The sequence below is a fragment of the Taudactylus pleione genome, unplaced genomic scaffold (genome assembly GCF_031769625.1).
Source record: "Taudactylus pleione unplaced genomic scaffold, aTauple2 ptg000116l, whole genome shotgun sequence".
Classification (NCBI taxonomy): Eukaryota; Metazoa; Chordata; class Amphibia; order Anura; family Myobatrachidae; genus Taudactylus; species Taudactylus pleione.
The window spans coordinates 21,204,271-21,276,359 of NW_028284518.1; positions in this window are offsets into that span (position 1 = coordinate 21,204,271).

Consider the following 72,089-nt stretch of genomic DNA (forward strand, 5'->3'; position numbering starts at 1 on the left):
TGTCATTGCAACCCGTCCACTGGGCATGCGCTGACATTGACGCAATTTTGCAGTTTAAACGCATTGTTATACAGAGACCACTCTCTTTAACAGGGCCCATTACCACTTGATGGTCATAAAAAATCACTATAATGTCCACGTCTGGGTCAGCGCCGCCATTGACGCAAGTTTGCGTTCTAAGGTACAGTACTGTATGTACAATAATAAATATCCTATTTTCGCTGTTTGTTCCCGAAGCACTGGGCATGCGCTCCACATGTACTGTATTGAAAACTGAATATTTTAAGTGAAGATTTTAAAAATAATTAAAAAAAACATATTTTCAAGGTCTCGAACCTACAGAACAAGAAGAGGGGAGAAGCAGTGAGACTAGGCATTAGACCGCTAGGCCACACTCTTCACCCATTACTAGAGTTCTGTAGTTTGTAAAGTAATGAAACCTCTACAATGTCTAAAGGTGCCCACACATATACCGATGTGCTCACGATACGATTTTATGGCCAATTTCCTCATGAACTTTCACGGGAGCTCCGTTGCCGTCGTGATCACGATTTTGGAAAAAAGACACCCAATCTGTCTTACGATCTCACGATCTATCGGATCGTACGTATCGTGAGATTGGCCATAACAAATCATGAGTTGAAAAAAAAAATAAAACAGGCTCTTGACTATTGGAGGGAAATTTAAATAGCCATAACAATGGGAGGGGTTATCTAGGGAGTATAAAAAGCAGGCACCCTTTAAACTCTGTGTACATTCTGCTCTGCTACTAGATGAGGCTAGGTGTATTCCTGCTGAATCCTGTACATTGCTACTGTGCTCTTTGTATTTGGCTTGCCTTATACAAAGTTTATTCTACCTGCAAGTGTGTGCTACCTATCTGCATTCTATCCTGTTCCTGAATTCTGTACTGATGCGTCCCTATCAGTATAGAGTGTTGGTCGCTGAAGCCGAGGTCCGGGAGATTAGGAAGAGGGCCCAGCGAAGAAGGACGAGAGCATGTTGGACCAAGGAGTGGCTGCTACAAAGGGATACCCGCTCTCACATGTCCCTGCTGATGGAGATCAAGGAGAACAACCCGGATGACTATCAGAACTACCTGCGCATGGATGACGCCAGCTTCCAAGAATTGCTGCATCTGGTGACCCCCCACATCAAGAGACAGGACACAAGGTGGCGCAGGCAATCCCTGCTGAAGACAGACTGGTGGCTACCCTAAGGTACCTGGCTATAGGAAGGTCACTGGAAGACCTGAAGTTTGGGACACTCATCTCACCTCAGTCCTTGGGCGTCATCATTCCGGAGACCTGCAAAGCCATCGTAAAAGTGCTACAGTACCATTATTGCAAGGTAAGTTAAAAAAAAACACCACACTTTGTTTTCTTGTGTAAAGAAAAATTTTTTTCTTTCTAAAAAAAGAAAAAAATATCCTTCATTTAGTACAATGTGCACTGGCCTGCAGGCAACTGAAAGTGTGCACTAAACTGTGTGCAAAATACTTTGTTTATCACAACTTTACAAAAGAACATTATCACCAAATTTTATGAATCCCAATAGGTAGCCGGCTGTATGTGATAGGGTGGGTCAGACGCCAGTTTGAACAGGCCCAAAACACATATGGCACAAGTACACACATACCTCAATACGGCGGGCGGTGGCTGGGTCATGCATTTATTACCTGGGGGCACACATTGGTGGGCAGTGGGAGCTTAATGCATGACCCAGCCACAGCCCGCCTCAATACGGCGGGGAGTGGCTGGGTCATGCATTTATTACCTGGGGGCACACAATGGTGGGCAGTGGGGAGCACATATTGGTGGTCAGTGTGGTTGTATTAAACTGTACCAATACTCACCAAAACTTGTCCAAAAAAATACTTCAGTGTGCAGGCTCCCAAAGTGCGACTGTCTTGCTCCATACACGATGCTGCGTGTCCAGGCTTCTGTCATTCAAATTCCGCATTGTGTAATGAATCGTACGATTCATCGTGAGGAAAAAAACCCTCACGATCGGCTTCCATCATGTTCATGGTTGGCTAATCTGCCCTACAGCACGGCAGATCAGAAGATGCGATGTACGACAAGCGGGGACGCGCATCGGCATCGTGCTCGTGAGTATAAACTCACGATTTGTACTTTTTTACCCGATTCGTCGTCACGATTAGTCGAAATCGGTCAAATCGTGTAAAATGTCGCTATATGTGTGGGCACCTTAAGTCTGGGACAGTGCCGACAGTATTTACATTTGTGCAAACACAGTATGATTTCAACCGCACAGTCAGTGGGTAATACAGAGCTTAATGATTTCAAACTGTATTAGACATTCTTCTACCGCTTTATTATACCGTACATTCCTGATTCCATGTGGAAAACGCTGTAATACTGTATAGTGTACTGAATCACCGCTTCTGTCAAACAATCATCGGGCGGTGATACAGAACATACCGTACGGTACATTGGAAATCACACGCATGCGCTATGTAGTTTAGGAAAAGTGACACCTGGTGGGCAAAATGTGGTATTACACGTAATGAAATCAGACGCATGCGCTATGTAGTTTAGGAAAAGTGACATCTGGTGGGCAAAATGTTGTATTACACGTAATGAAATCAGACACATGCGCTATGTAATTTAGGAAAATTAACATCTGGTGGGCAAAAAGTTGTATTACACGTAATGACTTTTTTCATTACTAAACTTTCCTTGTGGCGCGACTCATGGCGTAGTGTGTGGCGTGCCATGCATGGCGTGAGAGATAACGCTGTGATGCCACGTTATAGCTGGGCACATCAGTATGTCACTTTGGAAAAAGTTACTTCAAGTTCTTAATGCCTGTTGCAGTACCCGGGTGAGCCTCAAGTACTGCATAAAGAAAGCAAGTACCACCATTGGTACCCTAAAGTTAAGAAAAAAGTAAGGAGAAAAATTGCCTCCGGAACTTGGAGGATGAGACCCCCAGAGATTACCAGAGTCTGGATGACCGTGAATGCGGTGGATATCCCTCATGAGGAGAGTGAAGAGGGACATCGTCATGAGAATGCCTCGTCCCATGTAGCTGAACCCAGGGGTTTCAAGCTGGGGAGGGGGATATGTGGTACTATCACCAGAGATGGCGCTGGTGAGCAGCAGATTCTGTGTGTGGCAGAGAGATCCGCCCGCACAGAATACAAAAGCATTCTGGGAGATTGTGTAAGGGCTGCCCAGTGGATTCAGTCCAGGGAGAACTGAGCCAGAACAGTCAGACAGAGGCCCTGATTCAGAGCCAGACGCTCTGAAAGAGCGCTCGCTCTGAATCAGGGCATTTTTTTTCTTTTTGGAGCGGCCTCCTGGTCTCTCGCATAGCCGTGGTCTCGTGGCCGCAAGCCCCAGAGAGCTTTCGGCTCTAACAGTGATGTCAGTGGGGCCGCCCCCAAATGACAGGCGTTCTCATGGGAATGCCTCCGTTTGGGCAGCCACCCCCCCCGGCCCGCCCACCAAAGGGGGCGAGTTGTTACTCAACATCGACAGCCCGCCTCCTTTTTTGCAAGACCCGGAGCGACGGAGTGCCCGTCGCTATCCGGGTCTCGCGCATGACGGAGCCGGCTCCGTTGTGCGCATGCGCTCTGGGCCACCATCAACCCGGTTGCGAGCGCTCAGCGCTTGCGTCCGGATCTGAATCAGGGCCTTAGTGCCTAGTATTTATGCACAGTGAGGAGAAAAAAGAAGCAGAGACTCAAATGGGGCTTGATGAGAACTTATCTTAAATAAATTCACATATAGGCCCGTATTCATTTAGAGGCGAAAAGTCGGCAAGGTGTCTCCTGTTCGACTTTCCGCCTCCTTCGATCTGTTTCAGAGTCGAAAACTTTTCATGCGCATCCGCGCTTTTCACCCTATTCAATTCCAAACCACGCAAAAACGGAAAGCGGCAACTGCGGAACAGGCGGAAAGTACTGTCACAAATGGGGAAATCAGTCTGTACCACCCAAAAAAGATGCACTAACATAGGGAATCAATGTACATGTGTACTATTACCCATAATAAAAGTGTTTGAGGTACTTAAGTAGTTTAAATAGCTTCTTATTAGCGTCTATGCAAAAGTGGTAAAGAATGCCATAATGCAGTTTTTTTGGTGAAAATAAGTAATCCTGTCAAAATTGGGGTACATGAAAATTGGTGCTAGCATATTTTAATGTTTATAAAGTGAACTGTTATAAAATGTCAAAAACTCACCTGCTACATGCACGTGCAATCCCAAAAACACCTGACCCATCCTTGCAGACCCCCAGAAGTCTATTTCGCTAGTTTTTATGATTGTCTACTTTTTACTAGGAAGTTCTAGGAATTTTTTATTTTTTTGCCAGATTTGTCCTTTGGGGGACTGTCCCAAGGGTTCTGGGTCATTTCCCCACTATTACGCCCCAAAATAAAGAATTTGCACTTTTTTTCACCTGCTATTCATAGGCGACTCTTTTTCGCTTATTACATTGCATTGACTTTCCGATTAGGCGAATTTCATCTGGAATTGAATTTGGAGATAAGTCCCGACCAGACGAAAAGTGGCAATACGTGAAACTTTTTCGCCGATTATGGCTTTTCGCCTCTAATTGAAAATGTGCCATAGTGTAGTTACTGTAATTATGTTTTTTTCAGCTCTCTCCTACCATAACACCACATAGAAATTGTGTTATCTAGGGAAGCCAGGATTGAAAAAAAATCTCAATACTGGAAATCCCAGGATTGGCCACCACAGGAAAAAACCCCACTCATTGGCCTCCACAAAAAAAAAATACAAATTCCCCCACAGGAAAAAAACACGCATTGGCCCCCACAGAAAAAAACAAAACACACATTTACCCCCAGTGGAAACAAAAAACACATTAATTGCCCAAGCCCCCCACAGAAGACTGACCTGTCACCTGACCTTACCTGCTGCCAGGCTCTCACAAGCAGCAAAATTAACTTGCTTACAGTTACAGCTTGCAGAGACACAGCCAGTCATGCAGTGGCAGAAGAGAGGAGCTCTGCATTCCAGTCCCTCCCTCTCCCTCCTCAGTGCCTGCCTGTCTCAGTCACACTACTGCAGAGTCTGTGTGCAGTGAACTGTGTGGGCGGGATGATGTGCAGCTGTGTGACCTATGATGTCACGCCCAGGGACGGTTCTAGACATTGTGGAGCTCAGGGCGAAAGTTCACAGTTGCACCCCCCCCCAAAAAAAACTTTTTGTAGATGACGTTCCTCTGCGTGCGCTGAAAGCACACGCAGGGGTGCGTGTCCTTGCGGAACACCCACAATTCATCATACTGTGGGGCGTGCCCAGCACTTATGAAGGTGCTGGGCTTCCCCCAAGCTCTCCCCTCGTGGCGAATAATTGCCATGTGCAGTAGTGTGCCTTACACAGTAATGCCCTTTGTAAACACATAATGCCACACGCAGTAATGCCCTGTATAACACATTATGACACATGCAGTAATGCCCTGTATAACACATTATGCCACACGCAGTAATGCCCTGTATAACACATTATGCCACAGACAGTAATGCCCTGTATAACACATTTTGCCACACGCAGTAATGGCCTGTATAACACATTATGCCACATGCAGTAATGGCTTTTATAACTCATTATGTCACATGCAGTAATGCCCTGTATAACACATTATGCCATACGCAGTAATGTCCTGTATAATACATTGTGCCACACACAGTAATTCCCTTTATAATACAGTATCCCCAATTCAAATTACGTCACACAGTAGTCCCTTATTCATGTTATGACACACAGTGGTGCCCCTTTTACACAATGCCCAAATTAGTGCCCCTTATACACAAGGCCCACAGTACTGAGTAGTAGTTCCCCTAGTACAATGCCCACAGTAGTAGTGCCCCCATAGTAGTGCCCACATTAGTAGTGCCCCCAGTAATAATGCCCCTATAGTAGTGCCCCCATAGTAGTGCCCACATTAGTAGTGCCCCCAGTAATAATGCCCCTATAGCAGTGCCCACAGTAGGAATGCCCCCTATAGTAGTGCCCAAAGTAGTAATGCCCCCTATAGTAGTTCCCCCAGTAGTAATGCCCCCTTATAGATATGCCCCCAGTAGTAATGCCCCCTTATAGACATGCCCCCAGTAGTAATGCCCCCTTATAGACATGCTCCCAGTAGTAATGCCTCCCTATAGACATGCCCCCAGTAGTAATGCCCCCTTATAGACATGCTCCCAGTAGTAATGCCTCCCTATAGACATGCCCCCAGTAGTAATGCCCCTTACAGACATGATCCCAGTAGTAATGCCCCCATATAGACATGTCCCCAGTAGTAATACCCCTTATAGACATGCCCCCTTATAGACATGCCCCCAGTAGTAATGCCCCCTTATAGAAATGCTCCCAGTAGTAATGCCCCCTATAGACATGCCCTCAGTAGTAATGCCCCTTATAGACATGCCCCCAGTAGTAATGCCCCTTATGGACATGCCCCCAGTAGTAATGCCCCCTTATAGACATGCCCCAGTAGTAATGCTCCCTTATAGACATGCTCCCAGTAGTAATGCCCCCCTATAGACATGCCCCCAGTAGTAATGCCCCTTATAGACATGCCCCCAGTAGTAATGCCCCTTATAGACACGCTCCCAGTAGTAATGCCCCCTTATAGAAATGCTCCCAGTAGTAATGCCCCCCTATAGACATGCCCCCAGTAGTAATGCCCCTTATGGACATGCCCCCAGTAGTAATGCCCCCTTATAGAAATGCTTCCAGTAGTAATGCCCCCCTATAGACATGCCCCCAGTAGTAATGCCCCTTATGGACATGCCTCCAGGAGTAATGCCCCCTTATAGACATGCCCCCATTAGTAATGCCCCTTATAGACATGCCCCCTTATAGACATGCCCCCAGTAGTAATGCCCCCTTATAGAAATGCCCCCTTATAGACATGCCTCCAGTAGAAATGCCCCTTATAGCCATACCCCCTTATAGACATGCTCCCAGTAGTAATGCCTCCCTATAGACATGCCCCCAGTAGTAATGCCCCTTATAGACATGCTCCCAGTAGTAATGCCCCCCTATAGACCCGCCCCCAGTAGTAATGCCCCCTTATAGACATGCCCCCAGTAGTAATGCCCCCATGCCTCCCTTCTGAAAAATAAAAATACAAACACAATACTTACCTTAGGCCCCGCTCCTGCGTCCGCTGCCGTCCGGTCCGACCGCAGCTCCACCACGGATCTATGAGAGAGACGTCATGACGTCCCTCCCATAGTGCTCTCAGCTGGAGCCGGAGTTCTGGAGTGAGCTCCGGCTCCACGGATCTATGGGAGAGACGTCATGACATCATGACGTCCCTCCCATAGTGCTCTATGTGGGAGCCACTTGCTCTGGAGTGAGCTTCAGCTGCTGCTGTAGAGAGGGAGCCGGGTGCCCTCTGATAACAAATATCAGCGGGCGCCCGGCAACGCGGGGGGGACCGGCGCTTGTTTTTTTTTATTATTTTTATGGGATTTTTTTTTATCCCTCTGGGGACTCAGTGGTGCCTTCTAGGGGCCGATGCTCCGGGCAACGGCCCTGTTAGCCCGCCCCTAGAATCCGCCACTGGTCACGCCTCCGCATTGTCATTTCCAGGTCATGGCCCGGGCCACGTCTGGGCCGCCAGGAGAGCCCAGCGAAGTTACAGTCATTTAGCACTGGCTAAATGTAACTAAAGCCCCATACACACTGGTCAATTTTTTTAAACTATATAAATGATATCGACATCTTTGAACGATATATCGTTCAAATCGTCCAGCCTGTACGCACAATGCGATGAGCGCTCCTATGGGTCAATAACGATATCCCCAGCCATCTGTACTTGCAGTCCAATCTGGGGATAACGTTAATGATGCCATGCTGCCAAACGCAGAATGGCCCTGCCCCCCCCTGCTGTCGTTCGTCGTTGCCGGCATCAGCAAGTGTGATGCCGGCAACCCCGCTGGGTCAGGTTCTTTGTATAGAATTATTACAATTTGCAAAGAGCAATGCAACGGGCCCCCAAGGACCCATACCCCCAACAGCACAGAAGCAACATGCCTTTTCTATGTCCACAGTGGGTGTGGCAAGGCCATAGCTCTACTCACACACCCCTCTCAGCCCCCGCCCCAACACACACACTTACTCTAATCATACTTTATCAATGGAAGCTATTTTCTGTTTTTACACTGATTACTTCTTTCAGCACATTTCCATATGGTGCGGTTTGGCTAAACACGTGTGACAGTCGGCTGCTGCGAGCTATGGAACAAAGAGCCAAATGCACTGCTGGCATACCCGAAGACCACATATATGGATGTAATTGGACACATCTGGTGCCCACACTTGCCAGGTTTAACAAGCTTTTGTCTTTGTGCCTATATATATTTAATAAAATTAAAAAATTCTACAGTCTTTCAGTTGTGTATACTTTTGTTTATCTGTTTTTATTTGAATGACCATAATAAGTATGAAGGTAATCCATGCCTGGTTCCACCGAGGATTGATAATTATATAACAAAGTGTTGATGAACTTGGAAATTTAATGTAAAAAAAACATTACAATTAAGTATTATTTATTTTAAAAGAGTTTGTTTTATTTAAAAGGCATGCTTAGTGAAATCAAGCAACATATTTAGTGTTTTCCAGTGGAGTGTGTGAAGCAAGATTTTTGGCAGCTTCCATTCCTGCTAAAAGCACTCTAAATGCAGTCTTATTTTCATAATTGTGCTTAGTACAGGGGAATTTCTATACTATGCCTGATTTATGGACAGGTACATTAAGTTACCCGAGGATTAAATAGAGGCCTCCAAGCCACAATTGTGCCCATAGAGTATGTAGGAAAATAGTTTTACTGCTCTCTGATATCAGAACATTATTGACCAAATGATGTTATATTATAGACTATTGTGTCTTTATAAAATGTATTATATTTAAGAGAACAGTGAACCTTTGGCACATAATCTAGTGAGTCCTGCATGAAACATTCTGACAGCATCTGTCTCCATCAATAACTGTTTCCCCTTTGCTCACTGCTGGAACACCCATAATTATACTCCCAGTTACATAATACCCACCACTGCCACTGTTTCTATAACTGACAGGATGATTTGGGTAGAAAATAAGAAGTTTATGAGACAGAAACAAAAACAATGGTTTAATAACATGTTTATAAAGTAAATTCCTACAACATGATTATCATTGTACGTACATCTATAGCTTAATAGATACATTACATGAGAATGGGTATGTAATGCCGGCTGTTGGGATGCCTCCTGTCAATATACCGTCAGCGGCATCCCGATGGTTGGTATCCCGACAGGGGTTGTGTAAGTATACTTACCCTCTCCCTTTCTCTCCCTAACCCTCCCTTCTTGTAGCCTAACCCTAACTCTCCCCACCCCGCACCCTAACACACAACTCTCCCCATCAGTTCCTAAACCATCCTCCCCCCCTTAGTGCCTAACCCTAACCCACAAGTGGTGCCTAACCCTAACCCCGATATGCTGGCTAAACCTAACACTCGCCCAGGGCCAGATTATAGGAGGGGCGACAGGGGCAGTCCTCTCGGGGCCACCACACCTTGGGGGCCTCCACACACTGTCCCCAGCCCTCTGCCACAGCCCTCTGATGTATCAATTTTTTTTTTGTACTGCAGTCGCTGGCCACGGCCCACAATTTAGCCCCGCCCCTCCCGGCATCAGGCTCCACACCCTTTTGAAAGAGCCGAGAATTGGGCCAGAGACCAAGTCCAACTTTTTGCTGCTGCTGCCGGCTCCCCGCTGCCGCTAACACCAGGAGATTATGTAAGACGAGATCATGTCTACATATATATATATATATATATGTACAGTATATAAATATATATATATATATATATATAAACATGTATATATGTATATATATATAAATATGTATATATGTATGAGTGTATATGTGCATAGGTATTTATACGTATATATATATATATATATATGTGAATATGTATACGTATGTATATATGTGTGTATATGTATGTGTATATATATATATATATACATACATGCATGTATATGTGTATAAATATGCATATATATGTGTGTGTATATATATATGAATAAAACACACATATATGTGTATATACAGTCAGGTCCATAAATATTGGGACATTGACACAATTTTCATATTTTGGCCTCTATTCACCACCACAATGACTCTGAAATGAAACAAACAAGATGTGATTTAACTGCAGACTTTCAGATTTAATTTGAGGGTAATTACATCCAAATCAGGTGAACGGTGTAGAAATTACATCGGTTTCTATATGTGCCTCCCACTTTTTAAGCGGGTCAAAGTAATGGGACAAACTAAACAATCCTAAATCTAACTTTCACTTTTTAATACTTTGTTGCAAATCCTTTGCAGGCAATTACCACCTGAAGTCTGGAACGCATAGACATCACCAGACGCTGGGCTTCATCCCTGGTGATGCTCTGCCAGGCCTCTACTGCAAATGTCTTCAGTTCCTGCTTGTTCTTGGGGCATTTTCCCAGTTTTGTCTTCATCAAGTGAAATGCATGCTCAATCGGATTCAGGTCAGGGGATTGACTTGGCCATTGCATAACATTCCACTTTTTAGCCTTAAAAAACTCCTTGGTTGCTTATGCAGTATGCTTCGGGTCATTGTCCATCTGCACTGTGAAGCGCCGTCCTTTGAGTTCTGAAGTATTTGACTGAATATGAGCATATAATATTGCCCGAAACACTTCAGAATTCATTCTGCTGCTTTTGTCAGCAGTCACATCATCAATAAATACAAGGGAACCAGTTCCATTGGCAGCCATACATGCCCACGCCATGACACTACCACCACCATGCTTCACTGATGAGGTGGTATGTTTTGGATCATGAGCAGTTCCTTTCCTTCTCTTCTCTTCCCATCACTCTGGTACAAGTTGATCTTTGTCTCATCTGTCCATAGGATGTTGTTCCAGAACTGTAATGGCTATTTTAGATGTTGTTTGGCAAACTCTAATCTGGTCTTCCTGTTTTTGTGGCTCACCAATGGTTTGCATCTTGTGGTGAACCCTCTATATTCACTCTTGTGAAGTCTTCTCTTGATTGTTGACTGACACATATACATCTACCTCCTGGAGAGTGTTCTTGATTTGGCCAACTGTTGTGAAGGGGTTTTTCTTCACCAGGGAAATAATTCTTTTGTCATCCACCACAGTTGTTTTCCGTGGTCTTCCGGGTCTTTTGGTGTTGCTGAGCTCTCCGGTGCGTTCTTTCTTTTCAAGAATGTTCCAAACAGTTGATTTGGCCACACCTAATGTTTTTGCTATCTCTCTGATGGGTTTGTTTTGATTTTTCAGCCTAATGATGGCTTCACTGATAGTGACAGCTCTTTGGATCTCATATTGAGAGTTGATAGCAACTGATTCCAGATGCAAATGTCACACCTAGAATCAACTCCAGACCTTTTACCTGCTTAATTGATAATGAAATAACGAGGGAATAGCTCACACCTGTCCATGAAATAGCTTTTGAGTTGATAGTCCCATTACTTTTGGTCCCTTAAAAAGTGGGAGGCACATATTGAAACTGTTGTAATTCCTACACCGTTCACCCGATTTGGATGTAATTACCCTCAAATTAAATCTGAAAGTCTGCAGTTAAAGTACATCTTGTTTGTTTCATTTCAAAACCATTGTGGTGGTGAATAGAGGCCAAAATCAGAAAATTCTGTCAATGTCCCAATATTTATGGACCTGACTGTATATACAGTATATGTATATAAATGTATATTTGTGATATGTGCGTGTATAACTATATATATATATATATATATACTGTATACATCTAACAAAATATCGCTCCTCAATTACAGGATAAACTTCAAGCACCAATGTTAGTGTCTGGTGCCTTACATATAAGCCTCATGCAGCCACATGCAGCCACATGAAGCCTCATGCAGCCACATATAAATATGTATATATATATATATATATATATATATATATTATATATATGTATGTATATGTGTATAGGTATGTATGTATATATATATATATATGTGTGTGTGAATATGTATATGTATGTATACATGTGTATATGTATGTATATATATGCATGTATATGTTGGTATTTCGACGCCTATCTTAAGCTCCGTGTAGGGCTTCCCCGTCAGGATTCAGACCAGCGGTCTGATAACTACATCCCATTACATGCATACAAAAAAGGTAAGTGTGCCTCTCATAAATGTAAAACAGTTATCTACACATTTCCTAAACACACAGATTAATATTATTAAAATAATACTAACACAGGGAAGTCACCCTCCATAATGCATGCCTAGTTATGCTTCACTGATATAAGTTCTTAATTATACTTAGTTATTATCAAAATCTTTATAATAAGGCTACTGGGGGGCAATCATTTTGTTTGCCAGGAGGTCTCTCTTTATTAATCTTGTTCATGTTTATGTTACACTTGAAAAAAGTTCATGATACCCCCTGAAATATTATTAGCAAGATCTCATGGCCCCAGTATTCTTACTTCAGTCACTCTGCTGTAAATATAGTACATATTAAATAAAAGTGCCTATTCTACTGACAATCCCCATTCTGAGTGATGCATGTATGCATGAATGGTATATGTATTTTAGTAAAAGACCTTAGAATAGGAAAAACAAATATATGGGATTACAGAATTTGCACCTGTGCGTATCACCTATGGTGTTTCTTGCAACCATCATTAACCGAGCTTAGAAAAGTTAAACAAAAATTTGGCATAAGAACTGGAGTTATTTTGAACTGTTCTTACCACCAGACAGAAAAAAAAAAACATTTTCCCTATTAAAGAATAGCAGATTTGTGCTGAGGTAATTCATGGGGTTCTGGGTTTCTTTAAAACAAATTATCACTCCAGTTCACAGCGAGATTAGCACCCACGACAGAGGAGCATGGAAAGTGATTGGATGATGCTGTGAACCCAGACAGAAATTCTATTCTTGTGACCATTATGGTGAGACATGAACAGAAAGTTGGATCCATAGCCAGGGTAATTAATCTTCAGGTCTGACAGAAAGTCATATAGTCTGAATTGTGCCAGTTCTCATGCACTGTGACAGATCACGTAGACGACAATGAATTTTCTGCTAGCTATTTTGCTAATGGTATGAGAGAGACTCATATGTTTAAACATGATTTAATATAACATTGAGCAGGACAACTAATGCTACAGGTATGATGCCCAGGCTGTGGAATGTATCAGAATTATTTCCACAGATTTATGGGATTTCTACACAGATAATAAATCAATCCAACCAAAGTACGAGATCATCTTGGTTCTGGATTTGACATAGCCAGAACAAAACTCAGGACAAGATCAAAATAAGGAGCTTTCTGTGAGTGTTTGATTAATTATAAATAGGCAAAACAGAGTTTTCTTATTTCTTAAGTATGGAGCATCATTGATATCCTTAGACTAAGTATGCTGAACTCATGATGTCTTGCATATATCACAGTATATTTTTACAGTATGTACTACATGTACCCTTGGTGAGTATGCTCTTCAGACAAATCCAGGAATCTTCTCAGTGGTGGGAGACAATTACAGTGTCTTAGTTTTGCAGAACCAATGGGTCATGAGCACAGAAAATACATAAAAATGCAATGTCTATGGATCAATTGCTGAGAGTTTGATAGCTGAGAGATAGAAAGTATTTTATCCATATATTCATTCATATTCTTGCATACACTGAGCTTTGTGCCATATAAAGTACTTCAGTATGCCTCAGATTGATTCATCTCATTAGACCTTTGTCTTTGTAAAACATATGTAAAGTCACCCACATATAATGTGCAGTTGTCTTCCCGTGAATAATGGAGGATACATACTGCCCTTATGGCTCTATCTACATCATCTGAGTTTGGAATATCGCCCAGGTGACAGGTAACCTTACACAGCTTAAATTGCATCTCCACGGCAAACTTCCATGTGGCGTAATTTTCTGAACCCACTAACTTGAAGAAGTTCATCTGGCCCCTGCACTGTACTTTCATACCCATATGAATAAAGAATTTTCTGTACTCACTTTTATCCTCTTATTCTGTGTTTCTGCAACTGTATTCTTGGTATTGTCAATTTTTAAACACTGATATCTAGGCATGCCAGCGGTCTGGGCTCATAACCTATAGGCAGACACTACGGTGGTAGGTGGCAACGGTGTGCAAAGGGAGGTTAGTCCTCAAGGCAGTTGACTTAACCAGGTGAAGGTTTATTAACCAGGTAGAATCAGGAACAAATAAACACAGGGTTAATAGCAGGTACAGTGTAATGCTGGGCATTGTGATCTGCCAGGTGTGCACTCACTGTATACACTTATGTTTAGTTGTGCCAGCGGGATATATATTGTGTTAAGTGTTGGTGATATAGTGGAGTTGTGGGGTCTGTCTATTCCTCCACACCAGGAGGTACATGTCAGATTCTGCGTATGGAAAGGAGAAAAAGACGTGGTAGGGAGCAGTGCAAACGCAGAAGTCCGGGTAAGAGGTTGTGCCTTTGGCAAGACTCCGGGTCTTGGTGCCCACTGGAGGAGGCCAGGTACACAGAGGTAGTGCAGAGCATGCCTCTAACACCCCCTCTTGCTCAAAGCTGTATTTGGTTACATAAATTCAATTACATGAGCATCTCACATTAGGTGGCCGGCTACACAGAGGCAGCGCTGGTGGAACTTGTTAATTCAATAGCTCTTTTGTTATATTTGGAAAAACCAGGAGTGTGGTAAAAGTCCTAGGGGAAAATTTACTAAGAATCGTGCCTGGCCAAGATCACAGGCTAAAGGGAAACTAAAGGCAAACACGTGTGCAAAAATATGATCCCGCAGAGAAATAAATGACCAAACATGCAAATAGAAGTCAATAGCCATTGAACCACTGAGTACTTTCCATAGACAAAAATAGAACTCAAGGATTTGCCAAATATCGGTCTTAAAAACATGATAGAACACATAGAAGAATATAAAAAATTAATAGAAGTGTCTGTGAGCAGCGCGTTCTGCCAAAGCACTGCAAAGCAGTGTGAGCTGTGCAGTGGTTTTGTGTGTACACTGTTAATGGTTCAAAATAAAAATAAAAAATTGTCGTGGCATCGCCCCCCAAAAGCATAACCTGCCTCAGACCTCTGAGATCCGGTACTGGAAATTCAGGGAAAACCACGTGGGGTCCACCCTGTATTTCCAGTAAAAAGCACCGGGCTGAACCAGCCAAGGGGTTTACACTATAGCATTGAGACACACAGCGTGGGATCCCCCGCCATAATGTAACCCAGCCCTAAACTGGTCAGCCTAGGACTGGCAATCCTCAGAAAGTGGGTATCAAAAAAATAAAATGTGGTTCCCCCTCCTGAGGATCAACCAGCTCTGGCCTGAAAGCCGAGGGCTCTTTCCACATCCCTAGTGGCGGTGGGTGTGTTGGTAATGGTGTAAAGGTTTGAAATAATATTGGGATTGATGTATCGAGCAGTGAAAAGAATGGCGAAGTGAACCAGTGGAGAACTGCCCATAGCAATCAATCAGCTTTGAAGTAGCATTTATTAAATACATTGTATAAAATAATAGGTAGGAGCTGATCAGAGGCGCTTTAAGAGAGGAGGGGGCCCATGTGCAGGCTCCAATTGGGCCGCCCTCTTCTCTTCAGCGGTGCAGTAGACTGGCATTGTGCCAGAGTCTACTGTGCATGAGCAGGTCTCCAGGAACATAGCACCCGCGCCGCGTTCCTGGGACATCTCTACTGCGCATGCGCGAATCACGGTGGAAAGGGCCGTATAGGCCATTTTCCCAGTGATTTCTGCAGCGCTGCAGCCAGTGCCAGGCACATGGAGAGAAAAGTATATTTATTTGGGTGCAGGGTGCGCGGTGTGTAGGCCCCCCTGGACCCAGGGGCCCATGTGCACCAAGCACCTTGCACCCATTATAAATACGCCCCTGGAGCTGATTGGTTGCTATGCAACTTTTCCACTGGTCCACTTCTCAACGCTTTTCACTGCTTGATACATAAACCCCAATATTGTTCTTTACAGTGGGACTACATGTCCCAGCAAGCCTGCCCAGCAGCACTTATAGAACCACAAGTGCCAGCAGGCTGCCAGCACCTGTACCCCACTGTAAAGAAAATATTTTTAAAAATGACAGTACACACACCAAAGGATTTATGGGCCTGATTCAGACCCGCTTGCAAACGCATAGCGCTCACAAGCGGGTTGATGGTGTGCGTGAGCCCTGGAGCGAGTGAGAAATCCACTCGCTCCGGGGCTCGCTACAAACGGGGCGGCTGTCAATGTTGATCGACAGCTCGCCCTGTTTTGTAGGCGGGAAGGGGGGGTGGTTTGCCAAACGGAGGAAAAAAAAGGAACGCCTGCCATTTGGGGGCGGCCCTACTGACATCACGAGTGATGTCAGTAGTGAGCTTCCGGCTCTATTAGAGCAGGAAACTCACTGGGGCTTGCGGCAGACGAGACCCTACAACAAGGGTCTCGTCGCAAGCCGGATGGTCGGGACCATCACGACATCACCTGGCCGCTTGCTAAAGCTGTGAGCGAGCGGGTCTGAATCAGGGCCTATACCTTTTACACATTCACACTCACACTTACCTTCTCCCTTGAGGAAGTCGGTCCCCTTCTTCTGGTAGAATCCAAGGTCTTCTTAAAATAAAAAACAGAAATCCTGATCCAAAACGGACACAGAAGCACGGTAAGTACATACTGTACTTTACTGTGCTTCCCCAGAGAATGACAGGTCCCCCACGAGGGTTCGTGCAATACAGCCATGATTGCCTGTGAGTCAAACTGCTCTTAGCCAATCAGTGGGTGCTTTCTATTACAGCACCCGCTAACTGATTAAAGCCGGCCATACACAGTGCGATATGCACCGTGCGACACGACAGGGGATCCAACGTTCGACAAATCGTGCGGTCCCCACACATGGAACAATCGGGTGGTGACCACCCGATATGCCGGCTCCCCCCTCCCCCAACCACAAAGCGCTGCATGGGATCGCACATAGCATCCCCAGATCGACTGAACCTACAGTAAGATCTGGGGGTGCGATGTACGACCCCACGGGTGTGTGCTCTTTCCGATATCATGCCCATACATGGTACGATAGAGCAGCCAAATCGTACCAATACGTAGGATCGGCTGCTTTATCGCACCATGTATGAGCACCTTAAGAGCAGTCTGACTCTTAACTAGTCAATCACAGTGCTTCTGCGTTCATTTGGGTTCAGGATTTTTTTATTTTTTTTATTTTATTTTTATTGAAACAGTATACAATATACAGATAAACAATATTAAAAAATAAAAACAATATTTGTTACATATCAATTCGGTAACTGGAAACAGAATCAAAAACAAAATAATCTTAAATCATCACAATAAAACATATATTCATAATAATAAATTGAATATAAACAGGATTTTTTTTTTTTTTAAGAAAACCTTGTATTCTACCTGAAGGGGATCAACTTACTCCAGGAGAAGGTAAGTATGTAGTGTGAGTGAATGTATAATAAATCCTTCAGTGTGTGTGTACTGTCTTTTTTTAAAATATATATTTTCTTTACAGTGGTTTTACAGGTACCAGTGGACTGGTTGATCCTGGGAAAAGGGGACCACATTTTTTCCTGGGCTAACCAGTTTGGGGCTGGATTACATTATGGCAAGGGTACCCTACACTGTGTGTCTCCCTGCTATAGCGTAAGCCCCCTGACTGGTTCAGCCCAGTGATGGTTACTGGAAATACGGGTGAACCTCATGGTGTTCTCCCCTCTAATTTTCAGTACCAGAATGGGCTGAGAGGTCCAGGGCTGGTTATGCTTTTGGTAGGGAAGGGCAAATCAATTTCTTTTTATTTTTAACTTTAAAAACATTCTTTACAGTGTACACACAACCCAAAATGGGAAACAGATTTATAAAACACCTTTCTTTTTTTTAAATTGCAAGAGTTTTTACAGTAAAAACAGACAAAACAAAACATTAGGGAACAAACAGTAAATCTAATAACATGCTACTGATATTTCTATCCCCCAATAGAGAGGTAAGACATAGGGCCTGATTTAGTGTTGATGTTTGTGCAGTTGAGCAATTTTTTACTACTGTGCATACGTGAAAAGTATAGGAAACCCCTACTGAGCAAGTGACAAGCCAATGTGCATACCTCCCAACATGACCCATTCCAGGAGGGAAAATATGCTTTGTTCCTGGACTTCCCTCATAATTTATGAGTACCACCACTTGTGGTGAACTAGTTCTTTGATAAGAAAGGTGTTTCAAGTTCAACACAGGTGGCTGCAATCATAAATTAAGAGAGAAGTCCAGGAACAGAGCATTTTGTCCCTCCTGGAATGGGTCAGATTGGGAGGTATGAATGTGTGTGATGGTGTATGCATTTGCATATGGAATCACTAAGATTTAAGACGTCATCTGCAATCTATGGGCGTTTCAGGGTGGAGACTGGGTGGCAGGGCTACCATCAGGAGAGTACAACCAATACTCCTGTACCAGGTGCAGATAGCCAAAGGGGCCCGGCCGCTGGCAGAGAAACATACACTCACACTGTCACACAGGACAGCACAAGCCACTATCGCTGGCCGAAGAGTAACACAGTATGACTAAGTCATGACAGCTAAGCTGTATGAAGAGTGTGTGATGAGTCATTCATTAAGTAAAACTGCTGATCAGCGCCAGTGGCATGCGTCCGGCACTATCATCACTGGATGACTGTGGGATCCAGAGCTGCGTCACTAATGAGCCTGACCACACTACTTCTGATCCTTTGAATCAGAAACAGTATGCAACCAACCTGCCGGGATCAGCGGCGCTTTAAGGGACAGATTGTAGTGCGCAAAGGCATGTGACTAGGGCCCCCTTTCAAATACAAACCCCTACCAGAGCAAGTTCCTTTCTACCTTGAAGTCTGCAATCACAAGTGAACCACCGTTAGTACTCCCCTACTCTCTCTTCTCCTCCTAGTTCCACCTACTTACATTAACTAGGCACTGTGGCTGTGCACCACACAGAGCAGTAGCTGTGGTGCACAGGACCACACAGAGATACCCCTTGTGTACCCCTTTCCAACTGACACTGGCATCTTTGCAATATGTGCCACTGCTCCTTCTTCTTCCCTTTTACCATCTGTGCACTTTGTACCTCCCCTTTACTGCCCCCTCCACTTCTGTGTCTGCCCATTCCTCATATGTTTCTCTGCCTCTTACCCTTTAATATGTGTGCCTCTGCCCCTTCATGCCCCTGACCCATTTAACCATCTCTGTCACCCCTCCCCTCACACATGCACCTATTCTGCCCGATACTGTATGTGCATTTTCCGCCCAATATGTGCTTCTGCCCTCCCCCACATGTGCTTCTCCATACCCATATATGCCCTGCCCCCTCCCCACATGTTCCTTTGCCCCATCTCAAAGAATGTTGGTTGCCAATGAGAAGTGACAGGTGATGTGGATGAACGGAGACACAATTGGGATCAACGTCACATCATTGGATCTACAGATGACAGGTAAGCACATTTTTTCTTTAACAAATGACTAGGGCTTTTTCTCTCTTTAAAGGGTTAACACCTGCAATATAATTGATATCGCTGATGGTAGATCCTGCCAGCGGTAAGGCTACTGCTGCTTGATGAACTCTATTTAAAAAGCGTTTTGGAAGTACTTGTACTACTGCAATTCCTAAAAACTATAAAATATATATTTTTAAAAGGCTTTATTCCTTTTTAATCTCTCTCTCTATTTTTTCTATTTTATGTGAGGTCTGATGGCACATGGGGAGATCTGAGGGACATATCTGTTATTTGAAAGGAGCTTCAAAGCACATGCTTGCTACATGCACCAGCGCTGCATGCTACACCTCTGCGTCCGCAGTTGCAGGCTTTGGTGGTGTGTGTACGGCATACTTTCCTACAATTGAAAAAGCATTTCAGGGAGATTGTGAAAGTATCACCTATGTGTGTGGCAGTAAAGTGAGCGGGTACTGCTACATCTAAGAGGCGTGTCATAAAAGTGACTTACATCCAAATGTAAATGAGCCCCAAAGCAGTTAGTAAGATCTACGTGTTGATGAAAACACACTGATGGATGTAGTCATTGGAATCATTGTGTCTTTTAACTAATGCAGGAAAATGATACTAATGATCCCATTGGAATGTATAGTTCTGTGTTTTTTTTATATATAACAGCTTCATAATGGGGGTAAGTTGGAATAAGGGAGATTTCTAGACTCTTCAGGGAGTCAGGGAGATTGCTACAATTACAGGGAGTCTCCTTGATAAGCAGGGAGAGTTAGCAAGTATGGTGTACAGGGGAATTGGAGAGTCGAGTAGAAAGGAAGTGTCTGTTTCATTTGTATTAGGCCCCACAATTTCTGGTGGCAGTCCTGTTGGGAGGTGTCTTGAAGTGAACCCAAAAAGAGGAGGTGTCATTGGAGTGTTATGGGAGTGTCATGGGTATGTTTTGGCATGTGGCAGCAATCACAGCACTATAGCCACAGTGGCCATATTTTGAGAAAGTTACAAGGGAGGCTCTGCGTCAGGCAGGGACTGCTTGAGTAATCGATGGTGGAGTCATCGCATAGATAATTCAGAACAAAACCAAATAAACACAGGCAGAGAGATGAACATACCTAGGAGCAGGAGATATAACCAAACAACTAAAACTATAAGAGCAATGTGTGCAAATGCTAGGAGCTTAGGAAATACAATCCCTGAACTAATGCCAAGGGATGATCTGGATATTGTGGCTATTACGGAGTCGTGGTGCAATGAAAATCATGACTGGGACATAGCCTATAGATTGTAAGCTTGCAAGCAGGGCCCTCTTACCTCTATGTCTGTCTGTTATTACCCTGTTTTGTTCTATCAATGTTTCCAATTGTAAAGCGCAACGGAATATGCTGCGCTATATAAGAAACTGTTAATAAATAAATAAATAAATAGCTATACTGGGATATACTTTATTTAGGAAGGACAGAATGGGAAGAATAGCAGGAGGAGGAGGAGTAACAATGTATGTCAAGGAAAGCATAAATACTACGTTAATACATAGTATTGAAGAAAAAAAACGAGTCCCTTTGGGTGACTATAGAAACAGGGGAAAAAGTGATTCTTCGTATTGGTGTGATCTACAGACCACCAGGTCAGGAAGAGGAACTGGACAATAAACTATTGCAGGACATCACTAAAATGGCATTAAAAGGAGAGGTTACAATCATGGGAGATTTTAATCTACCCGAAATAAACTGGGAGGTGTCTGTGGCAAGTTCCACTAGAAGTAGGGACATCCTGAATTCATTGCAGGGAGCCTCCCTCCAGCAATTGGTGAGGAAGTCCACTCGGAAAGACGCAATATTAGACTTAATATTACAAATGGAGACAGAATATCTGATGTAAAAGTGGGTGAAAACCTGGGATCCAGTGATCATCAAGCAGTATGGTTCAGAAAAAAGACAGATACTGACTCACCCCATACAAAAACAAAGGTGTTAGATTTTTGGAAGGCTAATTTTGCAGGGATGGGAAGATGTGTAAGCAAATCTTTGGCAGAGTGGAGGAACTTGGAAGGAGTGCAGGTGAGGTGGGAAAATTTAAAAAGTGCAATATTAAAGGCAACAGACCTTTGTATCAAAAGGGTTAGAAAAACCACAAGGAAAAGGAAGCCAGTTTGGTTTGGGAAAGAGGTAGCAAGTATTGTGATAGCAAAAAAGATGGCCTTTAGGAAATACAAGCAAATGCAAAATAATGAAGACAAAGAGGAGTATCTTGTAAAACAGAAGGAGGCTAAGAAAGTAATCAGATGTGCAAAGGCAAAAGCTGAGGAGAAAATGGCACAGTCAGTGGGTAAAGGGGGCAAAACTTTTTTTAAGTATATAAGCGAAAGGAGAAAAACAAAAAGTAGAATAAAAAGACTAAAGAGAAAAAGAGGGAGTCTTGTTGAGGGAGACAATGTAACAGCTGATCATCTTAATAATTATTTTTGTTCAGTATTCACTACTGAGAGAGAGGGAAGGGGCCACAGTTAAGTTGCAGGTGTAATCAGAAAAATGAGGTAGGAACAAACACATTTACAGAGGAGAAGATCCTAACAGAAGTACAGAACTCTCAAAACTGAAAGTGGATAAATCAATGGGGCCAGATGGGATACATTCAAGGATACTAAAAGAGCTTAAAGGGGTGCTGGTAACACCATTAACTGAATTATTTAACTAGTCACTAGCTACTGGAGTAATTCCAGAGGACTGGAAAAGAGCAAACATTATCCCACTGCACAAAAGTGGAAGCAAGGAAGAGGCAAGCAACTACCGACTAGTGAGCCTTACATCAGTTACTGGGAAATTGATGGAAACACTCTTAAAAGAAAGAGTCATAGATTATCTCAAATCCAGTAATTTGCAGGATCCCAAACAGCATGGATTTTCTAAAGGGAGATCATGGCAAACAAATCTTATTGACTTTTTTGACTGGATGACTAAGGAAATAAATAAAGGGGTGGCCATAGATATAGCTTATCTATACTTTAGTTTGGCTTTTGACACTGTTCCACATCACAGACTGTTAAATAAACTGGAAAGCATGGGATTGGATACAAAGACAGTTGAATGGATAAGATCATGGGTGCAGGATAGGAAACAGAGAGTTGTAGTAAACGGAGTGCAGTCTTAAGAGGGAAATGTTACCAGTGGAGAACCTCAGGGATCTGTACTTGGACCAGGGCTTTTTAATATCTTTATTTGTGACATTGCAAATGGTATTGAAGGGAAATTATGCCTTTTTATAGATGGCACAAAGGTATGCAACAGGGTAGACACACCAGGAGGGGTAAAACAAATGTTTGATGATTTAGGTAGACTAAAGGAGTGGTCAAGAATGTGGCAACTACAGTTTAATGCTAAAAAATGCAAGATCATGCACTTGGGTCTCAAAAATCCAAAGGCTAAATATAGTATTAATGACACTATACTGGAAAGTTCCGGAAACTAAAGGGATCTAGGAGTCACTATTTCAGGTGACTTAAAGGCAAGCAAACATTGTAACAAAGCAATGAAAAAGGCAAGTCAGATGCTTGGTTGCATAGGGAGAGGAATCAGTAGCAGAAAGAAAGAAGTGATAATACCACTGTATAGGTCATTGGTACATCCTCCTCTCGAATACAGGCCCTGATTCAGAGCCGGACGCTCTGACAGAGCGCTCGCTCTGAATCAGAGCCATCCCTGCTCCTTTTTGGAGCGGCCTCCTGGCCGCTCGCATAGCTGTGGGTGACCACCCACAGCTATAGCGAGCGGCCAAAATGATGGTCGCGATGGTCAAGACCATCGCGACCATCGGGCTTGCGACGAGACCCTGCGGTAGGATCGCGCTGCCGCAAGCCCAGGAGTGCTTTTGGCTCTATCAGAGCCAAAAGCACTCCCACTGACATCACTAGTGATGTCAGTGGGGACGGCCCCAGATGGTAGGCGTTCCCATGGGAACGCCTCCGTCTGGGCAGCCACGACCCGGACACGCCCACCAAAGGGGGCGTGCTGTCAATCACCATCGACAGCACGCCTCCTTTGGTGCGAGACCCATAACGACGGCTTGCCCATCATTATTCGGGTCTCGCGCATGCGCACGACGGAGCCGCCTCTGTCGTGCGCATGCGCACTAGGGCAACATCGACCCGCTTGCGAGCTCTCAGCACTCGCGAGCGGGTCTGAATCAGGCCCACTGTGTTCAGTTCTGGAGGCCATATCTCCAGAAGGATATTAATACAATAGAGACTGTACAAAGAAGGGCAACTAAAATGGTGCAAAGTCTACACCACAAAATGTACCAAGAAAGACTAAAAGATCTTAATATGTATAGTTTGGAGCAGAGAAGGGAAAGGGGGAACATGATAGAAAAGTTCAAATATATAAAGGGTTTTAACAAGGTAAAGGAAGGAGACATTCTTCAAAGAAAGAGAAGTATTAGAACAAGAGGACATGTTGTGAAACTTGAGGGTGGTAGGTTCATGGGAAATTTGAGGGAAAATTACTTCACAGAAAGGGTAGTGGACAAGTGGAATAGCCTGCCATCAGTGGTGGTAGAGGCTAAGACAGTAGAGCAATTTAAACATGCATGGGACAGACATAAGGAAATCCTTCAGAAGAAGTAAGGATCAATAAGTGTTGAGGTAACAATATGCTTAAAAATGGGGAAGACTAGATGGGCCAAGTGGTTCTTATCTGCGGTCAAATTCTATGTTTCTATACACCAGCGAAGTTGAGCATTGCTCAGATATGCAAACTGTGCATCACAGAGTTAGCTCAAGCCGCTGAACAGAAGTACACAAAAGGAATGTTCAAGCCGACATCTCCATATTTTTGCACTTGAGAATCCGTGAGACTTGCAGTGTCGCATGATTTGCGTCCATCTCTGAATTAGACAGATAAAGAGTACACCAGGGATTCATGGTAGAAGTCAATGTAAATAAATAAAATATAAATACGATGGCAAGATAAGGATAAATGGTGCTGTCTCCTGGGGTAAATGGTTGCACTTGTAATGCAGCAGCCAAGTAGTAGTACACCATTCCAGGGGCTTGGTACACACAGCTGGTTTTATTAACAGCACAAAAATAATGAAAACATAACAGTAAATCCTGGCCTGTCCAGCTCTAAATAAACAAAGCACCTAACATTTCTCTCACAAAATAGAAGTCTTAAGCACAGCACTTACATTAAGTAATCACAGTGTCTCAGAAGGCCTCTGACCTGTTTTCCAGGCAGTGAGAGACTGACTACAGAGACTGACACACACATTATCAGCCTGTCACTAGTGTCTGGAAATTATTATGAGCCATCGTGACAGCTTATATCTGCTGCAGGTTCTGGCCAGAGCTGAGAGGGTTAACAGGCAAAGACAACTACAGTGAGGTTTGGTCCAGGCTGATTGCTCCCCGCTGGAAAGCCTCTGTGAACATGCAACACTCAGCTGCTCATAGTGATAATTACCAGAGCCTGTCCTTGTTTTTTTTTTTTTTTTTTGAGAAAAGGTTTTATTACATTTTCTCCGAGTACAGATTATAAAGTACATACTTAAACACATACAAATCTACACAAATTGGTATAAAACCAAACATACAGACAGTATAAACATTAAAGGAATATACCTCTGCTTAGAAGGGCTTATAATACCTGGTAATTTTAAGAAGGCTTGAGAAAGAACAGCACGGGTAGAAAAGGGAGAGGAACCACAATAGGCGGGATAATGGGGAATGTTAGTAAGGGAAGACTGGTAAGGGGAAGGCAAAGAGGGGGAAGGAGGCAAACAGAGCGTCCACTGAGAAGCCAATCAAATTCAAGAATATGTCTCATGGTAAGCTAGCCAAGGGGACCAAATTTCAGTAAATTTATTAGGGCTTTCATGTATTTGGCTAGAGATATATTCCAAACTGTGCACACGCCAAATGGTATTAATCAAAGCAGTGTGGGAGGGAGGGTCTGTTTTCTTCCAAGAGGCCGCACAGTTAGCTGCATTAGTAATGTGTCTTATGAGTGCTTGGGTATATTTGTCACAATTATGGTTAGGTCTCGGGAGTAAATAATAAGACATGCAAGAGGGGAGTGTGATATTGGTGACCGAAAGAATTAGGCGATGAACTTTTGCCCAAAATATCTTAATCTTGGGACAGTGCCACCAAATATGTGCAAAGGTGCCCTCCTCCCCACAGTCTCTCCAACATGTGCCAGAGGCCTGCGGAAAAATGGCTCGGATACGCGTGGGAACCATATACCATCTATATAATCTCTTATAAGTATTTTCTTTTATTCTGACACATATTGAAGCTTTTGCCGCCAGCTCGCGAATTTTGGACCACTCCCTAGGTTCTAGGGACTCCCCCATATCCTTCTCCCAAGCTAATTCATGTGGATCTTTAAGAGGGCGATTGTGAACAATTAATAAATTATAAAGGGTAGAAATAAGGCCTCTGGGGGTAGATCTATGTAGACAGAGGGACTCTAAGGGAGAGTATGACGGATGAGACTTAGAGCCGATAGTTGAGGAGAAAAGATGGCGCATTCGAGGATACTGATGAAAACATCTCGTTGGTAAATTAAGACTGTCTTGCAACTCAGAGAATTCCGGGAATGGGCATAGGGGGGAAATATGCCTTAGAAACTTAATGTTATGGGAGACCCACGGAGCGAAGGTCCCAGGGTCTAAACCCGGTAAAAAACCCTTGTTGTTCCACAGAGGGGTCATAGGAAGATGATTTTGAATTAGAGAAAAGGTTCTTTTGCAATAATCCCATATAGGTAGGAAGAATCGGAGAGTGGGAGGGATGCAGGAGAAATGTGGTCTGTGTTTATGTTCCATCCAAAAAAGGGAGTATGGAGAAAGAAAGTTAGGTAGTTGAGCTTCCAGATCTACCCAGTCTCTAGTGTGTGCAGCAGCGTGTGCAAGGACAGTCTGGGATAAATGAACCGCCAAGTAGAATTTGTGGAAATTAGGTAAACCAAAACCTCCCTCCTTGATATGATAGCAGAGAGTACGAAATCTAACCCTGGGTTTGCGACTTGCCCAAATAAATCTGGAAACTAGCCGCCGAAGAGTAGTTAAGAAGTTGGAAGGAACTCAACTGGGAGGGTTTGAAAGAGATATAGGATTCTCGGGAGTACGTTCATTTTAATAGTGTTAACGCGCCCTATCCATGAAATAAAATGTGTCCCCCAGGAATTAAGATCACGGCGTGAGGCTGTCCTTGTTTGCTCACACGGGATTGGCTCTAACTTCTGTTATTGGGCTATCCGGTCCCTGTTCCTGTAACTGCTGTTTGGTATTCCTGGATCCTGTCCTGGCTCTGCCTTGCGTTACCTGTACTTGATGCAAGTATACCTGGAACATTCATTGTGCTGCAAATCCACTCTGCAAACCATTGGTGTTGTGTACTTTTGTTATTCCGTCCTGTAATAAATGTACATATCTTTTGCTGTTATTATACTTTGCAAAATACATGCTGGTTACTATTCCATTCTGCATTATATATTATGCTGCAATTCCAGACTGCCAGCTGCATGTTTATCTGAGATTAATGCTATACTATCTTGCAATATATCTGTTGTTTGTGATTGCCACTATTTTATGTAGTAATGTTTATATGCAATTGTATTCTGTTATTGTCCGCAGTGCTCTGTGGTAATTACCTTGTGATATCTTTACTTAGTATTGCTGATATTTACGCTACCTATTATTAGTGTGCATTCTATCTTGATTGTGTCCACGGCTGCAGGTGGTTAATATTACCTTTGTACTACTATTCCAGTTTTACCTTGCAAACTCTCGCTGTTTGTATAAGCTACTACTGTCTGGAGGTGAAGATTTGGTGTCATCCTAAGTACCGGTGAGTGTGTCATACTCTATGGGAACAATGTGTGGTTGTTATAAGCAGAAGCCCACCTTAGAGAGACTCTAGGGAACTTATACAAATACAGTGGAGATTCAGTACAGCAATCAAGGCCGCATATCAGTTTCTGTTTACCAGACAGAAGCTAAAACCTGGGGCATATATATCTGCCCTTGACAACCTTTCCTGTGTTTTTGTCACATTACATTACATCAGATTAGCTTTGGAAATACTACATTGAAACAATCATATAAATGTAGGGAGCACCAGTTGGATGCAAATGCATCCTGAGCAGTGTCACAAATCTACCAAAATACCAGAATGCAATATAAAAGAACACCTTTGACTCTTGATTGTTTGGATATATTAGTCTAAAATTATACTGCTTCACTTCCCCAGAACTGTGCACTAACCTGTGATTTGCCCAGAGGGACAGTTTGCTGGAAAAGTAGCAAAATACAGAAAAGAGAGGGGGGGGGTTGCCTAAAGATTTATCTTGACTAGGGCCACATTGGTTCCTAATCAAGCTCAGTATATAGGTGTTATCCAATGATAAAATCTTTATGGATAGAAGTTAATTACTTAATTATCTTTGCCCTCATACAGGGGCTTATTAATTTTCGGGGGAACCCGATAATTAAGCATCTAACTCGCCATGTGTTGTAGCGCAATACTTACTACAGATGATTAGTAGTGGCAGAATTTTAGATTGTCAGGACCTATCAGGCAGTGTTAGTGTTCATGCATGTGTACTAACCCATCGGATTCAGAGCCAAGGGGGTGGAGGGATCCCTGTTCACAACCCTAACTTCTTTCTCAAGGGAACCAACCCCATCAGTTTTCAGAGTTTGCTGAATATTAGGCGGCCCCATAATAATGAATAGGCTATTACTAAATATGTGCGGAAACTTGCATTTCTGCATGTTTAACGAGCCAATTAGTGATCAAGAATACACCCCACAAAGAGTATGTACCCATCCATATCTTTGTAGCAGCTTACAATATTGTAAAAATCCCACACTTCTTTATTTACCCAAAAGTGTAGCAATAGCATAAATATCTTTGAACAATGCTAATAACTGTGCCGTTATACTACCCTATGCATGTACATATTCACAGATGCGTTATTTGTTCAGGGAATTATTTATCTTGCTCACAACTTATTTTGGAAAAGTTATTTAGGTGAAAGGAGGAAATGTTTGGGTGCCTGTGGACTTGCTTTTGGAAAAACACCATTAACAATATAACTTCACAATTTATCACATCCAGAATATACATCAGAAATAAATATATCTGGGTTAATTTAAGCACGATAGAACAAAAAGAAAACATTGTTCTCCAAGTTATATCTTAGAGGCATGTGCGTAGCTGCCATAGGTGCAAGGGGTGCAGCTGCTTTGGGACCCAGAGCTGAGGGGGGGCATCTTCCTTGTAAAAGTTATATGTGTTATTAACATTTTGCATCATTGGGTGGTACATAGGGGCCCTTGCAAACTTTTGTTATGGGGCTTTCAAATAACTAGTTACGCCCCTGCTTAGAGGCAGACTAGAATTTTGATTTACTTAGGAAGGAATCCCATTAGGAATCTGGTGTCTGCAGAAGCATCGTATAGCTTCGGCTACACCTGCTACAGTATTTGTGATTGTCCTTTCACCTGTGAAAAATAATTGAGCCAGGATCAGAACAATTAGCTGAATTCTAAATGAAAAACTGCCAGCTGTCTCTGATTTCTAGTGTTAATAAGGTTTGTTACAGAAATGGATTTATTTCACAAACAGTAGTTGGGGCTATTCAATTGTTTATCCGGCTGCTATTTTTTTAAGGTGTCTGACACAGGAGGGTGCGAAGAAAAATGTGGAATAAATTCATGGATAGGATGCCCAAACATTAGTTTGGGCATCCTAAGCAGGATTTTAGAAGGGTTTAGCCATTTTACGTGGCTAATCCCGGTCTAATAGGGCGTGAAGATCAAAATAATTAATGGGTGCCCAGGACAATTGAATTGCAACACTGGTAGCCCAATAATTGTCACAGCTAAAAAAAAACAATTGAATCACCCACCACCGAGTGATGGAGAAAAAAATACAGATGTTCAATCCCTTACTGGTTTTATAAATGATTGCAAACGGTCAGTAACAAACAGATTTCTATGTGTATCATTTTACTTCTGCTACAAAATTCCCTGTAAGAATAACTGACAGCAGGGTCTTTACTTGCCTTAAAGCTATTAAAACTAGAGATGTGCGGTTTGGTTCTCCAGAAATCCGAATCCACCCGAATTTCGTGAATCCAGGTAAATCCGAGTCGCGGTTCAGATTTCCTGAGGAGATCCGGGTAAATCCGGATCACAGTTCTGATCTTTTTGAGGTTCGGAATTCGGATTCGCAATTTTGGGTTTTGGATTGCATACATTACATGATTTTAGCTGTTTTTAAAAAATTTTTTTTTTTTTTTAAATCCAGATCCAAAACCAAAACCAAAACACTTGAGAGTGGTTTTGCAAAACCAAGTTCAGATCCAAAACCTTGAAGGAGATACAGATCCAAAACCAAAACCAAAACACGGGGGTCGGCACACGGTATACATTTAGGAAGCTGGCGGACGGAATGCCGACCGCCGGCTTCCAGACAATTTAATCCCGACAAGGGACGAATGACGGACGTCTAAATGTAGACGCCTGTAATTTTACTGACGCTGGGAGAACAGCGCCCGACATCCCAATCGAACGGATGCCGGGCGCCGCAGAGGACAGCTGCGGGGGGGAAGGGTTAGGTTTAGGGCTCCCAGGGGGGATTTAGGGTTAGGCACCCCCCGTGAGGTTAGGGTTAGGCTAGGGGGAGGGAGGGTTAGGGTTAGGCAAACCCCCGGGGGACTTAGGTTATAGGCGGTGGGGAAAGGGGGTTAGGTTTAGGCACTTAGAGGGGGGATTAGGGTTAGGCACAGGGGGGAGGTTAGGGTTAGGCACCCTAAAGGAGGGTTAGGGTTAGGGGCAAAAATAGGTTAGTTGATACTTACCAAGGGACGATCGGGATTTCCTCCTCTGTCGGCCAGCCGCTGTCGGGATTTGAACCGCCGGCCAGGGGTCCAGCGATAATTCATACTGATTCCCGGCACACATCCCTAATTAAAACCCATTCCATAGTGACTACTTCATTTTACTTTAACAAGAGCCAATGATAAAATTTGCTCATCTCCAAATATAACGCATACATATCATGACCGGATAACCTTACACTACCAGGCTGTCCAGAATTGTGGGGAGTTTCCATTTCCTTATGTAACTTGATAGGGCATACTTAACCATTCTTGGTGTATAGTTATTCTTTCTTACTATGAGAAACTGCCTGTTACTGACTCCTCCCACCACCAGGTTCCTACACCAGCACCTCGAACTGTTTACTCCAACAGGCTCCTACACCGGCACTTGTAACTGTTATCACATCAGGACAGTTTGGAGGCATGCCATTGCCAATACGTAGGCTGGAATCAGCACCAGCAACTGCTTAATAATATTCATGCTGAATATGGTGTAAGAGAGTTGGAACAATTCATAGAAATATTACTTAAATTATTTTGAATTTAATTTAAATGCAATATTGATGCACAGAAACTCTCATTTTTAAAATTTTACAGATTTTTTTTATTTCTCTGAGGTTTGACACCACAAGTATTTTAACTTGTAATACCCCCCAATATTCCTGGGCACACTTCAATATTTGGATTTGCAATATTAAATGTTTAAATGTAGCCATGGTTTGGGGAGGTCGTATTACTATTTTAGCTACTTGTTAGAATATCGAACTCTGCCAAAATACACAGTGTCACTATAGAAACAAAGTATGAATCTCACTGCAAGAGTCTTTTTAACTTAAAGCTCTGTAGTGTGGCATGGCGCTTTATAATGAATTATAACATGCATTCTAATGAAAAATAGGCTGAAGTAGAAACTGATATTCCGTAAATGAGTTACTTAGAACAGCACAGCATTGTCATGGAAACCTTGTAGTGACCTGTTATATATCATGAGTCTGACTGTAATGTACTTGGCTCACCCGAGAACTCAATGGGTTCATGTTTGGTATGGATATCATGCTTGTCAAGTTTTGAAGCTTAAAACCAGCTTTTTAGCACCTTCTAAAATAACATTTATTTTTGCATGGAACATGAATAAGCTTTGTATTTTTTACTTTCTCTGACTAATGAGTAATAAATATTGTTTTTCATAAAGAAGATTTAATACGGGTGGTTTTATGTAGATATAAGCTTTTTCCTCAGATGGCACTCCCCTGCTAGTTTTCCAGGCAATTTTCCATATTTTTATGTGCAGATAATGAAACGGTAAACTTTATCTTGACTAAAACACAACCAAGGAGGAGCAAGAAGAAGAAATATTTTTTCTAAAATAATAAGAGATAAACAAAAACCCCAAAATGCTGCTCAGTGCTCAATACTGAACCTGAACAATAACTAACCTTAGCATATAGTCTATTTATGACTTCTATCTGATTGCAGTCTGCACGTTGGTTTGTAAACTGGCTCTGAACTTCTCCATCCTAACCCCAAACCTGTGATATGGGACCACTTACTGCTTTCATGACAGGATGCAGACAAACAAATCTGGCCGTTAGGAATGTGAGCAGTTTAAAGGCGCCTGCAAAGGGTCTAGGCTAGATTTGAGTGAAAGGATCTGGCCAAAGTTGAAATTTAGATGCACTGGACCGTGTCCGATATGGGGTAGGAATCCATAATATTTATGGGTACCCGCAAATATTGTTTAATAAATATGCCCCTCTGTCTCTTCACAGACTGCTTGCCTCTCTCTTCTCTGTCAGGCACCTCAGACAAAGCGGCATCTAGATCATCTCCATCCTCTCTACCCTCACCATATGTGGGCCACCAGCGTGGAATCTGATGGGGGATGCCATCCTGGCCAACCACCCCGACACTCTCTTTTCCTCTTGTAGATGTTACCCGTCCCCATACCACCTGTCACTGTCTCTCTTAGTAGCAAAAAATAAAATATGCACTTAACTAAGTTTGACTAATATAAAATTAAACATTACTGATGTAACTTTAATAAACAAACCAATAACTTAATAATCAATGTTGCATAAGCATGTAAACTAATAGTTGAGCTGTGAAGTGTAAAAATAAAATAAATAAATGAAAATGGCAGAAGCTAAGAACAATGAACAATGAGTACAGAAATGGGAATTAGACAATAAAGTTGGTGTATGGAGAAAAGGAGAACCGACATGGGTAGCTGACAATGAATGTAGGTAATTACAGGAGAAAAAGGGCATAGGGTCTGATTTAGATGTGGATGCAAATGCCATCGCAGCTGCAATCACACGGATTCACAATTGTGAAAATATGCGAATGAGCCACTCGCTATCCAGTGCTTAGAGACACTGGAACTATCTCACATCTGTCACTCACACATAAAACCAGACACAACGGAACATGGAACGCAGATCAGGCGGCCACCAGCCTTCTGAGTAAGTCTAAGCTGTCGCATGCACAGCAGGTCTCCAGACATGCAGAGGGCTCTCCTGCTGCGGGCAAGAACGCAGTGGCTAATTTATGGACACCCAGAAAACAGCGTTTAAACAGTCCAACATACCTTCTATTTTCTAATCACCCCTTGTTACCGCCCCCCATATGCTGACTACCTTTTACTCACTTTGCGAGTGAATCTTCTGTGTCTGTGTGATCGAAATTCTAATCGCTGTGCGTGCGCAGTGCTGCTTACACACATGCGCAATGGCAAACAATCACTCAATCTGCGTACATATGACCATTGCGTCCAAGTCTGAATCAGACCCATAGACATTAAGTACAAAAATAACAAGTGCGGCAATGGAATCATGTAAGGGCAACAACATATGAAGAAAAGAATAAGGGAAAACAATGACGAGAGAGAGAAGAGCCCATAACACTAGTAAATGTATGGATCAGGCAGGTGTGAAGTGTTGTATGAATGCATTTTATGTATGATAGATGCCTCACATTCTACACAGTACTCAGGAGCCTATAGCTATGCCATAGCAAAATATACTAAACTCTTATATTCCCACTGAGACAGCAGGATCTTCAGATCACCTCAGCTGTCTGATTTTAATACCTGGTATTCACAAAAGGAAACATGAAAGCACAAATAGTACTACTGGGGTCTATGTGCTAAGCCTTGGAGAGATATAAAGTGGATGGAGATAATGTACCAACCACTCAGCTCCTATCTGTCATTTTTCAAACCACCTGTAAAGTGACAGAAGCTGATTGGTTGGTACTTTATCTCTCTCTACTCTATCTCTCTCCAAGGCTTAGAACTAGAGATGTGTGCCGACCCCCGTGTTTTGGTTTTGGATCTAGATCTCCCCTGGTTTTGGATCTGGATTGGTTTTGCCAAAACCTCACCTCCTTGTTTTGTTTTTCGGTTTTGGTTTAGGATCTGGATTGTTTCTTAAAAAATCATAAAAACAGCTAAAATCACATAAAATAGGCCTGTTTTTGTTCCTACAGTATTGTTAACCTCAATAACATTTATTTCCACTTGTTTCCAATCAATTTTGACCACCTCACAGCTCACTATATTGTTTTCATCCAGTTTAGGCCCAAAATTTGCACCAAGCTAGCTGGCTGACTAAGCTAAGCAGCAGCAGTGGGTGGCACAAACACCTGGCAGTTCAACTTCCAACATGGCATATCAGGAAACAAATGTTTTTATTATTCAAGAGAGGCCTGAGGGAGTTGGAGTATGTATGTAGGCAGGGCAGGGACAGGAAGGGTTGATTGGAAGTAAATTTAATTTAATTTTTTGATTCCGAAGAAAATATATGAGGGAGAAGGGGAGGGGAGGAGGCATTTACAAAAAACTATTTGACACATTCACATCAGACCTTGCCCCAGAAGAATCCTTGAGGGCCATGCCTGCTGCTGCTGTTGGGAGTGGATTTTCTTATCCCAGAAGGGGACCAGGAAGACTTCTAGTAGTGCTTTCCACATGAAAAAGCATTTCCCAACCTGTACAGTGACATTAAAAAAACATAGTTAATTAGTGGCCTCCAAACTGCCACTTAACCAGCACAAAGATATTAAGGGGTAAAGTTAATTTACTAAAGTGAGAGTTTTTAGATGTGCATTTTAGAAGTTATGTTGCCCATAGCAACCAATCAGATTCTACTTAATTATTCACTTTCCAGAAGATAATAGCTAGAATCTGATTATTTTCTAAGGGCAAGCTCACTTCTATAAACTCTCACTTTAGTAAATTAAATATACCCCTTAAGATCTTACGTTGTGTCATTTTTGAGAATCCTATGCCAACTTCTACTGCTAGGAGTGGATTTTCATCCCAGAAGGGGACCAGGAAGACTGCTTTCCAAAATAATTGACTGTAAAATAATCCTTTGCAAAGCTTCCACATTAAACAATTCCCAACCTGTATAGGGATATTAAAAAAAATATAGTTAGTTAGTGGCCTCAAAGTGCCACTTAACCAGCACAGATATGTGGACAAGCCTAAGATCTATGATTTAAGGCAGGGGTAGACAACCCTGGTCCTCGAGAGCCACCAACAGTGCATGTTTTCCAGGTCTCCTCACAGAATCACAACTGTAATAATTAACTCCACCTGTGGATCTTTTCAAATGTGGTGCTGAGTAATGAATACAACTATGCACCTGCTAGGTGGTCTGGAAAACGTGAACTGTTAGTAGCTCTCGAGGACTGAGGTTGGCTACCCCTGATTTAAGGCCTTATGTTGTGTGTTTCTTGAGAATCCTGCGCCTGCTTCTGCGGCTAGGAGTGGATTTTCATCCCAGAAGGGGACAAGGAAGAGCGCTTTCCAAAAACAATTGACTTAAATAATCCTTTGCAAACCTTCCGAAAAAGCATTTCCCAACCTATACAGGGACATTAAAAAAAACATAGTTAGTTAGTGGCCTTCAGTTCAACTGCAGTTGTACCCACTGTCCACTTAGCTGGAGCAGATATTGTGGACAAGCGGAACAGAGTAGCAAAATGCAACATTTAAGATTTAAGGTTTAAGTCTTACGTTGTGTCTTGAGCGCCATGCCTGCTACTGGGAGTGGATTTTCATTCCAGAAGAGATGAAGACATTGTTTTTTCTTCTCAACGGACACAGATCTAAAGAGATGTAAATAACTACTGACAGGAAAAAGAGGCAATTTGGAGGCCCTTACACAAACTGCCTTTGCTTTACTTGAGCTGCCCACCTTCCAGTGTGTACTCAAAGAGTTTTCAGCACAGCCGGGAACCTTGTCAGTGATCGGCCTGAGACTACTTCCCCAAAATGTGGAAAAGATGATGCCCATCAAACTGAACTACAAATTCTACGAAAAAGAACTTTACTGTCAATTACGTGCAAAAATTACAGAGGCACCTGTAATGGTGGATTCCAGCGGGGACAAATTAATATTGTGTGAAGAGGATAATGTATACATCACCCCAGATTATACCATAACCCAAGCCTATATCATCATCCCATCCTGTGTTGTGTATAAATTACAGCTGTGCTCCCTGTTAGATTGGGGATTCATTGTCCACTTTAGTGAATGTGAGCTCCATTTTAGTCCATATCATCACCACACCCCCTACACATCTTCTGACCTGAGCTACAGGAAGAGCAGCTGCACTCTGGAATATGGTTGCATGGAGTTGCCCCTCTGCCTCACTGAAATTCAGGTAGAGGGGCCATGGGTAGGGACTGGGAGTAGGGACACTATAATCAGAGAACACAGTTTTAGCTGCTTTATTCCATTTTTTAAACCATATCCTCTAATTTCAACTTTGAAAATGTTTATGAAAATCTCAGCAGAGGCGTTTTGTTGTGCCATGGCTGACGCGCGCGCACACACACACACACACCAGATTGATTTATTGAATTAATTATGGGAGGGCACCCGAACGAGGCAGCAGTCTCTTGATAAACAACACAGGCAACACCTCTAACACACACACACAAAAAAAGGATTGATTGATTGAATTAAGTTTTTGGGGGCACTTGGGAGGGAGAGCACCCGAACTAGGCAGCAGCCTCTTGATAAACGACACAGGCAGCACAGCACCCCTGCACACCTACGTTGCTGATAAATGTGGCTAATGCGCACACACAAAAAAATTGTTTTTATTTTTTCACTGGTGGTGTGGCTAACATGCACACACAAAATATTGTTTTTATTTTTCACTGGTGGTGCGGCTAACACACACACACAAATATTTTTTTTATTTTCTCCCTGGTGGTGTGGCTAATACGCAATTATGCACACACAAAAAATAGTTTTTATTTTCTCACTGGTGGTGTGGCTAACAGCCACACGCATACACAAAAAATATTTTTTATTTTTTCACTGGTGGTGTGGCTAACACGCACACACAAAAAATAGCTTTTATTTTCACATTGGTGGTGTGGCAGGCTAACACGCACACACAAAAAAAAATATATTTTTTTCACACTGGGGGTGAAGAGCACCCCTGGATGAGGCAGCAGCCCCTTGATAAATGAGACACAAGTAGCACAGCAACCCTGCGCATTGCTGATAACTGTGGCTAACAGGCGCGCACACACAGAAATAAAAATAAAATACTTTATTTTTTTAACATTGGGGGTTAATAGCACCCCTGATGGACAGAGCACCCCTGGACAACACAGCAGCACAGCCAGTCCCTATAGACAGCAGCCAGCCAGCCCCTATGGAGTGTACAGGACAAGAGCCAGTCAGCCCCAGTATATGGACAACAGCCAGCCCCACCCCCTATGGACATAAGCAGCCAGCCCCTGACACAACAGTAGCCAGCCCCTATGCACAGCAGAACAGAACAGCACAGAACAGCACAGCTCCCAGCTCCCTCAGCACAGCTCCCAGCTGGAATAAAAAAATGATGGCGATCGCGCGGAACCTTTATAGAATCCAAAGCCTGCGAGAATCTGACAGCGGGATGATGACGTTTTGCCTTGTTTTCAGATCCGAGTCAGGCGGGAAAACCCAAGCCGACTCGGATCTGACTCGGATATCCTAAGTTTGGGTAGGTTCGGATCTCATCTCTACCTAGAACATGTCATAGGGGACTATTCATCAACACTAAATTAACGTTTTTAAGGCCATTTTCCTTAAATAACGTTATTTTAGTATTCATGCAGCCACTTAGCACAGGAGATATCACTGATATCTCCTTGCTAAGTCCCCCTGCGTTACTTTCCACACTCCCCATACATTAGTATGGGGATGTAGAAATTATGGTATCAAATTCAGAAAATCATGAATTTTCGGAATTTGATGGAGGTACTATCCGCCACTGTGAGGTGGTGAATTGCAGGTGAATCTTACCTGCTTACAGCTGGACAGGTCCCCCGACGTCTCCCTCCGGCGCTCTGGTGCGTCCTCTGGCTCCGGAGGCTGGTCGGACACTGTGTTCTCCCAGCAGAACACAATAAAGATTAGAAAAAAAAACTTTTTTTTTTTTGTAATCTGTACTGTGGTCTGCTGGGAGACCATGTGACAGACCAGAATTGGTTCGATTCCCGTCAGCGGCAGCCCGACAAGAGCAGAGTCCCGAGCAGCGGAAGCCCGACAGCGCTGGAAATCCCGATCGTCCTCAGGTAAGTATATACTAACCTAACCTAACCCCCCTAACCCTCCTTAGGGGTGCCTAACCCTAACTTCCCCCCCAAGTGCCTAACCTTAATCCCCCCTCTAAGTGCCTAAGCCTAACCACCCCCTTCCCCGCTGCCTAAACCTAAGTCCCCCGGGGGGGTGCCTAACCCTAAGTACCCCCGGGAGCCCTAAACCTAACCCTCCACCCCCGCGGCTGTCCGCTCGCGGCGCCCGGCATCACTACGATCGTGATGCCGGGCGCCGGTCTCCCGGCGTCGGGGAAAGCGGGCGTCTACATCTAGATGCCCAGCATTTCACCCTTGCCTGGATACGACAGTCGGGAAACCGGCTGCCGGTATTTAGGCAGTCGGCTTCCAGATTGCATAACGACAGACCGGCAGGACGGAGCCGGAGGCTGCTGCGCGGACAGGTAAGTGCTGAAGGGGAGGGGGGTGAGCAGGGGGGGAGGGGAGGCAGGTGAGCGGAGGGAGGGGACACAAACTTACCGCATGTGTAGGCAGTGCTGCGTATGCGCTGGGTTAACGAATTTAACAGCGCATTCGCAGCACTGCTTCCAGCTGCGGTAATGCAGTGTAGACAGGGATAACTATCTATTTCCTGAAAAGCTCTCATCGCAAAAATGACAGCTTTTCGGAATAGATAGTTATAGGGAGGAGGAATGATTAATTCCTCTGGTAATTAGTTAGAGCTCCATGCAGTTCTAAACCTAATTACCTCCAGGGAAAGTTTAGTAATGATGAATAGGCCCCATAAACCCTTAACCTTGGTTTTCTTGTTTATAATAAAAGATGTCAGGATAACTGTTCTGTCTTCTAGTGTCTCCTGTGCAGTTGGAACTGGTATTTGCAGAAGATAACTCCCTCCTGTCATGATAAAATACCACCTTCTATATAACGGTAATGTGGCATCCCTCTATACTGTCAGGTCCCCTTGAAGACTTCAAATGTCTAGCAGCACTGCTCCCTCTCTGCTATTACTACCTACTTATTCCAGATAGGCACAGTCAGTGTCATTGATGCCCCTTCTTGGTATATTTCCATTCATGTGAGTAGGAGGAACATTGCTCCACATGTAATATAACTTTGTATTTATCATAACCCAGTCCTAGTGAACTCCAGCCAAATGTAAATTTTATGTTTTGGGTGGAGTTCACCTTTAAGGAGGTCTTTCGCTGCCTGAAGTATCAAACTGTATTGTGCCCTCTTTAAAATTATTATTAGCTGTGGTACCTTCCTCTCAAAGCCTAATATTGAAGTAAAAAAGAAAAAAAAAAACAACCCTAAAACACAACATGGGCTGTAGAAAGAGAAACAGCTATACGTGGAAAGCTGGGACTGATTGTGGCTCAGTTATGCTCTATAGAGTAATTATGCTATTTCAAAGGATTTTACATATCACCAACATCTGCAATAAAGATCCCACAAGTGTAAGGCTAAAGAAAACAAGGCATTATCTAGTTACTGTAGAACACATAAATGGGGGAAAAATTGTATGTTTCAGTTTAGTTGTAAAAAATTATGATCAAGCACTTGTGACATGAACACTCAGGGGCATAATATAAAGCCTCATTAAAGGCCCAGCCACAAACAAAGCTATGAAACAAGGCTTGGTGTTAAGGGTCAGTGGGATGCTAGCACTTCTCAATCTATTTTATACAAAAATTATTGCCAGAAGAAAGGAAACATTCTGGAACTTCACACATCGTTTCTAAGCAGCACCACAGATCTGAAATACATACAAGTTGTAAAAAGAAAATACACTGAGGATTTATCAGCCAAAGTGAGGTATTTACTTCCATCTCCCTACAGTCACTAAATCACACTGGATGGCAAAGGTCACTTTTGCATTTCAGAAACTTTAACACTTCTACATAACTGTTAGAAGACTGGCAGACTAGCTCCTGGATATTAAATTTGGTTTCTAAAAATTCTTAAATTCTTACAGGCTTAGGCCCTGGGTATTTTGATGTGTTATAATCAGGGGCATAACAATTAAAAGAGATCACACAACAAAAATAAATTAAGTCTCCTAGGACCTCCCAGATGGATTCATACAGGTTTATTTAGCTAGATTCAACAACTACTGGGGTTAAAACAAATACAGATGGGCCAAGCTAGTTTGTTGCTCATAGCGTGACATTTAGGCTTCTGAGTTGCGCCTTGGAACGTTATACTGTGGCGCACCATGGCGTTCTACAAAGTAAGAGAATCCACGGCATCTAATACACCCCTTAACCGATGGGTGGCGAGTGTTCCACTGATAAAATTTATACTACTGAATACCATACTGTAGAAGTGAATGGATATCCATGACAAGCAGGCCAATCACGTTCACGCAGTGTACAGTATTTGCATGTTGCATGTTCGCACAACCAATCTTTTTAATAATATCGCAGAAGCTCGTTGAAGGGACACAAATCAGTACACATACAGTGTAATTGCCGTGTTATTATGACGGTATAACCGATACATTAACGAGACGCATGCACAGCTTTCAATGAGACGGGATGAATTATTATTCACTAAGGGTGGGGTTATGATTTTACATGTACTAGTATGTTTCCCTTACTGCGCCCTCCCTAATGGCAGCGAGTGGGTGGAGTGCACAAGGATTCAGTAGATGGATGTGAAAGCCTTCTTGGCCGAGTGGTAGAATGGTGGTTTTACATTGCCATGGCCCAGGGTTCACATCTCACCACAGCCCAATATGATTTCGTAATCATAATTACAATGGTGGATCTCGCCGCACTAATCAAGTTTTAGACGAACCCACAGGTGTTGGGGTTCAGGGACTCAAACGCAGCTCCAGTTTTAAATAAGACCACATGATTTCCTGTACAATAATGTTGCAGTAGTGTATTGAAGGCACTACATTACTCCACAACTCCCCTGCACCCTGAAATTACACACCTATACAGTTATGGGGTGCAGGGACTTGTGTGTTGGGTTTCAGGGGCTCAAAGACGTCTCAGATGCACCTACAGCGTATTGGGATTCAGAGGCTCAGACAGGGGTCAGACGCACACAGCTTTCAATGTGTTGAATTATCTCTAAACCTAACCCTGAAGATAAATAATCATTGTGTGTCGACAATTTTTGTTTCGTCCTTTTGACCAAACCTTAACCATAAAAAAATTACCAATCTTAAAAATAATGCATTAACCATTTATGTGCCGACCATTTGACCAAACCCTAACTGTAAAAAATACTAAAAAAAAAAAATGTATGTATACAGTGGTGCTAGAAAGTTTGAGAATACATTAGTATATTCTGAATGTTTGCATAAATGTGACCCTAAATGTGTTCAAATCTACATATAAGCCATACAATTAAAGAGGATGCAAATAAACCAAATAACACAATAAAGGATGTAATTTTTTTAAATTCATCTGTTGATGAAAATAATTGAACACTAATGGTGCATACACACGATCAGATTTTTCCTTCAGATATGAACGATAACGATTTAAAAATCGTTCAGTCGTTCATATCTGAAGGAAAATCGTTCATATCTGACATGCCTGAACGATGGACGATCAACGATGCGCGTTCCCATTTGTCAGATAACGATATCTGACATCTGATGGGTTTGCAGTCAGACTTGGACGATTCCATTCATTTTAATGCAGTTAAAAATCGTTCAATCGTTCAAATCGTTCAAAACTTTGGTAAAATCGTTCAAATCGTTCAATCGTTCAGTCGTTCATCTGACAAATCTGACAAGTCTGACAAATCTGACCGTGTGTACGCTCCATTAGGGTGAACAAGCCCGTTGTGATGAAACACGTGTCCAGTCAGTCACTCCCCACTGCAGGAGGGAGCAGCACGGTAGCAGGGTGTCAGGCACAATCCTTCGGTCATTTTAACTCAGGTACTCTTCTTCGGGTGGGTCGTGACCTGGTCCGGTGGCGCATTCAGACTTCTGCAATGCTTTCAGCAACAGACACTGCCTAACACCACGTACGGATCGGTGTTCCCCACCTCTCCCTTTATTTTCTATCGGAGTTATTCCTGATCCCTCTCTCATCCAGGTGTCTGCTCATAGAAGACCCTGGACAGCAGAGGGGACCAGGTACTTGTACTCTGTACTTACTATTTAAATTTCTATGGGGTTATGTGACACAACATGATATTATCTGCCTATAGTATTTTATAATATTTAAGTATATCATCCGGGATTGCTATCCTGATATAAATCAGTATCAGGTCATCTGGGATATTTACGCCTACAGGGTGGTCTTTGCTCTCCCCTTTTTTCAGGGTACTCTGCTAGCATTTCATGTGTATATTTATATATTTTTGGTTACATTGATGTAGTATCCAACCCGGCAATAGGATTAAATAATTTGTTGCAAGCCGGGGATCATTTGCATATGTGTTTGTGTTTGGCCATACATGGTATATGAATTTGGGATGATACTCAGCAGACACGCTATTATCACACTCAATGTATAGATTTATCTCAAATGACCGAGTGGTTATTATTACATACAGTTCTAATTTATGAGTTATTTCCAATTATTATTTACAATTTTTATATGTCATATGAACTGTACCTGACCCTGCTATTATAATATATTATGTACCCATCAGGAGCTATATGAGCATATGAATTCAAACAAGCATAGTCACCACATACTTTATGCTAATTCTTATAATGGATATATTTTTATAAGTTTATGAGATTAATTGCTAACGGAGCTCGATTAGATATTTTATAAATGAGCACAACAAATCCCTATTCTTTTATTGGAAATATATTAAAAGCTAATTTTTAATTATACTAACAAATCATTTATGTACAAAAGAGTGCCCCACGAAGGAATCACTATACTGATGATTGGTTTTCCAATTATTGTTACTTTTTGAGTTCTAGTTACTCGATTCCAGGGAGCACCTCCAGCATATAAAATGTATCTTATGATACAATTATGATATAAGATATGATATATATGGTACCTATTGCTGGTTTTAATTTTAGATGTGAAATATAACAAAGGTTATTATTCCTGTGTGGGATATTCTGGTTTCTTTGGGACTTAAAAATATGCTTGCACCCATTTTCATGTACCCCAAAGTTGATGGGACAAGTTATTTAAAAAAACAAAACAAAACCTAAGTGCTATTCTTCACCTCTTCTTCTAAAGCTGCATTTATGCACCTGCCGCAGCTATTAAAAACCCCGACTACCTTCAGCAGCCCAAATCGGGGGTACCCATAGTGATCCCCCATGTCAGACCATCTTTAGGGGGGTGACACGAAGATTTCCCTAAAATTGAATGGACTTTTTGATATTTTTCTGCCGGGTCCTGTTTTCGCCGGATCCTAATTGAATACTGGGATAAAGCAGGCACATGCCCGATACTTTATCTCAGAGAAAGCAGCGACGATGGCGAAAAGTCCTACCTCAGACTTTTCGCCTGTAATTGAATACCGCCCTAAGGCTCGCTACCCCGCGTGTTAAGTCCCAGAGGGTGTACTTAACGCTGACTTTTCCTAACAGTCTCAGGAGCACCCTCTGGGCCTTAATTTGCGGGGTATCCAATAGATCCCGGCACTTAATGCGGAATCTGTGGGTTAACGTGCATTACCCGCGGGTTTACCATGTCTGAAAATGAACAGGCATTAAACCCAGAACTACCTGTGTGGTAAACACCACAAGTAATTGAATCTGCTCCTAACTATCTTTGTTGGAAAAAGTATGTAAACCTCTAGGATTCAGTGACTCATGTGACCCCTTGAGTGATAATGACTTGAATGTTTATAAGAATTATTGATCAGTAGTACACATTGGCTTGGATTAATTTTGGCCCATTCATGCTTACAGAACTGGTTCAAGTTGTGAATGTTGGGGGATTTCTTGCATGAGCTTAATATCCTGCCACAATATTTTATTATATTTAGGTCAGTCTTTGACTTGGCCATTCCAAAATGTGAAATTTCCTCTGCTTCAACCATTTTTTGTAGACTGACTTATGTGTTCTCATCTTGCTGCAGATGTTGAGCTTCAGTTTATGAATGGATAGCCCTGATATTCTATTGTAGATTTTGCTAGTACAATCCAGAATTTATAGCACCATCAATCTGAAACATCCCCAAATTGTGATGCTACCGCTAGTTTTTTTTACAGTTGGGTTGCAGTTCTCATGTTGGAATGCAGTGTTTGGTTTTCTCCATACATAAGCTGTCTAATTTAAACCAAAAAATTATGTTTTAGACTCCTTCAACCACAAAACAGGCACAGTAGCAAACTTTAAATAGGTAGCATTGTTCATTGATAGTAGTGGTTATTTCCTTGCTATCCTCCCATGTACTGTGTTTTTGTTCAGTGTTTGCCTGAAGCTGCATTCATTGACATTAGCCATTAGGTATACTGATCCTTAGAGGTAACTCTGGGCTTATTGGTGACTAAATATACAGTTCACGCTGCAGGCTTTGATTGATAAATACTGAAGTATTAAGTGTATTTTGGGTTGGAGAAAATTTTCATGGATGTGTTGTAATTAATCAAAGGAGCGAAAGCTGCACTGGCTTGAACAGGCAAAGACCTTTTCAAATTCCTTCTTTTATGTTGATCAGGGCGGTTTAAGAGTGAAGAGGACCTGTGTGCAAAGTCCATGCTGGCACCATGTTCCTTGTGACTTTTCAACTGTACATGCGCAAATCACCGGCACTGTTCTATTTTACCTGTGACTTCTGCTACTCTGCACGGGACTCCAGAGAAGTAAGTATAATTATATGGGTGCATGGTGTGCGGTGTAGGTGCCCCAGGTCAAGGGGGACCTGTGTGCACCGCCCTACCTGCACCCATTATAGATAGACCAATGTGTTACATTCCGATTCTAGCTTCCTTTCAATTGTAACACCAGTACATTAAAAGCAGCAAGTATACCTTATTGTCTAAAGAAATAGGGAATTTAGTAATTATATAACCAAGCTGGATATGTTAACAGTATCTCAGTCTTGGGTTCAGCACCTCTATTGTGTTTATTTTTATTGATTTTAGTTTTGTTTATGACCCTGCTGCCTACTTGTGTTTCTGACCTCTGTTGTTTTTTTCTCCAGGATCCACTTTTTAATAATATTATTATTATTATATTTTAATCAAAAAGTTCCATAAGGGTTTTGTAGTGCTGTACAATGAGATAAAACTGACAACGGATTACAGTACAGAATTATACGTACATTGGGCCTGATTCTGAGTTGCATGCTAAGGCAAAACGCATTTGCAAATTTTGCTGCTTAGCAATTGCTAAAATATGCTAATGCATCAGCCGGCGGACTTTGTATTGAGACGTCCATCGGAGCCCACGTACAGTAGCTGCCCTCAACTGCATACACAAAAGCGGCACTGGAAGCAGGTCCTCAAAACATCGACTCTTCAAGTGAGTCTATGGTCACTCAGAATGGCCGTGGTAATTGAGATGCTGCAGCTTTGTTCTCTGCGTGCGCGAACGAAGACGCTGTCTAGTACACGTCCAGGAAATGGCCCCGTCACACCAGCATTTTGGCTGGAACTTCTTGTAACCCCTCAAAAAACAGTTTCTTCTTGTCAATCTATTTCGAGTCAATCCTCACAGTGAGCCCGATCACAATTCATTCACAGCGCATGCGCAATGTGGCTGGCTCATGCGCAAACCACGATAATCGCTCAACTGCCTGAACAACGGAATAACGTTTAACTCTGAATCAGGCCCATAGATACATAATTACAATGAGCAGTTAACATGCAGAGCAGCGGTGAATTGGGAATATCTCACAACTGATGGGAAGATTGGGACAATGCAGTCCCTGATATTGGGACAGTTGAAATGTATGAATTAGGAATTATGCATGGGCACAGACAAATACGAGTCTGCAGCACTGAAAGCATTTCTCCCTATTTTCTGACAGCATGCATCTAAATACTGTGCCTGTGAATCCATCTAAAAATCACAGTCTTACTACAGTATTCCTCTGTACTGCCTTAGGAAATCCTTTGTTTTTTTAACATATTTTGGTATTGGTAACTAATTATTAATGACAATTACAAAAAAAGGTTCATTATTGTTCAGAATACTGTACCTAGACTTTTTTCCCTCTTCATGCATTATAATTTTCCTTTTCTATTCTTCACGTTAGATTTATTGCTTTGCAGTACTCATAGTTATATTATTTAAGTGGCTAATGAGCTCCCAGTAGTGTTAAAGAACTGAGGGCCTGATTCAGAGCCACTCATAAGCGGTGTTCGCACATGCGTATGGGTCGTAATGCGCATGCACCAACCAGTCATTGCGGTCGGAAATCGAGCGCTCGCAAAATAACGAGTCCCTGCTAATTTGAGTGACAGGATGAGGCGTTTGTGGGTGGTAACAGGGGAAGGTGCTTGAAAACGGGGAGTGGTGATCCGAACGCAGGCGGGCCAAACGGTCAAAACGGGCGTTTTAAGGGTGTGCATAATTAACACAGCAGCGTCATCGACCACGTCACTTGGTTGTTTCTTAGCCTGAACTGTTTGCGTGATTGCGGTAGGAAAATCCAACCACAAGCACTGCGAGCAGTTCAGGCGCCTTTCGATGTACTCGATTAATCTAATAAATAGCGGAGATGACGTAGGATGCAAGCGGCCAGGGGGCGTCTTTACAAAATAGCGAGCGCATGTTTCGTTCGCTCGCTCAGACATAGAGGCGTCAACAGACCGCAAAGAGCGAGCGCTCAATTTAAATAGCCGGTCCCTTTTTCTGAACGAGCGAGCGCAAATAGCGTCTGGCTCTGAATCAGGCCCTGAGCTTTACTATAATACAAAATCTCTATTTTATTCATTTACCATCTTCATGGTACCAGTAAATACCTTACTGTATGTAAGTAAAAACAGTCATTTACCAGTGTGCTGAGAAAGCATAAATTAAAATATCTGTTATTAACTTTGCTCCATTTAACAACAAGACATAACCCCTTTAGCACTCACTAATGGGGTTATGTTCTCTTTACAATATTTAACAAACAGCGGGAAAACTAAGATTACTGCTGTTTGTCACTACACAGGGGTCTATATACTAAGCTTTGGATGGAGATAAAATGAACGGAGATAAAGTACCCAGCCAATCAGCTCCTAAATGCCATGTCACAGACTGCGTTTGAAAGATGACAGGAGGTGGTTGGTTTATAATTTATCTTTGTTCACTTTAACTCCATCCAAGGATTAGTAAATAGACCTCTGTATTGCTTTCGCTATCTCTAGATGGCGAGAGTGATACGGTCCCCATTGCCGGCAAAGGGTACCCAGCAACAGCCTTTCCTGTTTTAGTGAAGCCCTCCAGGCACTGCCGAGTCCATGCCGGGTGAAAATGTCATGCTCATGCAGATATAACTTTGCTGTGTCTCCCGAAAAATTCCTAAGTAGAACACACTGAAGACCATTTAGAATCATGTCGTCTCAAACTCTAGTTTTGTAGAGACTGGACCTCTGTTCCAGCATCTCAAATAAGGTAACCCCATTTCCTCCCTTTACGATCAAGTCGTACTTATGGATGGAAAAAAAGGAGGGGCCAGATTACCTATTAAACATGGCCCATATTTTATTAAATATGGTTAGTGTGTTTTAATGTGTGGAACAGACATAATATTCCCTGCATTCCATAGACTGGATATCCAGTATCAGGGATAATGTTTTATTATTATACGGAGACCTACATATCCCTTTATAATCATACTTTTTCCATATGTGATAAAGTATATTAACACCAAAAAGACTATTTGCCCATATTTTTTGTAAATGTATGTTTTAGTTTTGTAACGATGTTGTCAGGAACCATATGGGAAAAAGCCAGGGGGTTAGGATGGCTAGGGAACAAGCAGGTGAGTGACAGTGCTAGGTCTCCCTATTGCGACCAAACCCAGTTTTGGCTAGACCTGCCCAGAGGCGCGGAGTCTAACTCACTTGGTGGTTTTCACTAGTGACCCCTCCAGTTGGGTTTCACTGCACCAAGTGAGCAGGTCGTGGCCCTCTGTACAGGTACCTGGGAGTGGCAGGAGGACCAGAACTATATTAGAATTAATTAGCACTGGGAACCCTAAGAATGTAATAACACTAGAGGCCAACTTGAAAACTAAATAGCTAGGATGCAAAGGATCAGCTAGGACTGAATACTTGAACACAGGAGACCGGTATATAAACTGAATACTTGAACACAGGAGATCGGCGTATGAACTGAATACTTGAACACAGGAGATCAGCATATGAACAGAATACTTGAACACAGGAGATCAGGGTATGAACTGAATACTTGAATACAAGAGATCAGCGAATTAACTGAATACTTGAACACAGGAGATCGGCGTATGAACTGAATACTTGAACACAGGAGATAGGCAAATTAACTGAATACATGAGTACAGATCAAGGTATGAACTGAATACTTGAATACAGGAGATCAGCAATGAACTGAATACTTGAGCACAGGAGATCCAGGTGCTGACTTGCACAGAGAAACACAGAGGAATGTGGATTGTTGCCACAGCTGGTAATCAATTGTAAAATATAATATACTTTAGTAAAGAATATCAGGATTAGAGACATTGCCAGAATTAAAACCAGGAAGGCTGAATTTAAAGACCAAGATAAAGTATTCGAAATATAGAACCACAACAACTTAAAGCAGTGCACTACCTCAATAGTCAACCCACCCAAGCACACTGGGGCTTTTGCCGGGGTAGCACATTTCCTAAAGTCAATAATCATTTCCTTTGTTTTCGTCGTGTTTAAAAGGAGACAGTTTCTACTGCTCCATTCAAACATCCTGGACACCTCAGCTCTGTATGCGAGTTCATCCCCATTAGTTATTAAACAAGGATAGTGATGTCATCCGCAAATTTAATGATCTGGACAGACCGAGACTGGGACACACAATCATGGGTGAACAACGAATACAGAGCTGGGCTCAAAACACACCCCTGCGGGACACCAACATTCAGCATCAACTCCGTGGAACTTGTTTTCCCCAACCTAACTACCTGGGGTCTATCAGATAAAAAGCTTAACAGTCATCTACAAGTGAAGCCATTTAAGCCTAAACCAAATAACTTGGTAATCAGAGCACTTGGTACAATAGTGTTAAATGCTGAACTAAAATCTACGAATAAAATTCTTACACAGGTATCCCTAGCTTCTAAGTGGGATTGCACTTGATGCAAAACAGTTACAATAGCATCATCCGTTGAGCGATTCGCCCTAAAAGCAAACTGCCACGGGTCAAAACCTGCTTCAAAGTGAGACTTAACATGGCTCAGTACTAGCCTTTCAAAACATTTCATCACAAGTGATGTCAACGCTATAGGGCGGTAGTCATTTAGACATATCGGAGGTCCATTTTTTAGGAATTGGGACAATCGTAGTAAACTTAAAACACTTCGGGACAAAACAAGTAAACAAGGAAAGATTAAAAATAACCGTAAAAATTCCAGCTAACTGATCACTACATTCCCTCAGGACTTTACCCAGGATGCCATCCGGACCTGCCGCCTTCCTAGGGTCTACAGAACGCAGACACTGGCGGACAGCTGATTTGTGCAGCTCCAAGGGCATATGCATGGCGATCAATGCTAAATCACTTGGTAAATACTATAGCCATTATATTCATTGTATTTCTTTGTTTGAATTTTAATTTACAAATTCAGCTTCACTGCATAACCAATGATGTCGGTGATTGTCAACACAACAGAAGATCATTAGCACAGCAGTCAATACCTGCCATAAATACTGACACATGGACAAATCCCAAAAGCAGTTTTCAGTTCCACAAGGAAAGGGAGTGTCCGTTAACCCTTTTATCACTACAATCATTTGAATTGTTTATGTCAAATTGTTTTCAACTCATACATGTACACACCAATTACAGTGTACATTTCATCACTGCAATTATACAAAATAATTTTATTTTTTACATATACCTTTGAAATTACATACCTGTATACATGTCCGATATACATTTTATGTCAGAACATACTTTGTAAATTGTTTATTTTGTAGTAGTTGGAGTACCCAGTGTTGCCCGGGATTTTAAGAATGTTTGTTTACACAATATCCTCCAACAAACCTGTCCTTACGCAGGCCTCACAAAAAGTGTGACAAACTTCCCCATCAACAGTTCTAAGGTCTTCGAAGGAAGTAGGACCTGTAATGGTGTAAAACAAACTTCGGAGATAGAAGCATTCAAAATGTGTCAGATGTACAGTGTAAACATGGCCAAGAGCTTCTGTTGCTCTGATACCAGGATGACCATCTACAGCGACTCCCTGTTTTCTGCGCATAAAAACTTTTCCAGAAGCATTCCATGTGTAATTGACAGCCCACAGTAGAGCAGGGTCCTTGCAAAGTCATCATTTTGACACAGTTGGAAGAAAGAAGTCAATGTTGTTGCGTAATTTGGTAGTCAGACAGCTGAGAATGCTGGAAAAGCCTGCTTATTAGCTCTCTTCAGTAACAAACATTAAGATCATGACAAAACATGACAACACAAAACGCTACCCATATGCCGTGAGATCCCACAATGAGCGTACAGCCAAAATTGTGTTTTTTGATTAATTAAAAGTTAACAGTAATTAATTTCAATTTCACATTTTTTTAGTTGCCTCGGGTGTGTTTTGATACGCTCGTATGTAAAATTTCACGATCTTGGCTTGTAAACTGTGGATTTGTATAGAGAGACAGAAGGACAGAACGACAGAAATAGCCAATAGTAGAGCTAAGAAAGTTCTTCAATATCGCCACTGGAGGCAGCAGACAGCAGTACTGAGTGCAAGGCCCCACAATGAGCAGAAGGCAAAAATTGTGGTTTTTAATTCATTAAAAATTAACAGTAATTGACTTTTATTTCAATTTTTTTTTAGTTGCCTCGGCCGTGTTTTGATACACTCATATGTAACTTTTCATGATCTTGGCTTGTAAACTGTGGATTTGTATAGAAAGACAGAAGGACAAATTTTCGCTCTTATATAGCAGATAGTAGATTACATAGTAGTAGTATTTATGCTTCTTTCTTAAAAATGTCAACAATAATTAAACTTCTAGTGAAGATGGTATTCCCCATTGGGACAAATTTATTATTTGGGAGAAATTGTTCTCTTAATACAGACTTCATGGAGTCTAAGAGAATTTAATTGTAGCACAAAAGGGGTCATTGTCATTATATGCACATTGCGGCATATTGTGTAATGCTGAATGGAGTTACACATATTGAAAGCCATTCCTGAAGGATATTTAATGGTTGTATGAAGCATATATATATATATATATATATATATATACATACAGTCAGGTCCATAAATATTGGGACATTGACAGAAATTTAATATTTTGGCCTCTATTCACCACCACAATGGCTTTGAAATGAAAGAAACAAGATGTGCTTTAACTGCAGACTTTCAGACTTAATTTGAGGGTAATTACATCCAAATCAGGTGAACGGTGTAGGAATTACAACGATTTCTATATGTGCCTCCCACTTTTTAAGGGGCCAAAAGTAATGGGACAAACTAAACAATCCTAAATCTAACTTTCACTTTTTAATACTTTGTTGAAAATCCTTTGCAGGCAATTACAGCCTGAAGTCTGGAACGCATAGACATCACCAGACGCTGGGTTTCATCCCTGGTGATGCTCTGCCAGGCCTCTACTGCAAATGTCTTCAGTTCCTGCTTGTTCTAGGGGCATTTTCCCTTCAGTTTTATCTTCATAAAGTGAAATGCATGCTCAATCGGATTCAGGTCAGGGGATTGACTTGGCCATTGCATAACATTCCACTTTTTAGCCTTAAAAAACTCTTTGGTTGCTTTTGCAGTATGCTTCGGGTCATTGTCCATCTGCACTGTGAAGCGCTGTCCAATGAGTTCTGAAGCATTTGACTGAATATGAGCATATAATATTGCCCGAAACACTTCAGAATTCATTCTGCTGCTTTTGTCAGCAGTCACATCATCAATAAATACAAGGGAACCAGTTCCATTGGCAGCCATACATGACCACGCCATGACACTACCACCACCATGCTTCACTGATGAGGTGGTATGTTTTGGATCATGAGCAGTTCCTTTCCTTCTCTTCTCTTCCCATCACTCTGGTACAAGTTGATCTTTGCCTCATCTGTCCATAGGATGTTGTTCCAGAACTAGAATGGCTTTTTTAGATGTTGTTTGGCAAACTCTAATCTGGTCTTCCTGTTTTTGTGGCTCACCAATGGTTTGCATCTTGTGGTGAACCCTCTATATTCAATCTTGTGAAGACTTCTCCTGATTGTTGACTTTGACACATATACATCTACCTCCTGGAGAGTGCTCTTGATTTGGCCAACTGTTGTGAAGGGGTTTTTCTTCACCAGGGAAATAATTCTTTTGTCATCCACCACAGTTGTTTTCCGTGGTCTTCCGGGTCTTTTGGTGTTGCTGAGCTCTCCGGTGCGTTCTTTCTTTTTAAGAATGTTCCAAACAGTTGATTTGGCCACACCTAATGTATTTGCTATCTCTCTGATGGGTTTGTTTTGATTTTTCAGCCTAATGATGGCTTGCTTCACTGATAGTGACAGCTCTTTGGATCTCATATTGAGAGTAGACAGCAACTGATTCCAAATGCAAATGTCACACCTAGAATCAACTCCAGACCTTTTACCTGCTTAATTGATAATTAAATAACGAGGGAATAGCCCACACCCGTCCATGAAATAGTTTTCGGGTTGATAGTCCCATTAATCCTACACCGTTCACCTGATTTGGATGTAATTACCCTCAAATTAAATCTGAAAGTCTGCAGTTAAAGCACATCTTGTTTGTTTCATTTCAAAACCATTGTGGTGGTGAATAGAGGCCAAAATCTGAAAATTCTGTCAATGTCCCTGACTGTATATATATATATATATATATATATATATATATATATATATATATATATATATATATATATGAAAGCATATAAGCATACGTCATTTATTTTATTGATAGGATGTTATGATGAACACATTTAAGCATTCCAACTAGTATTATTAATTGTATTAATATTGAAAGCTACTAAATAGGATTATTCTGGTGTAGGGTTATTTTAGTTTTAAGATAGAAAATAGATACTATATAGGAACATGCTAAGATAAGAGACCTAACTGTATGGAAATTTATTCAGTGAGGAAAATGTATATAAAGTAAATATGGTAGACTTTATCTACCCCAGCCATTTGGAATACCATTGTGCAAAGACAATTGAGATGGATTATTATCTACAAGAAAAAAAAAGGAGAAGAGACATTAGGGCATATTCAATTGTGTGCGAGAATAGCAAAAAACCGCACCTGCAAGGTTTTTCCTACAGATACGGGTTTTTTGCTATTCTATTAGGTACGTGTTTTTTAAAACACATGCACCAGGTTTTTTTTACGCACCTCCTGAGCAAGCGTGATTTTTCCTAAAATCGATGATTTTAGGAAAAATCACCGGGACTTGCTCTGACACCCTCGTGGCACCCTTCCTGATGACTAATTAAGCATTGGAAGTATCTAATTAGCTTAATTAGTCCTTAATTACTCACCTTCCTCAGCGCTGTCTTCTGCATCTTCTTCTGCATCCAGCGTCGGGAGCCGGCTCTTCTGCAGCAGGGTGAGTATGTCAGTGTGTGAGTATGTCAGGAATGATGATGTTCGTCCATGCAAGATGATGTTTGCCTCTTTCTGAGTTCCGTTTTTTTGGAGGGAAAAATCTGAACACAACGTGCAAACTCGAACCTATCCGAGCCTGCACATCTCTAGTTTAAAGCAATGAAGATTTGAAGATATGGACACTTGTCATAACTGCGGCATTGGATAATCGTAAAGGACGCACAACGCACATTTGCGAAAGACCGTGGGGTCTATTTACTAAGCAGTGTAAGGAGACAGAGTGAAAAGTGATAAGGTGCCAGCCATTCAGCTCCTAACTGCCAGCTCACAGGCTGTTTGAAAAATGACAGTTGGGAGCAGATTGGCTGGCACCTTATCACTTTTCACTCTGTCTCCTAACACTGCTTAGTAAACAGACCCCTGTATTACTGAAGGTGATTACTGGAGGTACTGTGAGCATTGTGGTGAAGGACCACAGCACTCATAAGTACACAGCTCTCTGCGCAGCAAGAAAAATGGCAGCTTTTACAAAGAATTCTACTGCCTTACATCTCCAGTGGCAAACACGATACACAGATGACAGTCGTAACAGGAGCAAATTGTTGTTTGCACAGTACAGAAGATGTATCTTAAAGACATCAGCACAGATAAAGAATAGTATATCTACAATCAAGCTGTGCTATGGTATTTTAAATGTCTGATAAAATATTTTCCTCATGAATACTGAATAAAACCTCAGTAATGGTCATATTAAATTATAAAATAGTAAGATAGAGTGAGCTAAGCTAAAATATCTTAGAGATTTGAAAATAAGCAACCATTACAGTGGTAATATGGTTATAGTAAAATAATAAATTAGGAAAGGAAAAGTTTGGTTAAGAGAAATGTTTAAAATTATATTGGAAACAATTACGCTGCTTGATGTGTGGCCAATCAAAATAATTTCTCATGACCACAAGGGGGCAACTGTTGCCGCCGCTGGTAATCAAATGTAAAATATAATATACTTTAGTAAAGAATAACAGGATTAGACACATTGCCAGAAATAAAACATCATTAATTGTTATTTTAGATATATATATAAATATTTCAAAGAAAGAAAGAAATTAAATAGGTTTAATTATATATGTTAAATGTTTAGATAACATGCATATAGATATATTTGTTTTACTGTAAGACTATGGTTCATTGTGTAAGAGACAGGGGTTTACTGCTTAACCATATAATGTGCAAACAGACACTGGTATGCACTATGCAAAGGTGTGTGACAGAATGCATACAGTTATAATCAGGGTCAAAAGTATTGTACCTTTGGTAATTATAAACTGACATGTCCATTGTCCAGTATAGGTCAGAAGAGGGGCCATGATAACAGCAGATAAGAGGTCATATATATTGGTGTTAAGGACCCCAGGCATTACATACTTATTTACACATCAAACACAACTACAGGAAAGCCTTTGATGAACTGACAAATGTCAGACTTTATGAGTCCAGCAAACTTGTTTTACAACTCCTTGGAGTTTAACTGGCTAACCTATAATTACCAGTTGCATTGAAACCTATGAGAATATGCCAGTTAATGCATAAGTTAGGGATATAAATATGAGTTGCAGTAGAGAAGAGATAGGTATGGTGAGTATAGGAGCTCAGGCAGTACAGCTCAGTCTGGAGAAAGGACAGTCCAGAGGGAGAGAATATGGATCTGGTGACATCAAGGAGGAAGGAGAAATGAATAATGATCTTTTAGGGTGACTATGTACTTGTAAGGATGCAATTCATGTTATTAATTGTCTAAGTTATGTCTTATATACTAGGTATATCTATGCTTTCTATGTCACTACCGTGTATAACATATACTGCATAATTTGATTTGCCTGTAAATAAATATCAGAAATCAGAGCTTGAATTTCACGTCTGAACTCACTGGAATCATAATTTCATAATTCATACATATGAGAACTGCATATGTTTGCAAATATATATATATATATATATATATATATATATGATAAAAAGTATGTTAATTGAACGTTATCTATATTTATAATATATTTATAAATATAGTAAACAAATATTGTTGGAGACTCCATCTTCAATAATTGGCACCCCAGATAAATATAAAATATAGAAAAGATTCCTCTACATGGATACAGGCGTGTACTGGGAATTATTAGAGATCCAGCTGTGAGATAACTAGTAATTAGCATGAAAGCTGACACCACAGGAACACAGGGAGGCAGTTAGAGCTGAGCAGCACACTAAAAGACAACACATGGATTTACAAGAAACACTATAGTATAAATACCAGGTTTGTCTTAAATGTTGTGTACCTTAATGAAGAAGCTAGCACTTCAAAATGTGTTGGCTGATTATTGGACACTGGACACTGATCACTATATCTGGAGTGAGTACGAAGAATCCTCCCAATTTTTGAACAGTGGTTAAAAAGGATTAATGACTGTGACTTCTAAGAAGGTGGTTGTACAGTGGGCCTGTGTATTTTATGTATAATATTAAAATGTCTATGTTGATGGAGGATTTCTGCTACTATTGACCAGGTCAGTATGCTGTGGACATCTCCAGTGTGATACAATCCTACACGGTTCAGATACACCAGAAACAAGACTCCCATGTACCAAGAAATGGCCTTCGCGTGTTGGGACCCACATCCACTCCATTTTTTATTATAAGACTATTATATGGATTTGGATTGTTGAGCACTGAACCAGAGTCACCTATATTTATTATTATTTCTTTGGATTTATGAATGTTTAGGTGATGACACATGATACTGTAAGTTGACTAGGTTTTACCATCTTACTGTGCGCTAGTTGAAGGTTGATTTTGTATACTAGAAGTCACTTCCAACTAGACACCAGATACAGTGTATCAAGAATCGCACATTAATTCTGATGGAACCCTGGACAGGAGTACTTACAATGTTGCATGCTAGATGCCCTTGCAGGAAGTATCATCTGCTCACTACTTGACCAACGCGTTTCGATGAATGTGTAACTATACTGTAAAATTATAACTTATTCTGTATCACAGACTCACAATCACATGGATAATGCCAAAATAAATAAAGTCTGATTGGGCTTCCCTTATGTACTAAGAAGGCAATTCAATTCTGCATGGTTGCCATGAGTTGCAGCCATTCTGAAAATTTTGCCAGCATCTATAGCGGCACATAGGAAAATCATTGATGTTGGGTTAATGTAAGTTTAAATAATATGCACAGCAGCACATCCCTTGGAAATGATTTGGCACCTAAGAATTCAGACATTTTCAACTGATGACTTAATGCACTGGGCAGCAAAATCCTCTCAACATGAGCCCTATTTACAGTAGTCACAATTTTTAGACATTCCTGTTATATATCTGCCTACTCCCAGTCTTTGGTGAGTTCCTCAGTGAAATGGGCAGACTGAGGGTCTTTATGATATTTGTTGGTGGGATATTGTAGCCTGGGGCAGTACCGTGATGATGCAAATCACATTTCCATGCCCTCCCCCAAGGGCCTCCCGAAGGGGAGCAGCACAAAGTTGGTAAGTGTGCTTAGAAGGTGTAGGTAAGATTGTGGAATTCTATGTAGTGTCCTGGCTGTTCTGGCACCCATGACCATTTTGACGTTTAGAGTGCTACAAGTGCTAGCAGGATCAAGCTGTCAATGGTCAACAGGGCTATATAATTTGTATTCTCCCTTCTTATAGTCTGATATTTAATACAAATAATATAGTAGATATAAAAAGAAAGCTGGAACCAGGCATATGAATACTGCTGGCAAAATGCCTAATCACTGGACAGTGTGAACATGCCCTAATAAGAAAGGAATGTTATAATGTTTCAAGCAGCCTTTGGTGGTCAAATTATTGGTATAACCTCTAGACAAATAAACTGTGTTTTATCTGCTCCAGAGACTGTGCTGTGCTAACAGCAGACAACAGATTATAAATAATCTTTGCATATATTATAATATATGGTTTGCTGCTAAATAACGCTGTCACTCTGAATACAAAGACTTCTAGTTCTGTTATATAATGCATTGGCAGCTATTTATTTCCTAAAGGTAGTCAGATTATGTAGTGTATCCAATCCACAGAAACTGCACATTGTAAGTTTGTTCAGGTGCAGGATGCCAGTTACAATTCATTTCTTAATGAAAAATGTAAGACGAATTGTGCATATTTTTCTGACTATTTGAAATTATATAAGCATTTATATTCCCTTTATGTAATAAATTCCCTGATTCAGTGGACTATTTATTACTTATAAAGAGAAACTGAACTAAATAATGGTCAGGTTACCTCATGTATACATAATGGGTTTATAGGCGACTTGGAATATACTTGGCTCCTCTGTGTTCCATCTGGTGAGAATGTGCCCCGGTTACAGCCTACTCTGTATTACTCTGCTAAAGGAACAGCACACACTGCTCTGTCAAACCTTAGTTTATTAATTAATTGACAAAACAATTAGATGAAGCGTAAAACATATACTACAGTAGAGTACTATCTTAATAGGCATGGCTATTTATTTTTATTTTTTGGCAATCTGTATTTATTAGGTACCAGAGTAAATAGTAACAATGGACAAGTTCAAAATCAATAAGAATTAACGGTACAGTTTCTCAAATATATAAATGGGGACTAGTGGGAAATAACAAGCAACCCTGCAAGAAGCAGCTTTACCAACATAGCTTAATATATTTTAAAAACATGACACTTCATAAGTAGAAGCAAATGAGACAATACAAGACAAGACAAGGGGAAGAACAGAAGAAGTGGAGAGAAGGGGGGAAAGTATCACATATTCCTGGCATACCTAGTTGTGAGTAGAAGCCTGCACAGGGGTTGCCGCTTAGGTACTTCCCCCTCCGCCGGGTAATGGGCTACCCCCCTCCCGGTGGGACATAGACTACTCACCTGGACGGCCAGGTGAGTCTAGGTGAGTAATGTATGTCCCGAAAAAAGGGGGAACGGGGTATTCCATAACCAGGCGGGTGGAACTGCCGAAGTGGAACCCCCTGTGCCGGCTTCTATGCACGCCCATGCTGACAAATCTTTTGTAAACATCTGACATCTTGAATTATAACCTATAAATCCATGTAGCTGTAAATTTCACATTCCTATCAGCGGGTGTTGTCCTCCATCTCCATATACAGATCAAGTCTACCAAACCAATCTGTAACAGAATGGGTAAGGGGGGTGGAGGGGGACAATGGATCTCCAGTACGTCGGGATGATTGCCTTAGCAGCCTTATTTAGATGTCTCAGCCATGATTTTATCTATATTTGGAGATAGGTATCGTAGTAAGATTGAAGAGCCAATATGTAAAATCTGTTGAAATGTCAGTGTTGTAAATGAGGAATACTTGTTGCCAGAAATTAGCAATGCTGCAGTAATCCCACCAAATATGGAAGGGCTACCAGGAGAACCAGCACATCTTCAGCATAGATTTGGGGAGCTTGGCAACATTTTATGCAGTACATTAGGGCATCAGTACCAGCGAGAGAGAAATGTATATAGGGTTGTGAGCACTGAGACACTCTGGGGCTGATTCTAAGTTGCATGCAGACCCGCCATTGCGTCTTTTGCCACAGCTGCATCTGAATCTCATGCTAATGCTAATTTTATTAATACTGAGAGGCCCACATGCAGCGTCTTGCAGCGGAGCGGCTCTGTCTCGGTGCAACTTTAGATGCACCATCAAAGCTTGCACCAGCCCTATGGCTACTGTAGTTTCTCTGTCTGAGTATGGCCTCCTGTGTGAGCAGTTGTGCATCTTTGGACGCAGCCGCTTACAGCAATTCACCGGACACACCTGCATCTGCTTAGCCACCCAGTTACCTCCCACAGGAATGCCCACTGACATTCCACAGACTGTGCATCCAACTCTGTTCCATGTCTCTGAGAGCTAACAATCGGAACGCATGCACTGTGCAACTGAGACTCATGCACAGACTTAAAACATTGGTCAACAGCGTATGGCATCGACACTGCGTGCAACTTAGAATCAGGTCCTCTGTGAGATAGCATGGGTTTTACTGCAACCCAGTCCTCTTCAGAATAATCTAGATCAAATTCACATTGCCAGATGTAGGCAAAGTGAGGGAGAGAACACCAAGGGTAGTCATTTTAAAAACAATGATAAAGAATGTGTAAGCGGCACCATAGCCATGCACCATTAACTCAAATGGGGGACAGCTCCGATTATAACAGCTCTGTCTTGGCCAGGGTATGTGGGTAGTGTCTAGTCTTGATGTAGGTCCAGAGCCCCCCGCTAGACAAGCCAAGTGTACAAAAGAGCAGAAGGCTTCATTCACCACCAGCTGACCAACATGCGGGATCCTTCCTGTAGGTCAACATTTCAGTGCTCTCGCATCCAGGTGGGGGGAGGGATTGCGGATTGTGTACAAGTAAGGTCAAGGGGAATAGAGTGGAATAGAGTGGAGGAAATTTGAGGTAAACAGGGAGCTTCCTTCAATATGTCAGGTTAGGAGTAATAGTTGGTTGTGATACCACAGGGATGTCAAGGAGCCAGGGGAGTATGGAGATCGGTAGAGGAAGGTAAATTTCCTCAATGAAAGGCCATTTTTTCCCCATGTCCCATTGGGACCAAACCACAATTCGGTTTAGGTGGACAGCATAATAGTAGATAAGAACGTCCAGAAGATGTTGCCCTTTTTACAGCAAATAGTTTCCTTATTGAACCAAGATGTTCGGACACTACAGACAAAGGTGCTTACCATTCTCTGAAGTTCCTTAAAGAAACTGGGAGAGTTTGCAGTAAGAATTTTCAGGAGGACTTTAAATTTAATAATATTAACTATACCAAACCAGGAAATCCAAGATCTTGTTAATCAATCAGGTCAGATTTTAATTTTCTGGAGGATCTTCACAATGTTAGCTTGGAAGTGATGGAATGTCTGGTTGGTAATGGTAACTACCAGATACAGTATGTCAGGAGGGAGAGGTGCCATAAAGAATGGAAGGAGAGTTTTAGCCCCTCAATAACCTGGGCAAGCGTGCATGGATATTTCTAGATAAAAGAAGGCAGTACCATAGGGCTGGGCACAGTTCATTAGATGGAACCGAGATGCATGAAGTACTGTACTTTATTATGGGCCCTGCAAAATGCCTTGGCCCTACACTTGTAAGCCTAGACAATCATCACAGTGCAAAATAAACACTTTTCAAAGATACCTCCACAAACTACAACTTGCGGTAGGTAGAAAAAAGTAAAAGGGTAAAATATGCAAAAGTGTAATTGCTAAGTCCAGTCTCCTATCACTTCCAATAAAGTAGACTTCCATTGCTCTACTAAGTATAAACTATCTGGTAAGTTTATGAGAGTGAAGGGAATGCCTTTGTGACATATGGAACTTTTGTGTGTTTGAACATTTTTACATTGGGCTACAAATGTTTCTCCCTACTAAATGCATCACAGTAAAAGTATAGTGACCCAGGGGTATATTTACTAAAGTGAGTTTTTAGAAATGGAGATGTTGCCCATAGCAACCAATCAGATTTTACTTAAAATGTAACTAGCACCTTCTAGAAGATAGTAGCTAGAATCTGATTGGTTGATAAGGGAAACATCTCCAATTCTAAAAACTCTCACTTTAGCAAATTTACTCCCCAATCTCTGACAGCTTTGATATGCTGCAATAATCAAGATCTTTCTCGGAATGGAACTAGCTGTTGTCCCTCCATGGCTGTCCCTTCCTCCCTATGATACATGGAAGCAGAGGTTAGGCAGTGGAAAGGGAAACTGGGCAGTCAAATTTGCAGTAGGGCTGAAGTTGGTTATGCTAGACAACACAGAGCATTTAGGGGCAGAGCCGTAACTAGACTTTTTGGTGCCCTGTGCCAGAAAGAGCATTGGCACCCCTCCATTTTTCAAAGGGACATAACGCACCCAAAAAAGGGGACTGGCGTTATGGGGAATGGCCAGGTAAGAGACAAGGGAGGCCAGGAGATGCTGGGGATTAAATAATAGGAAGCTACAAGTGAGAATGATAATAAACAGAAAATTGACAGGCCCAAACAGCGCCCCCTGACCTGCGGTGCCCTGTGCCACGGCACCGACTGCACTACCCAGCTACGGCCCTGTTTAGTGGCATATTCAATTGGGTGCGAGTAAAGCAAAAATCCCGCACCTGCGAGGTTTTTCCTGCAGGTGCGGGTTTTTTGCTATTCAATTAGGTCCGTTTTTTTTTCTATTTTGCGCGCCGGGAGGTTTTTATACTCGCACCTCCAGAGCAAGTGTGATAAAATCTCTAATTTTAGGAAAAATCAGTGGAACTTGCTCTGGGAGCCCGGCGTCACCCCTACTGATGACTAATTAAGCTTTCAGAAGTTTCCAATTATCTTAATTAGTCAGTAATTACTTACCTTCCGAATTGCTGTCTTCTGCATCAAGCCCCGGGACCTGGACTCCAGCAGCACCGGTGAGTATGTAGTGTGTGTATGAGTGAGTGTGTGTGTGTGACCCCCGATGTATGTGCCCACCACCCCCAAGGTCAGTGTGGGCCCCCCCCGGAATGGGCACTGGAAGAAATACATCTCCCAGCAGCCCTCGCCCCTCCCACCAGCCCTTGGAGCCTTCCCAGCAGCCCCCAGGACTCCCAGCAGCCCCGTCACGACCCTGTCTAGTTTTCACTTTTTTGTCTGTAGACTTACCCCTGCCAAATATTTCATGGATCTGTGTGTGTAATCTGCCTGGGAGATCTAGTCTGATCATGCTGGCTTCCTTTCCTGGCAATCCAGAAATCATGCTTGCAGCAATACCTGGCAATCCAGAAATCCTGCTACAGCAATACCTGGCAATCCAGAAATTCTGCTACAGCAATACCTGGCAAATCCAGAAGTCCTGCTTACATCAATACCTGGCAATCCAGAAATCCTGCTACAGCAATACCTGGCAAATTCAGAAGTCTTGCTTACAGTAATACCTGGAGCATCCAGAAACCCTGCTAGTTCCCAGGCCAGTGCACTTGTGTGTTTGAGCATCAGCTATAAATGAGTTCCTGCGCCCCTGACCTTAGCCTTGTGCCCCGCTGCTTGGTCCCTGGCTCCCTGCAAACTTGCACCGTGTTACCCTGCCTTGCTTCCTGCTGTGGATCAACTCCTGCTCCTTCTACCTACCTACTCCTACCTGAAACTTAAAATCCCAAACCTACCTATTCCTTCCTAAACCTGTTTCCCAATTATACTAACCAGCCTGCACCTAAGTTCCAGCCCTTGTCACAGCATTTCTGGATCACCCTGTTTAGTCCTCATCTCAGCACTATCTGATTTCCCTTCAGCCATTGTCACATTATTCCAGTCCAGAGTAAAGTTCCAAGCCCGTTCCGGTTCCAGCCCGGATTCTGCCCGTTCTGGTCCCAATCCTGTTCAATTCCCATTACTCCAGTCCGGAGTCAAAGCCCAAGTTCTTCAGTTCAATCCACGTTACTCCAGTCCGGAGTCAAAGCCCAAGTTCTTCAGTTCAATCCATGTCACTCCAGTCCGGAGTCATACCCCAAGTTCTTCAGTTCAATCCATGTCACTCCAGTCCGGAGTCAAAGCCCAAGTTCTTCAGTTCAATCCTCATCACTCCAGTCCAGAGTCAAAGCACAAGTTCTTCAGTTCAATCCACGTCACTCCAGTCCGGAGTCAGAGCCCAAGTTCCACGTTACTCCAGTCCAGAGTCAAAGCCCTAGTTCTTCAGTTTTATCCATGTCTCTCCAGTCCAGAGTCAAGTTCCAAGTTCACCAGTTCAACTCAGCAAGTCTTCCTGCCGGTCCCAGTCCGGTTCCTCCGATGTTTTCTACTGGTTCCAAGTTCCTGTCATTTATCATCAAAGGCAGTTCTCACTGCCACATAAGTCTTGCAATAGAGCTATCTACCTCATCTGTGATTCCTGTCATGCCGCTCTCTGCTGAATCCAGTTAATCACCCGAGTCAGGTAACTCTCAGACACCAAACGTGGCAGAATGTTCAGGTCCAACGATGGTGGCGGATCAAGCATCTAATACTGGACCTAATGCTTTCCGTAACCTGGTCGCTCGCTTGGATTCACAGGAGGCCGTACAGCATCAAGTGTTACAGCTTTTGCAAACTCTGACTAGTCAACGAAATGACATTCAAATCACACCTGAACCTCTAACTACCTTGCATCAACTGCTGGAACAGTTACAGACTTTACTCATCAAAATTTTTCGGATCATTCCTGAGTTTTTTAGTGCTACGCCTGACTCAACTAAAATCTCTGCCTTGGAATCATTAAGAAACAAGGACTCTTCCAAACCAAGTAATGTGAGACATCATAGTTACCAGCGTCCTAAGCTTTCTGTGGCTGAACGCCAGCGGTGCAAAGATTTACAGCTCTGTCTCTATTGTGGGGGTTCAGACCACTTCATTAAAGACTGTTCCCTTTGCAATTCCAACAGTAATCCCAAGTGCCAACGTCTCACTACCCGTTACGGTCCCAGCCCGGATTCTGCCCGTTACGGTCCCATCCCGGATTCTTCCCATTACGGTCCCAGCCCAGATTCTGCCCGTTCCGGTCCGAGCTCGGATTCTGCCCGTTCCGGTCCCAGCCCGGATTCTGCCCATTTCGGTCCCAGCCCAGATTCTGCCCGTTCTGGTCCCGTTCCGGATTCTGCCCATTCCGGTCCCGTTCCGGATTCTGCCCATTCCGGTCCCGTTCCGAATTCTGCCCGTTCCGGTCCCAGCCCGGATTCTGCCCGTTCTGGTCCCAGCCCGGATTCTGCCCGTTCTGGTCCCAGCCTGGATTCTACCTGTTCCTTTCCCAGCCCGGATTCTGCTTGTCCCAGCAGGGGACTCCAGTCGGCAACCCCAGGAGGGGTGTCTAAATCACTGATCCCAGAAAGGGTCTCCAGAGCCTCAGCCCCAGGAGGGGCTTCAAGTCTCGCACCTCAGAAGGGGCCCTCAAGTCTCGTACCCCAGGAGGGAGTTTCAAGTCTCGCACCCCAGGAGGGGGCCTCAAGTCTCATGCCCCAGGAGGGGGTTTCAAGTCTCACTCCCCAGGAGGGGGTCTCAAGTCTTGCACCCCAGGAGGGGGTCTCAAGTATTGCACCCCAGGAGGGGGTCTCAAGTCTTGCACTCCAGGAGGGGGTCTCAAGTCATGACCCAAGTGGAGATTTCAAGTCTCGTATTCCAGGAGCGGGTTTCAGGTTCCAGTTCTCAGGGAGGAGTGTCTTGTACTACTAATAAAGAATTTGGTTCTTACCCTGTAAACCAAAATTATAGCGAGGTTCTCAGTTCCAAAATTTTGTCCAAGCAGTCTGTATGTTCTACCAAGAATTCATCCTCCACTCTCCTGAAGTCCGAGCAAGGTAAAGTTTTCAAGGGTCAGCGTGCTGAATTCCAAGCATCCAAGGAAAGCGGCACTATAGAATCAGCATCCCTGAACATGAGATGTGCTCCCACCTCTTTGTCCCCTTTGTACTACTGTACCTCCCAAAATTCAGATCCTGTCCTTCTCAGTCACATATTTCCACAAGAGCTACCAGAGATTCCATGCCCGTTGGTTGGCGCAAAACATTCTCACAGCAAAAAGAGGAATCAGCAAAGGTCTTGAACTATCTCCTCTATAGACTTTCCACTCCAGATTTCCCAATAAAATAGAGAATTGGGAAGATGTCTGAAGAAAGTTTTTTTTGGGTGTCTGGAGTCCACCCATAAAGAGGGGGGTACTGTTATGACCGTGTCTAGTTTTCACCATTTTGGCTGTAGACTTACCCCTGCCAACTATTTCATGGATCTGTGTGTGTAATCTGCCTGGGAGATCTGCTCTGATCATGCTGGCTGCAGCACATCTCTGTGTGCATTACTTTCCACAGTGATTATACACCTGGACCCTCCTCTGTCTGTGAACACTGCTAGCCTTGATTGGAATCACAGGTGTAGTTCTGACTCTCAGTACTGCAGAGAAGATTGTTCCCTCTGCATGTTGTGCCTCCACCACTCAGAGTGCTACTATCAGACCACCTATCCGTATCCACCAAATCCTGTGAGACCCAAGGTATAAACACCCTCCTCTGATAGCATTCTGGGCCTGAACATCTCGTTACTTCCTGTGGTGTATAGTTTGTGCTACTTCAGAGTACAAGGGTATCCCAGGCTCCTGCTCCTACTGGTTCCTAGATCAGTTCATCCAGCAACCCTGCTTACAACAATACCTAGCAATCCAAAAATCCTGCTTACAGCAATACCTGGCAATCCAGAAATCCTGCTACAGCAATACCTGGCAATCAAGAAATTCTGCTACAGCAATACCTGGCAAATCCAGAAGTCCTGCTTACATCAATACCTGGCAATCCAGAAATCCTGCTACAGCAATACCTGGCAAATCCAGAAGTCTTGCTTACAGCAATACCTGGAGCATCCAGAAACCCTGCTAGTTCCCAGTTCAGTGCACTCGTGTGTTTGAGCATCAGCTATAAGTGAGTTCCTGCGCCCCTGACCTTAGCCTTGTGCCCCGCTGCTTGCCCTACTCCTGGTTGGTCCCTGGCTCCCTGCAAACTTGCACCGTGTTACCCTGCCTTGCTTCCTGCTGTGGATCAACTCCTGCTCCTTCTACCTACACACTCCTACCTGAAACTTAAAATCCCAAACCTACCTATTCCTTCCTAAACCTGTTTCCCAATTATCCTATCCAGCCTGCACCTGAGTTCCAGTCTTTGTCACAGCATTTCCGGATCACCCTGTTTAGTCCTCATCTCAGCATTATCTGATTTCCCTTCAGCCATTGTCACATTATTCCAGTCCAGAGTAAAGTTCCAAGCCCGTTCCGGGTCCAGCCCGGATTCTGCCTATTCCGGACCCAATCCGGATTCTGTTCAATTCCCATTACTCCAGTCTGGAGTCAAAGCCCAAGTTCTTCAGTTCAATCCACGTTACTCCAGTCCGGAGTCAAAGCCCTAGTTCTTTAGTTTTATCCACATCTTCCCTGTCCAGAGTCAAGTTCCAAGTTCACCAGTTCAACTCAGCAAGTCTTCCTGCCGGTCCCAGTCCAGTTCCTCCGAGTTTTCTACTGGTTCCAAGTTCCTGTCATTTATCATCAAAGGCAGTTCTCACTGCCACATAAGTCTTGCAATTGAGCTATCTACCTCATCTGTGATTCCTGTCATGCCGCTCTCTGCTGAATCCAGTTCATCACCTGAGTCAGGGAACTCTCAGACACCAAACGAGACACCCCCTCTCCAATAGTAAGCTAGAGGGGAGGCCACCGGGATCCGCGGAGACCACCGTAGAACCCCAGGCTGGTAAGTGCAGGATTTTTTATTTTATTTTTTTATGTGGCACGGGGTTTTCAGAGCTTTTAAATTGGATACCGTGGGTATCGGGAGCACGCATACCCGTGGTAATCCAAAATTGGACGCCCAATTGAATATACCCCTTTGTATAAGATGGTAGTGTAGGTAGTTTCAGTAGAGGTCTTGATAGTCCAGGTGTGGATGATGCCTTGCCTAGGTAGAAGGGGTAATAGGTGGTCCAGAGACCTAAGAGGTCCAAAAATCTAAATAGGGCAGAGGTTTATGTTTATGTGGTGAGGAGGTTCAGATGATATGGACCGGATCTGCCAAACATTGTTCAGGCCCAAACAATTTATAGGTCTAATTGCAGCAAAGAAGATACAAATGGAATCATGGAAGGCACTAAATTCCTCAGAAGGGGCAGAGTCAGTAGCATGCACATACAACTTTCACAGTCCAGTCCATGACATCAGGGGCTCATGCTCGCAGCAGGCATGGCAAAATTGTCACACTGCAACTACTTATTCTCAGGTGCATATATAGGGGTCAAGTCCATAATGGAATTCTGCAAGGCTGAGCAGGAAGCTCAGTCATTTCTAAGGATGCACTGATAGACTTGTTCCAGTGGGAGCGTCCTCCTTTCAGGAGCTGGGACTCCATGGTACTGGTGACACAGGAGGGTCCAGGGATATGGTGCAACAGTGGTGAGGCATAGTTATGTCCAGATGCCAAGACAAAGATACAAAGACTGTCATTCCGTTAGCCTGCATAGTCTTACACATGGGGATATCTGGTCATGCTTCTGCGGCTGGTAAGCAAAACCTTTTTGCCTCCTCCACTTCCACTCACAGGGGACTCACAGGGTGCATGCCAACAAACTTTTTCACTTCCTGTGGATCTCCCAAATGCCTTCTCTACTCCTACAGTTACTCTGCAACAGGCTGCAGGTGGTGAGCGCCTGTGAAAAGAGAAGTGAAGTCTGACATTTCGCTCTTGCGCCATGATATGCAAAAAATTAAAGAAAGAGTGGGAGAGGCTCACATATCTAAAATTGAAGATGCTCAATCCCTTATGAAGGGCCAAGTTGCTGGATTAGAGGAGCAAATGGAGGTGAAGCTTAAACTATTTGATATTGAAGGGTGCCTCCACCGCAATAATGTTACTATTGTCAGCTTGTCTGAAATAGAGGCGGGTAACAAATGTGAAGTCTTACTGGAACAGTGGCTGATCAAGACTTTTGGTCATGATGCTTTTATTGACCATTTTGCAGTGAAATGGGCCCATCACATCCCTATTTACCTGTTGCCATGGGGAGTCCCTTTACGCAACTTCATAAATACTCCACCATAGAAAAAAGGATGCTGTCATACAGCTAGACTGCATGAAGGGTCTCCTTGAAATTCATAATTAGAGGATTTCCATCTTCCCAGATGTATCCATGGACGTGCAGAAAAGTCTTGCTCAGCTTATGCCTATTAAGAGATACTTGAGAGAGCTTCAGTTGCCCTATGTTGTGCTTTTTCCTCCATGCTTTGAGTACAGTTCGGTGTATTTTAAAAACTCCTCTGGAGGTTGCAACTTGGTTAACATCATGCCCCAAGAAGGTGCCAATTAGACCCTGCCTAAACAAGTGTATAATGTATTGTGAGTGTGACCTGCACTGCGTTGTGTTTATGCCTTTCTCTTTCAGGGCTTTTCCTATTGAGCTAATATGCTTTTAAGTTTGTTTTCTTTGATACCACAATAGCCCTTCAACTCCATACTAAATGGGGCTGGGCACGTGTGTGGTCCATGAGCGAATCGGCTGTGTCATTCCCTATGGTGATTTTTCTTTTTGATTGCTGTTCACCCTCCTAATGCTGTTGCTTTATGCTGCTAGCCTGCTGCATTTTACGACTCTAGTGTGTTATATCCTTTTCCCCAAGTATTTTATAGTTGCCGGAGAGCAACCTGTCCTATGGTCATTTACAACTTTGCTCCCACCAGCCTACACATATATTTGCCCCACTGTTTGTTCCTGTGTGAGTGTGTGTTGTATGGCTGTGGTTAGAGATGGAGAGTGTTCCTTTGATAGGCTTGAGTAGGAGGGCTGCTTTTTTGGGGTTAAGGTATGCTAATGTAGGGGTTTGATAGACAGAGTGGGTGTGTGTTTTTGGAATTGTGTAATTTGTTTGTTAATCTTCTGTTTCTGTCATTCCTACCTGTACTGTATGTAGTCCTGCTGTCTGCTTCCTACCATTTTATATGGATGAGATTGTTGTGGCCCTGATGGCAGTCTCTTTGGTAGCTTGGCCATGTGGGCATTCCTTGTGTTGATATCTCTGATACCTCTTTCTCAGTTCTGCCTATGTCTTAGTTGTATTCCTAAACTGGGGGTAAATTTACTAAAGTGAGAGTTTTCAGAAGTGAGTTTTAGTAGAGATGTTGCCCATAGCAACCATCAGATTCTACTTAACATTTAACTAGCACCTTCTAGAAGATAATAGCTAGAATCTGATTGGTTGCTATGGCCAACATCTCTTCTAAAACTCACTTCTAAAAACTCTCACTTTAGTAAATTTACCCTCTGGAATCTAAGGGATCTTAACATTAAAATTAAATGGTCACTTGTTCTTAGGCAATTTAAATATTAGGAGCCTGATTCAGAGATGCCCGCATGCTGATGTTCACATAGTTGAGTCATTTTTTGCAACTGTGAATGCATGAGAACCCCTAAAGATTTGCAATCTGAAATGGTGTGCCACTGGGCGGTGAGTGGTAGGTGGCTAGTAATGAATGCAAAAATGGTTCATCTCATGGGCATGTTATGGGTGACAGGGGTCAGAATCCAGGCTCGACAATCCTGGCGGCTGCGATCCCGAAAGCAGGCTTTAGGGTTAGGGGTTAGGCACTAGGGAGAGGCTTATGGTAAGGCTGCGGGAGGGCAGGGTAAGGGTTAGGCTACGAGGGTGGAGGGTTAGGCGGCAGGAAAGGGGGGGTTGCGCTGGGATCGAGTACCCAACCCCTTATCACAATGTTTGTAGCCACAATCAGTACCTGATAAACACCTGACATTAGGTGTTCCAGGCTCAAGTGTTAGTATGAAAAGGTAACACTCAGCAAAGTCAGTATTTAGCTTTCCAATTTAAAGAGTGTTCATTCCAGCACCCTGCACCTGTCAGAACCCGTGCAGTTCCTTTTTCCTGCCTGGGGTGTCGCTCTCTGCTCTGGTCTATTAGCATATATTGCAAGGTGGATAATGGTCTATTAGCATATATTGCAAGGTGGATAGATTATGTCCTGCTTGGGCTAAATGCTATCCAGGGGTGTATCTTGGGGTCCAAGCGCCCCTGGCAAACTAAGGGACTGGCGCCCCCCTCCAATGACTGCTTCTACTTGAAAAAATAAAATAACACACACTGGGGGTAGTTTAATTCAGACACCTGTAGAAATAGGGAGAATATATTTTTTTTCTCTTTATAATATATATCTTTTACAGAACTTACTCTATTGCAAACCACTATTTACTAATGCCAAAATACACAGGAAAAGCTTGAAAACATAGCATCAAAAACAAACATGCATTATGGGTAAAATAATTTACATATATTTAAATTGGACTGTACACTGCAATATGCTTTTTTAACTCTACCATATATATGGTAAAACTGCCCACATGGGTCCATTGCTATCTCACACACAATAATAAAAACAGCCCATAAGAATTATATCTTAAACCTGACACCTGAGTATCCACAATCTATAAAAATCATGGTCAATTCCCCATACTGTGGAAAAAATAAAATTCTTAGTACTTACACTGGGGGTAGTTCAACTTACACGCCTAGAAATAGGGAGACAATATATATATATATATATATATATCCTTTTTTTTAATATATATATTTTTATATTTTTTCAGTTATAACACTTACTACATGCAAGCACTGTTTATTAATTTCTATATGTCAACAACACAGGAAAAGAGGGCATCAACAACAAACAAGGTGCATTGTGGGCAAGATAATTTGCATATATGCAAATTATGTTGCAAATAGAGCATTGTGGTTGATGTGGTGCTTACACTCTTTTCCTGCAAGGTTGACATATGGGAATTAGTGAGTGGTGATTGGTATGTGGTGGGTATTGTGGGAGAAGAGATATATTAGAAAAAAAAAAAAAAAAAATTTTGTCTCTCTAATTTTAAATGTTTCTGATATAAAGGGACATATAAGAAGCCTGATACACATTAACAATCAATGGAGGACACTGATAAGAGCAGAGGAGACAGAAGGAGACCAGGGATCATTTGCTAATGACAGCTGTCTGCGGCACACTGCTCAGAGCAAGCAGGAGACCAGTGATCATTATTTAATGATGTCAGGTGGCAACAGTGCCCCCCCCCCCCCCCCAGGGCCATCCAGGCCAATAGGAAGATACGCCCCTGATGCTATCTATTCACTGAGCAATATAGTGCCATCCGTTCCCGTAGGCTCCTATAGCCAAGCCCACAAGGGCATGTGATCAGACATACCACATATTTAATGGTACAAGTTAGTTGATGCTGAATCAAACATCGCTTACCACTATATAGGTGACAGAAGCTGTTGCCAATGGTAAGGTAGCTACAAGTTAAGCAACCAAGACATCTCAAACACCCATTTTTGCATCGCAAAAAATGCTCAGGATCTCAGTGACACTGTAACGTAGCATTTCGCATGCATATACAGCAGCAGTTACACACAGAATACTGCATGTCATCGCTGTGCGAATAAGACACATTTTAAGGGAAAAAGTTGCACGAAAAGACGCTTAGCGCTGCCATAAGCGAATTTTAAACGTGCAAGAAGGCTAGATGTATGTGGACACATCTGTACATGTTGCTTATTCTTCTCAGCCAGGTAAGTATTGAACATTGTGAACAAGATTAGTAAGAGAACAGAAGTGCTATTGTATCTTGCTGGTTCTGCAGATTCCTGGTTACATGTGATATAATTCATTAAGCATAGTAAATTTAATTACCATTAAAAAAGTAATGTGCATGCATTTTTCCGAATGTATCATTTAATACCATGTGGATCCATACAGTATCAACATCCTGATGTAATTGATCTTTATGCTTCCTGATCTTTTAACCTCTATATTTGCCTGGAGGTCTTGTAATATTTTGCATTGTAACTTTTTATATTTCCCCTCCCC